The following is a 72089-nucleotide window of genomic DNA, read 5'->3' on the forward strand; positions in this document are numbered from 1 at the left end:
TACAACTTTCAGGAGGAATACCCTTCATATCTTCATAGCCCTAAGCAAAGGCACTAAGATGGTTTTGTAACAAATTCACAAGCTAATCCTACTGAGATGAGTCCAAATCTGAACTAATATGCAAGGATTTACCAAGGCTAATATCAAAAAGAGTAGTATCAGGCTCAGGAGTACTCAAGGTAGTGGTCAAATGCAGCGGTACAAAAGAATGAGAATCATTATTATCTTGAAAATCTAGGCTGAAAATCTGGCTCAATGGCTCAAAATTAGGCATAATGTCTAGATTATTCAGGAAATCTTGAATCTCATCTTCTTGTGAAGACCCAGTATAATGATGGATAAGGGAAATGGGTTGAGTCTCCTTATCACTACTTTGATCCAATCATAAAGTATCTCGAAGGTCCTGAATGGATCTGGTAGGGGGTATAAGGTAACTTTCTTCCTAGAATCTCCATGCGAAATATACATATCACCAAAACGACATCCAATATATGCATCGGCTGTAGCAAGCCATGGTCGACCCAAGATCAAGGGATGTCCTCCTACTGGGATCTTTGGCTTAAGCACAATGAAATCAACAGGATATTCCTAAGAATCTAATGAGATGATCACATCATCCAATACTCCTTCTGGATTAATTTTAGATCTATCTGCTAATTCAAGCATAGTGGGAGTAGGGCGAAGATGAGATAACCGAAGTTGATCCATGGTTTGCTTAGTCATGACAATAATCACTGACCCCAGGCCTATAAGAACATTAGATACAAGGACATTACCAATCTGAACTGAGACAACAGGGTTTCCAGGATCAGTATATTTTTCCATAGACACACATCTTGTCATCAACTCTATTGCCCTACCAACAAATTGAATGGTTTGGGTTCTAATCTCTTCCTCCTGGGTTTCTTGAGACAAAGTTCCTTAATAATGTTGGTACAAATGGGGATATCTTTGACGGCTTGAAGCAAAGGTATCTTAATGAAAAGATTTCGAAGCTCTGATGCCAAGATAGTCTCAGAAATAGGCTCACTTCTTTCCATTACTAGCCTCTCTGGGAAGGGAGATTGGTTGGAAGAACATGGCAAGGATTCAGAGGGTAAGGGCTGCTTAGTGATAGCTTTTGGAGAATGGTTAAGGGTTTCCTCTTCTCCTTTCTCTTCAACAATCACTCTATGTTGCTTCTGATTTTTTGATGTTACAGTCCTTCCCGATCTTAATTGAATATCATGAACCCCAATTGGAATAGACTGGTACTCGAATGGTAAAGGTGGGTTTGTTACATAGATAATTTGCACTGCTTTATTATTGTTAGGATTGGGCATAGGTTGAGCAGGCAACTAAGGAGGTTGAAAAGGAAGAGGTAAAGGCAATGGTGGAGTAGACTGACTTGGAAGTTGAGGCATTGAATAAGATGTATGCATAGATGGATATGACTGCATGGGTGGCTGGTAGGAATATGGATAATGAGTTGGCCCTCTCCAACCTTGTTGCCATGGTTGAGAAGGTTGCCCATGCTGATATTGATTCCCATACTGCCATTGCTGATCTGTGTTAGGATAAGAATATGCATGTGAATTATAACCAAAATAGTGTGGAGAAAATTTTAGGAGCCATACCTGCACCTACCTGAGGCCAATTCCTTCTTGCTCCCATAGCATACAAGTATTCAGCTTCAAGCTGTCCCCCTACAAATACAGCTTTAAGTCCTGGTATAGAGGGACATTTTTCTGTGACATGGTCTTCTGCACAAATAGAACACTTATTAGTTTCTTTCAAATTAAGAGGACACTCTTTAGGAGGATGCTTGTCTCTACATTTAGGAAAGAAAATACATAATGACTCTTGTTCCTTCATGAATTTTTGCTGAAATATTAAAGAGTCCAACTATTTGGTAACAATATTCATTACATCAATCTTCATGTTTTCCATTTTATTTTCTAGTCCAATAATCATAGTATCAGTAGATTTAGTTTTTCTATTTCTATTTCAAGTTCCTCTACCAGATCTATATTGATTTCTTGAAATTTTCCTGCATAATTCACAAATTTGTTAAAAAATTTGGTGAGAAATATCATCTTGTCCTAACAGATTTAAATTATTTCTAGTATTATCAGTAAGTCCACTTAAGAACAAGGTTCTAATAGTACTAGGATCAAGCTTAAGTTTCGACCTTTGTAAAATATACAGAAATCTTTCTAGTTAATCTTCAAGAGTTTCATCATCATCCTGTATGATTGTAAAAATCTCATCCTGCATGTCTCGAGTTTTGCAATATTCTTGATATTTAGACAAAAACACTCTCTTCATCTGATCCCAAGAGGTTATAGTGTTTCCTCCTAACCCCATAAACCAGCATAGAGCTAAGTCCTTGGGAGTAACAGGAAATAATCTTAACTTCTGAGCGTCAGTTGAATAATCATAACTTCTACACAAAATATCAAACTTGAATCGAAAAGAGTCAAGATCTTCATGAACTTTACCATGGAAATGAGGGAGAGCTGATGGTGGAATATTATTCATTTGCGCCACAATATCAGGGTCCACAATTGGAAACACAAAAGCGGATTGTTCTCCACTTACCTGGTTTTCACCAGTCCCTTCCACATGATCTTCATGGTCCACCATTATTGCCCTTTTACTTGAACCGCTCTTAATAGGCTGAAACACACCCGAGCTGTTGTCACCAGAATCCAGGTGGACTGTTCCTGCATGATGGGTTTGAATTGGATTAGGCTTCCTTCTTATAGAAGGAGACCCAATATGAGAATTGTCTTCATAATTCTTTCGGCCCTTAGTGGGCTTCGAACCCTTACCTTTTCTAGGCATTCATTTCAAAAAAGAAAGAAAAATAACAAACAACTTCTAATAAAAATGTTGTCGAAAATCAATCAACACCAGTAAAATTGCTTCAAAGAAGCTTTTCCAAACGATACTGCAAAAATAAAGGAAAAATTACCTCTATTATATAATTAGAAAATTCTTACCAAATCAAATTGCCTCCCCGACAACGACGCCAAAATGTTGGGTGCAGGAATTACACTTAAGCAAACTCCTCAACACTTAATTTGTCAACCCAGGGGATCCGTAAACTTAGAGACAAAGCACAGGAAATGCCAGAGATGGTATGAATAATTCTAATATAAATCCCTACTTTCTTTAAAGGAAAGATTGTAGAATCAAATTAAAAAGAGAAAAAAGGCAACTTGAACCATCAAAATAATCTAAGACTGGAACAAGGAAGAATGCATTTGCAATAGGGAATTAAAGATAAAGGGGAAATCACTCTAGCTAATTATTGTTTAACTACTGAGTGTGTTTTTTTCTTTAGCAAAGACACTTAGCAGTCTCATCAGATGGGCCCTTAAACCTGCTCCTTTAGAGATTTCCTTCTTTCACTAATCTGTCCTGTGCTATCACAGTCTACTTGCATTAGTGCAAGAACAGAGATTTATTCAAAATGTATAAATAGTGTCTTTACTAAAGGCTTTTTTTTTTTTACTTCCTGCAAGGCTTGAACTTTTCCAAGTTCAAAGCACTCAGATCCCGTGGCAAAGAAACTAGTTCTTGTAGAGGATCAGAGCTTCTTACACTTAACATTTAATTCTTAAAAAGAGTGCTTAATTATTGTAAGTGCTATTATACTGTTAATCAAATTGCACATATAAAAAGCGAATGTTTCTGATCTTGACAGAGTGCAGGAATAAAGAAACAATCCATATACATTTATCCTGTCATAAGCATTTAATGAAAGAAAGAAGATTGCGGGAAGTAGACTAAGAAGGCTTGCTGCATCACACCAACGTGCATTGGTGTAGGTTCATTTCTCCTCCTTGGACCAGGCAAGGAAAACCAATCGAACAGAATTGTAGAAAAGGAGATATCACACCAACCTACACTGGTGCAGGGTTATTTCTCCTGCTTGGACCAGGCGGGGAAAACCAACCAAACATAATTGCAGAAAAGGAAATATCACACCAACGTGCATCGGTGCAGGGTTATTTATCCTGCTTGGACTAGGCAGAGGAAAACCAATCTGAAATCAAGTGCAGGAAAGGAAATTTATCTATTTCACACAACAGATCTGCTTTCACTCAAACAGGAATGCATGTGCTTAAAATTAAATCACACTTGACAATGTAAACACAAATTACAGGAAACAGGAAATGCGGTAAACGTGCTGGGTTGGCTAGGCCCTAGCCAACCAACGTGTTTCCCCTTTAAATAAAAACACTGATCAGTACTTTAATCAATTCATCAGCTCAAATAGAGAAATGTGATTTGTGAAACATGAGGCAGAGCTTCCTTTTATTAATTCATTGAGGCAAGTACATACGTTAATACATCGTCTAACCCAGATTCAGGCGATAATAAAATAAAGCAACTTTTTACCGCCTCTCTGGCTGTGTCTCTGTTCTATCCAAAAAAACTCCCTTAGTCCTATTTACATTCTACATTATATAGATCTTTGGCCAAAGGCCAAAATAGATCATTCAACCGATTACATAACCAAACACAGAATTTAGCTTTTCGGCCTTTAAACTTAGACAGTTAGCAAAACTGGCCGTAGCCAATCTCCAGCTTTTGTTCTTCACAGATTTGATCTCGGCTGCCTTTGGATCAATCTTGCTGTCGTGGTTGAAGCTTCTCAAAACGAGGTGATTTGATCTCAACTGCCTTTGGATCGATCTTGCTGTCGTGGTTGAAGCTGCTCAAAACAAGGCGGTGATCAAGGAGGTTCGGATCTGCTGCGCTGGCAACGGTGCAAGATCCGATCCTGCACTAGGATCATCGGTCACGGTAAGTACTCTAACTACCAAATAAACATTGGAGATATCGATAAGTTACAAAGAGTGATTAAAAGTAAGAAATCATGTAATAAATGATTAATTAAAGCTGTTAAATTAAAAGTATGAAAAATAAAGTTTATACGAAATATGTCACCGTGCTTGGATTGGTGCAAGATGAGGGTGTATAAGAGAGGTAAAACAACGGTAAATTGTTATGATTTGGTAAGGGGAAAATGGAAAAAATAGAGCAAATTAGGGAGCTAACACGTTCAACGAAACCAAGAAAACAACATTCACACAAACCGAAATACAAAAAGTGGTAGAAAAGCAGCAAAAGACATGAAAAGTAGACTTACCTGGAAAAAGTTGAGCTGAGTGTGTCGAAGGTTCCTAGATGCGATGGGAATGCCAGAGCTCCAAGATCGAAGTGAAGAATGAGCTCTGAAGAATCAAATAAATAGTTTTGATAAGATCAAGGCTTATGATGGGCCTGCCACAAATCTAGTGAAAAACGACACTTCACAGGAGGTTTCTAAAATTTCTTTTGCATGTAAGTACCCCCAGGTGCAAAAAATAATTCCCTAAAGTCTAGGGATGTTTTTACTTTTTCATTTTTTGGGAAAAAATTTCCCATGCATGCAAAGAAATATTGCTCAGTCCTGGAGGGAACCGGTCAACTTGGGAGCACATGCAACAGATAACAAGCCTCTCGATGACTTCTATGCAGTTTCTAGACTGAGTGACTTTGGCTGCCCCTCAATCTCTATGCAATTTCTAGACCGAAGCCAAGGAAACAGCCAAAACTACGCAAATAGAGCAAGCCCAGTGATGGGAAGCTCTGCGCAATTTTTAGGGGGAAGGCAGTCTGCTTTCTCTGTGCATTTTTGGAGAGCAGCACACTGCTTTGATGCTCTTTGCAATTATGGAGAGCAAGCATAGTTTCCCTCCAATTATGCACAATTATGCAAGTGAGCATAAGAGCCAGTTGAAGGCCAAGTCACCAGATGTCAACTTGTAGATGAAAGGCAAACAAGTTGGCAAATGCAAGCTAATAAGCCAAGAAACTCAACTGAAAGCATATGCACCTGTGAAGTGCAAGACATGTTGCTAAGGATGGTTCGTAAGGAGGCTCCAAAATGAAGTTAAGGAAAATTTATGGAAGATGGTTGTAGCTGCTACAACATTGGTGACACACTGGTATAAATCCAGCGCTCTGAATGGACCTTGTTTCGTGAAAAGCAAGTCTAACTCCTTCGGAAGTATTGTTCGATTCTCTGATCATTGTGGTTTCCACACCAGCTTGAGTGAAAGATGTAGCACCTTCCATGCTCTTGATCAGTTAAAAAACATTCCAAGACAAGTCAACTTAGTTGTTTTGATTGGGGATGGGGGTTATATTGGTGCACAAGCAATATGACTGTTAGAGTTTAAGTTCCATCTCTAGTGTTGCTCCACTGCCAACAGGCTTGGACAGTACCCCGATGGAGTCACGCAGGAACACAAGCATCCATTAACTGCTAGTGAGCCTGGTCAGTACCTCAACGGAGTTACTTGCATCACCTCTCTGCATAGGATGCCTTTCTCTTCTTTCACCTTATTCATTTTTTCAAAAATTTTCATATTTTTATATTTTCAATTTTTTTTTTTATAGAACTATGCATAAGAACTTATTTATTTCAGAGGTAGAAGAGGGATCATGACTTATTGAGAGTAGAAAAGGTTTTTCCTTTATAGAAGTATGTTATACATACCTATGACATACTTGTTAAAGTTTTCCCCCTCACCTTACTCTACTTGACTGAGCTGACAAGGGTTATCCTAAAAAACAACTGACTAGAGTAGGTGGTACTAGTTAGAGTGCAAGTGTTGTGTCTTCACCAAGATTGACTTTGAACAAAATGTATTTTCCATTGTTGTATCATTGATTGAAGACAACAATTTCTACATAAAGAGAGAGGACAACAGACAACCAATTGTTGATAGCTGCATAAGTCCTCTTGTATCTACCCTGCTTGTTTCAATTGTCGTACACAGTTTCATGCGAAACTAACCTACAGAGATAAACAAGAAAACAAAACAATAAATCAAAGAGAAGAAGTAAATGAGAAATAAAATAAAGTAAGAAAAGCAGGTGTTAGCGCTCAAATCTACCTCAGGTTGAGGAAGGCAAAACTCGAGGCAACATCATACCACGCTCAGCCTCGTAGCTAGCCCTACGAGGACAGGAGAGGGCTCTCTCCAGGTCTATCTCGGCAAAAGGTCTTCAAAGGGGCTGAGACGACCAATAAGGAATACTGATTTTAGGCTAGTAAATTGATAGGAAAAGGGGTTTTAATGGATGATGGGGTTTTCTGGGCTGCATGGGGCAAAGAAACAGCTTGAACAGAGAAATATAATCAAAAACACAGATTATCTCCTGAGGCAAGGTAGGCAAGAAACTTAACAATTAAATTGAGATAAACGGAATGGCAAGACTGCTGAGAAGTCAACAAGGGAATAGAAGATGGATCCTTGTCAAACAGAAGAAAACATTAACTATGAATACTTCCTCAAGACAAAGCAAATAAATTGAATTCTGCCTTTCTCACTTAAAAGTATTCAAAAGAAATGATTATGAGATGAAATGTAAAACATTACAAGCTACACATGAAACATAGGAAAAGACAAATGTTAAATTTCATACCACAGGAATCTCAGAAGCCAGAGCTGTGAATTTTCATTAAAATATCTGTCAAAAAGCTGTACAATGACACTCGGTTTTCCTCCATGCACCTCTCAGAATTCTCTCCCCCCTCTCTCACCTTTTTTAAATGATTTTTTTTTAATACATTAAATAAAACTCTGCTAGGGGAAAAACAAATCGACCACAAAACAGGGGCACTGGTTTCACCTGCAGTTACAAAAATAGAGATAGAGTCATTTCTTTTTCCTAAAACAGAAGATCGTTCCCCTTAAAATCCTCTGATGGCTAACAAACTGGAGCGCAGATCCCATCGAATCAGGACTGAAGTCATTAGTAGGAGATCGGTTGCTATGTTTGGATCCATTACTTCAGCGACAAGCTGTTCATTGCTTGTATCGATGAAATCAATTGGATGCAAAGCTATGCCATTGAAATTATCACTTATGTAACGACCAATAACTGTAAGGCACTTGGATGGATCCTTTGGATCCCATTCGGCATGAAAGCAGGTCAAGTGGCGATTAAAATCATGACTATGGACGATCTCATGGCTTGGATAGCTCAAATCACCAAAGATAGAATCCCATACATGTATCTGATTATCTTGCCAGGTAGTCATGATTTTACTGCCAGGTTTTGGCTAAAACTAAGCAGAGTTCACAACACGTGGGTGTTTCAACTCTCCCAGGAAGGCCCCAGCTTTTAATTGGTGAATATCCCAAAGACGAGCAAAATGATCATTGCCACAACTGATCAGAAGATCTGAATTTAATGGATTGAAATGAAGTCCCACAACTTTAGAACCCTTTTTGTGGATTAGAATGGGTTCCTCTGTTTTCTTATTTGAGCGAATGTCTATCTGGTAAAGAATCCCAAAGTTATCCGCAACCAGTAAAAGATCTTTCTCTGAATTGATATCCATGCCATATAGCATTCTCCATGTTGCCAGTCCATTCCATCCATCAGGATTGCAGTCCATCAGGAGGATTGGAACTCCCGTCTCAATATCAATGCAGCTAAGTGTTCCATCAGATCTTGATGTGTATATATAATCATCCTTCATGGGATGAAATTTCATACTATTCAGAACGAAGGAATGTACTGTATCATAAACTGTTCTCTCTATCACTTTCTCATAGTCCCAAATACCAATTTGACCTTTCTTATCTCCTGACATGATAATATTGTTCTAAGTAGGGTGAAATTCTAAGAAAGTTATCTGTCTACTGTGTAACTTGATGATAGCAGAGTCAACCTGGTTGGGAATAACATAAGTTTGGCTTGATCATATTGATATGATTTCTGATTTGCCGTTCAAATACAAAGTCAAAGCCACTCTGGACATATTTGCGGGGGCCAGGGACAACCCCATATTTTGTCGCTATGCGATGTGGGCATGTCATCGTGGTGTGCCCAGGCTGTTTACATAAGAAACATGGATTTTGAAGGCAATCAACATAGCTAGCTCCTTTGAACCTTGCCTCATGGTCTTTCCGTTTACACACCTCTTGGGCCATATTCATGAGCCAACTATTGCTACCCAAATCATCTTCTTCGCGAGCATACTTTGCATAGTCATTCTTCAGAGTCTGCATCAGGATCATTGAGACTAAACCCGTGAGTAAAATAACCATTATAAATGAACTGAAGATGAAGAACCAATGGATCTGATGTTCAAAGAAAGGATATTCTAAGTAGATATCAGAACACCCGGCAAAGGTTATGTTGGTCTCGACCCAATGGACTGAATCCCAGCAATAAGCGGCTTTGGATTCTCCTGAGTGAGGTTGACATGAATTATTTGGTCATTATTGATTTTCACAATAATATTCTTGAACTGTGATGCCAATAGCGCCATACATATATTGTAATGGTGATGTCAACAAAAAGAATGCCAATGCTGCTATTCATAGAACTGAACTGAGACACATATCGAACTGAACCATATATACAATACTGCTATCATACATCTGTGATGCTCTGCAATTGATCATGCCATACATACAGTTTATATGACAGAGCCGAGACTTATCTAGTGCTGAAACAGGTCGATATAATAGTGATGCTGAGACTATAGGGATGTCGGGAGAGTGCTTGTGCCAACCATATAAGTACCGCTGACCATAGACATTACTGTATATGTATATACGAATATAGCTGCTAGCATAGATCTATAGAAACAATACACCCATCGCAGAACAGCGTTGAGACCTCCATACATATCACTGTGACCATTACTCTATATGTATATATGAATATAGTGATTGAGTTAGGAGAGGAGTTGAATACTTGCTGGCGAATTTCTGGGCAGAATTCCCAAAGCGTAGCGCGCCTTGCCCAACGGGTAGCGCGCACCTGGTGCGTAGTGCACGAGTAATTTTGCACTGGAAAAATTGTGCTGATGCATAACGCCCCCTGGGTGCGTAGCACGCCTCAGCTGATGCGTAGCGCACACCTGTAATACTGCCACGGGTACGCAAACACAGTTTTTCGCCCTCTAAACTCTGCAATCACTCCATGTTGATCGAAGACATGAACCTGCCATTTCTTCCATGATTTGTTTTACATAAGCAAAATCAACATAAGCACTAAGGTCTGCATTTCCTGGGTCAACTAAAATATGAACAAATTTGTGCTTCCTTATGGCCTGTAAGCTGTCTGAAATTATTCCATTTTGTCCATAATCAATGATGAGTGCACCGCCACCATCTGATGAAATCCTCTTTGCAATATTCTTTGCCAATTATGCTCCAACACATTATTACAAACTCTGTTTTCTAATTCCCTTTTTTAAATTTGTTGATTTTGAATGAGGGATTTTTCTTTGTCTGCTTGCAGGGATAGGAGCTGATGAAACTGCTGCCATTTGAAGAGCTGGAGAATTTGATACATATTCTAAAAAAACACATTTAATGATTTCTTCTTCAAAACAGGGTTTTGAAGAAGAATCAATCTCACATTTGACTTGACAAGACGGAGTCTAACATCGGCTCCAATGGGGATGGCAGCTGCCGCTTTTTGGAGGTGCCAAGAACCGCAGAACTTTGGGAGAGCAGACAGTGCCTCTATCCATTGGGCTATGGAGTCATCATTTCAACAGACAACACGAAACTTCCGACTTATTTTATGGACTGAAACTTGACTAAAATGATTGAAAAACTTGCTCAGCAAACTCCACACTACAACTGTAAATGAAACTCAGAATGAAATGCTGCCCTTTAGCTGCTTATTTATTTACAAAACTACCCTACTCTGTTGTAAAAACAATAGATCAGGTAATACTGAAATGCCAGATCAACCATTCAAGTAAACCTGAGAATGATGCCGGTTGAAAATGCTTCCACCAGGACACAGATGTAATTGCTGGCAGCCCTTCATGCACGTAATGAGCCTGGTCACGTAGAATACAGCCTGATCTATCAATCAAACTGAAAAACATTTCCATGTACATCGCAATTGGATCGCGAAAGCCAGACTCTGTCGGCTGCCCCAACTCTGCAATACATACCTCCAGCTGCACACTGTCAATGCAAACATCTGTAGGCAATTCTATTATTTCTTGTTTCGAAGGAGGAAGGATTTCCAAGAACTTTTTAGGGTCTTGGAAATCATATGATTGGATCTGCTCATCTAAACATTGAATCTCCTTCTCAACTCTTTCAACAACTAACTCACAAAATCTAGTTTTAGTTTCAAAAGGGAACTTTGGAGATTTCAACCAATGAAGCAAGGCACTGAAAAATTCTTCATTAATTTCAGAATCTGCTAACTGATTTCTAACCTCTTTTACAGCTTCACAAAGTGCAGGGTTTGCCACATACCCTACCATTGCATGAATGGATCAGCAAGCACTGGAATGTCTGGATCGAGTTGGAGTCGCCAGGTGAATGCTTCAGCCTGCATATGTGTCTGATTGCTGTCCACCATCAGCATCAGATCTGCAACTTGATTTCATGTACTAGAGCAAGACAATCTACAATCGAATGTCACATCAACAGTAAACCATCTTCCCCAGTATGGTCGCCACTATGTTAGTGCTTAAATCTGCCTCAGGCTGAGGAAGGCAAAACTCGAGGCAACATCATACCACGCTCAGCCTCGTAGCTAGCCCTACGAGGACAGGAGAGGGCTCTCTCCTGTCCTCGTAGGGCTAGCTACGAGGCTGAGCGTGGTTTGATGTGGCCTCGAGTTTTGCCTTCCTCAGCCTGAGGCAAATTCGAACGCTAACAACTATGTTAGCGTTCGAATTTGCCTCAGGCTGAGGAAGGCAAAACTCGAGGCCACATCAAACCACGCTCAGCCTCATAGCTAGCAATACGAGGACAGGAGAGGGCTCTCTCCGGTCAATCTCGGAAAAAGGTAATAAAAAAGGCTCGAGATGATTGAATTGATGACTAATTTTAGGCTAGGTATGAAGTACAAGGATTATGAAATTTATTTTTTGAAATTTTGTTGAATTCAAGGGAAAGGCAATTTTGGGTGCGGGGATGAGACACAGTTTCTGCAGAGCTCTGATTGGAGCAAGGTAGGAAATTGTTTTAATGCTTTTAAAGTGATGAGGTGAATAGATCAGACAGGTGAGGAGCTAAGGAGAGAAAGCAAACGCAGGGGTTCTCCTTAAACTGAAGAAAACATGGAAAATTAAACAAATTTAAAGGTAGAGCACAGCAAATTTATGGATTCTACCTTAACACTTCATTTGTTCAATTACAGAAGATGAGAGAGGGAAAATGATACCATAACAAACTTACAAGTACTGAAAGAAGCACACCATCAAGACATAAAGCCACAAGAACTCCAAAAAGTGCTACAAATCCCTGGTCTTCCCTTTGCCAAAATGCTGAAGTAAAATGTACAATAAAGTCTTAAAGCCTCTTCCCAAAGAGTCCAACCATGAAAATGACTAAGAAGATACATAATATAGGCAAGCTAACACATTTCCTTGCCTTTAGGGGTCGAGCTCATCATCCTAGGAGCTATTTCAACCAATTCTAAACAAAGCACTACAATCTAGGCAATCAAAACAACTTGCCTCTATAAGCTAGGAAACCAATTCATTCATTAATTTTTTGCTATTTTATGAATGAATCTTCTAGAATAGGTAAATAAGTGTCATGCCAACATGAAAATACATTAATTACATCAAATAGGGTGAAAAATCCCATCAAAAGTCAAAACTGGTCAAATAGATGTGTTTTCCTGTGCTGAAGATGAAAAACTTAGAAAATACCCTGATGCGTAGCGCGCCAAAACCCTACGCGTAGTGCGCCTTTCAGCTCACTTTTGGGGCACTTTCTAGCATCCAAATTGGGCTCAGGTGGGCTTGTTGGAAAGTTCTAGAAGTCTTCTTTCCAACACAAGTGGAATTTTTCAATTTGGTACCCATTTGCCCCTCCAAAAATGCATTCTCCCAAGACTACTACCTGTGTGTCCAAAAAGGCGCAGTGAGGTCATTTTTTGCATGTTTTTTGACCTTTTGGGGACCAAAACCTTGATGAAATGCCTTGGCAGTGGCTGAGCAGATGTATTTCATCATGAAAAATCCAAAAATGTAAACCTTTATTGAATTGGACCTCCCCATCTTCAGGGTAGCACGCGGCGCGCTACGCGTTAAGCCTAAAAACCTGTTTTTACATACAAATTTCAAAATTGCCAAAATTTTTCCCAATTTTTTTGAAATTTGGGCTGGGGGTCCCCAATCAAGTACTTTGCTTAGTCAAAGAGGCTTCGGACAAAATTTGGAGTGGATCGGGCCTTTTCCGCTGTTTTAGTGCCTTACTCAATCGCCTCTTAAGGATCTTAATTTTTGCTTTGCAAACATGCATGCGGGCCCAGTAATGATTCTTCATGTGCCGAAGCAAGTCTTTGTCTCTATTGGCCTTCGCCAACTACCCCTCCAAGTGTCGGTTGACCTTCTCAAGCACAAATTTCCGCGCAACAAGTGTCAAATCACTTGGTCTTTTACGGGCCAACCTACGGTCTTCACGGATTCGTTGCAGCTCTATAAGTGTGTGCTCGTCCTCTAACTGTTTATTGCGCTGCTCTAGATACCTGATATATGAAGCTGTCTCATCATGACTAGTAACAAAACCTGATGGCTCACCGGAAGGCCTCTCCTCATGCTTGGGCTTCTTGCCCTTATCCTGTACCTGCGGTGCTGCTGTCGAAAGCGAGGCCCCTTCCACACGAGGTGGAGATAACACTCACTGTGCTGATGAAGTCAACGAGACCCCTTCCACCCCGGGTGGAGATAGTACTCATTGTGCAGATGCAAATAAGGCCCTGTGTCCTCGCTGATATGTCACACATGCTGGAGCACTGACATGCTCTATCTCAGGAATGCCAAACTGATGTGAAGGCCCTCCCTCATCATGGACAATCTCGGGAGGTGGCTGTGGCACCGTGAAAAGATCACGAGAAATAAAATCCTCCCAAGTAATGCCCTGCTGTGCCAACTAATGCATCACTATGATCTTAATCAATGCATAATGATAGATGCTTTTATGCTGATGTGCTGGGCTCTTCCTTCGTACTAAAGGCACCATTCTCTCTATGTTGCGACACATGAAAAATGGAATATTCATCATACGTACCCTTGTGAAATGCATCAACAAACGGACATGGTACGCGTAGAGACGTGAGAATCTGCCCTCGCAACTGAAATATCGAATGATGAGTTTCATCAATGGTGCATACTCATCCCTTAGGAATCTGAAAGGAAAAACATTGGTTAAATGTCTCATACACCCGGGCTTGATATATGGCTCATAGTGAAATCTGTCTAACTGCTGGCGCTTATTCCATTTCTCCCCTACATTTGGTATCCCAGTGGCCTGAGCAATAATCTCGGGTGACAAGGTGAAATCCACTCCAGCAAGGTTTACATGACCATTCTGGAAATGTAGGACAAATAAGCGAACTAGTTCTCGGTGATGTTGGATTTTTGAGATCTGCTCACAATATTCAAAACATGATTGGTAATGAAAATAGTTCATTGCAAGTGGACAAGCTTGCAAATGAGCCAAAGAAGTGGGCTCCTCCCTGACATGCCGACCACCTTTGCCACCCTTGTGATACCTCCTTGGCACCTCTATTTTTGGTGTAGAATCACTGTCATAACTCTGCTCATAAGCTGATTCGGTTTCTGACATAGTTTTGAAGACAAGATGGCTGAAATGTATATGCTGACTGTGCACACAATTGAATGCTGTTTGACTTTTTCCTTTTTCGAAATGCTGTGTTTTAACTGAGTTAGAGGAGGAGTTGCACACTTGCTTGCGAATTTCTGAGCGAAAATCCCAACGCGTAGCGCGCCCCTGGTGCGTAGCGCGTGAGTAATTTACACTGAAAAAGGTGTGTTGATGCGTAGCGCGCCAATGCTGATGCGTAGCGCGCACCTAGAACTAGCCCGATTTGCTCACCAGCTTGTAAAATCGCCCTAGAATGGATGCACTTTGCTCTTGAGATGTGAATGAGTTTGTTATGAGGAGAAATGAGGAGAAATGCCTTTATATAGACTCCCCTTTAATTTTACTTGACCAAAACCCATTTTGCAATGTTTGGTTGTTGACACTTTTTTCAAATTAATAGGCTCTGACTTTTTGGTTTCCCTTTAAAAACAATTGGTTGAAATAGTGATTTCTTCTGATAATTTTTTGCAGGGATAGCTCTGATATGCTCTGGCAAAGAAGACCAAGGCTGCGCTTGACCATTTGGAGAACTTGAAAATTTTGACAATTTTTTACAAAAATGAGATGGTGACTTATCTTCAAAATAGAGTTTTGAAGAGAAGTGCTTATTCATCTGTACAATGACGAAAATTATTGAAGTGATGATCTAACAAAGACATCCCTCTGGCCTGCTGGTCTTCTAAGACTTTTCAAGACAAAATTGACTCAACCCTAGACCTAAGACCTCGAAATTTTAAAACATGATGGTTAATGACCTTTGAAGACTTTATTTAAATAAACAGGCCTGAACCAGCAGTGCCAAGCACGAGGGGAATAAGTGACACAACCCACTCCATCAGAGTTATGGCATGCCTAACGAAATGCAACTGATCAAAACTGGTGGGACACCTAATCATGAAATGCAAAAGAGCTTTGATCTCTGATGGAGGGATAACTAGACCGACTCTAACATTGGCTCCAATGGGGATGGTAGCTCCTTGGAGATGCCAAGAACCGCAGAGCTTTGGGAGAGCAGACAGTGCCTCCATCCATTGGGCAATGGAGTCCATTATTGTGAAAAAATGACAAAAGACTGATGACTCAACTTATTAACTGGAAAATCGACTCAAACTGACTTGATGCAAACTGAAAAGACTGAATTAAAACAAAAACTTTCTGAAAAAAGGGCAGCCATCCATCAAGCTTTAAGATCATGATGGCAACCACCTGCATACTGATATAATATATACAATCATGTATAATGGGCCTTCCAATGCAACCAATCCAGCAGATGGCTGCGTACCATATTTCTGCTTTTACTCTCGTCGAGCGGGCAGAATACTAAACTTGTAGGCAACTCAACACAATCACTGAAACCAATGCTTATAACAATAAACCAGACAATATTTATCCTTTCTAATGCTTGCAGAAGAATGCTGAAGGGGTCTTGAAAATCCTGAAACACTGGCTTATCTGGAGATCCAAATGCAAAAATACGAGTATTCACTCCACTCTGATCTGAAAGGACAACTGATTTCTGAGGGATAGAAATGCACAAATCTGCCATCTGAGTATTAGCTGTAGGTTCCTTGACCATGAGAATTTCGGGCATATATTCCTCAACTTCATGATCTAGTTCATTCTTAAACAACAAACAGTCTTCAAGATTATCGAACATGACATCCTTATCATCTTTGTGAAGGAAAACATTATCTGTTTGTTGATCTACAAGACAGTCATCTTTTTCAACAGAGGAAGAGGTTTCCCCAACACTTTCCTGACTATGTGTGCACTGCAAATCTGCTGTAGCTTGGGCTGTAACAAGACCTTTCAAGAGCTGATCTATCTCCTCTTCAGACAAAGGAGACAATGCCTTTTGTTTTCTTCTGCTTAAACAGTAATTATCTTCATATGACAGGGCATTCAAACTATCATTTATTACTGAGTTATTGAAAGGAGATTCATCACTTACTTGCACAAAGATCTCATTCTCTTGTTCATGAACATCTGAATCCAAAACTCTGTCTATGATCTCAACAACAAAGCTCTCCTTTTCAGGATTCAGCACAAGATATGCTTGGTCATCACAATCTGAATGTAGTTCTGAAGTAGCTGACTGGACATTATCACAATCTACAATCAGCACTGGACTTACTTGCATGCTGCTGTCTTCTGTGGGCAGATCTGAAATGTCATTCTCCCTTTCATCATTTTCAGCCATATGACCATCTTCAGCCTGCTGATCTTGATTTTGCTGCAAAATTTCCTGATCATCTTGATGGGTATCCACTAGGTTCTCTTCATGTTGCTGAAATGGATTCTCATACAGGGCCTCCATGATTTCATCATCCATAAAATTATCATCTTCATAATATTTCTCAAGGCTTTCAATAAAAGTAGAAGCATGTTTGCAACAGTCATGAACCAAATTTAATGATGGATAAGATGCTTGATATCTTTCAATGAACAAGGCATGAAAATCCTTTAAACAATAAATACAAGCAGGCGGCAAACTTTCATACCAAGATTGGGCTTTACCTTCCAGAGTGGCCAAGAATATCTTCATCAAGCAATCTTCAGGAAAATCAACCTTCAACTTGCGAATATGCATGTGAAATCTAACAAGATGTAAAGCAGCATCCTTCTTACCATCATCATTAAATGTAGGAAAATTCCTTGACCAATCTACCTTCGTAATTTTATTTGGAAAACCAGGGATGTGATCTCGGCTCATGGGAGCGTATCTTCTTGCAACCCGATCCATTCTGAAAAGCTCAAAGCCACTGATCTTCCTGCAGTGAAGTCACCATGAAGCATTGATCTCTGGATTTTTCAGTGAATGAAGTCTCCAGGTGAATGATTTCAGCCTTGCCAGTGTCTGATCGTTGTCCACCATCAACAATCAGATTTGAACTTGATACATGTACTGAGGCAATTAACAAGTTAAATGTCACGTTTACAAGCTAGACCGGAGATTGACTGAAGCAACGTTTATCTACTTCCGCTAATGCAAAGCAAAAGTGTTTCGAAGGCTACCTGGCATGAATTCAGGCTCCGTCTGTAGCTTATAAAACAAATGACATCAACAAGCAAACCATTTGTTCTCCCCAGTATGGTCGCCACTATGTTAGCGTTCGAATTTGCCTCAGGCTGAGGAAGGCAAAACTCGAGGCCACATCAAACCACACTCAGCCTCGTAGCTAGCCCTAGAGGACAGGAGAGGGCTCTCTCCGGTCAATCTCGGCAAAAGGTAATAAAAAAGGCTCAATATGACTGAATTGATGACTAATTTTAGACTAGGTATGAAGTACAAGGATTATGAAATTTATTTTTTGAAATTTTGTTGAATTCAAGGGAAAGGCAATTTTGGGTGCGGGGATGAGACACAGTTTCTGCAGAGCTCTGATTGGAGCAAGGTAGGAAATTGTTTTGATGCTTTTAAAGTGATGAGGTGAATAGATCAGATAGGTGAGGAGCTAAGGAGAGAAAGCAAACGCAGGGGTTCTCCTTAAACTGAAGAAAACATGGAAAATTAAACAAATTTAAAGGTAGAGCACAACAAATTTATGGATTCTACCTTAACACTTCATTTGTTCAATTACAGAAGATGAGAGAGGGAAAATGATACCATAACAAACTTACAAGTACTGAAAGAAGCACACCATCAAGACATAAAGCCACAAGAACTCCAAAAAGTGCTACAAATCCCTGGTCTTCCCTTTGCCAAAATGCTGAAGTAAAATGTACAATAAAGTCTTAAAGCCTCTTCCCAAAGAGTCCAACCATGAAAATGACTAAGAAGATACATAATATAGGCAAGCTAACACATTTCCTTGCCTTTAGGGGTCGAGCTCATCATCCTAGGAGCTATTTCAACCAATTCTAAACAAAGCACTACAATCTAGGCAATCAAAACAACTTGCCTCTATAAGCTAGGAAACCAATTCATTCATTAATTTTTTGCTATTTTATGAATGAATCTTCTAGAATAGGTAAATAAGTGTCATGCCAACATGAAAATACATTAATTACATCAAATAGGGTGAAAAATCCCATCAAAAGTCAAAACTGGTCAAATAGATGTGTTTTCCTGTGCTGAAGATGAAAAACTTAGAAAATACCCTGATGCGTAGCGCGCCAAAACCCTACGCGTAGTGCGCCTTTCAGCTCACTTTTGGGGCACTTTCTAGCATCCAAATTGGCTCAGGTGGGCTTGTTGGAAAGTTCTAGAAGTCTTCTTTCCAACACAAGTGGAATTTTTCAATTTGGTACCCATTTGCCCCTCCAAAAATGCATTCTCCCAAGACTACTACCTGTGTGTCCAAAAAGGCGCAGTGAGGTCATTTTTTGCATGTTTTTTGACCTTTTGGGGACCAAAACCTTGATGAAATGCCTTGGCAGTGGCTGAGCAGATGTATTTCATCATGAAAAATCCAAAAATGCAAACCTTTCTTGAATTGGACCTCCCCATCTTCAGGGTAGCGTGCGGCGCGCTACGCGTTGAGCCCAAAAACCTGTTTTTACATACAAATTTCAAAATTGCCAAATTTTTTCCCAAATTTTTTGAAATTTGGGCTGGGGGTCCCCAATCAAGTACTATGCTCAATCAAAGAGGCTTCAACCAAAATTTGGAGTGGATAGGGCCTTTTCCGCCGTTTTAGTGCCTTACTCAATCGCCTCTTAAGGATCTTAATTTTTGCTTTGCAAACATGCATGCGGGCCCAGTAATGATTCTTCATGTGCCGAAGCAAGTTGTTGTCTCTATTGGCCTTCGCCAACAACACCTCCAAGTGTCGGTTGACCTTCTCAAGCACAAATTGCCGCGCAACAGGTGTCAAATCACCCGGTCTTTTACGGGCCAACCTACGGTCTTCACGAATTCGTTGCAGCTCTATAAGTGTGTGCTCGTCCTCTAACTATTTATTGCGCTACTCTAGATACCTGATATATGAAGTTGTCTCATCATGACTAGTAACAAACCTGATGGCTCACCGGAAGGCCTCTCCTCATGCTTGGGCTTCTTGCCCTTATCCTGTACCTGCGGTGCTGCCGTCGAAAGCGAGGCCCCTTCCACACGAGGTGGAGATAACACTCGCTGTGCTGATGAAGTCAACGAGACCCCTTCCACCCTGGGTGGAGATAGTACTCGTCGTGCAGATGCAAATAAGGCCCTGTGTCCTTGCTGATATGTCACACATGCTGGAGCGCTGACATGCTCTATCTCAGGAATGCCAAACTGATGTGAAGGCCCTCCCTCATCATGGACAATCTCGGGAGGTGGCTGTGGCACCGTGAAAAGATCACGAGAAATAAAATCCTCCCAAGTAATGCCCTGCTGTGCCAACTGATGCATCACTATGATCTTAATCAATGCATAATGATAGATGCTTTTATGCTGATGTGTTGGGCTCTTCCTTCGTACTAAAGGCACCATTCTCTCTATGTTGCGACATATGAAAAATGGAATATTCATCATACGTACCCTTGTGAAATGCATCAACAAACGGACATGGTACGCGTAGAGACGTGAGAATCTGCCCTCGCAACTGAAATATCGAATGATGAGTTTCATCAATGGCGCATACTCATCCCTTAGGAATCTGAAAGGAAAAACAACGGTTAAATGTCTCATACACCCGGGCTTGATATATGGCTCATAGTGAAATCTGTCTAACTGCTGGCGCTTATTCCATTTCTCCCCTACATTTGGTATCCCAGTGGCCTGAGCAATAATCTCGGGTGACAAGGTGAAATCCACTCCAGCAAGGTTTACATGACCATTATGCAAATGTAGGACAAATAAGCGAACTAGTTCTCGGTGATGTTGGATTTGTGAGATCCGCTCACAATATTCAAAACATGATTGGTAATGAAAACAGTTCATTGCAAGTGGACAAGCTTGCAAATGAGCCAAAGAAGTAGGCTCCTCCCTGACATGCCGACCACCTTTGCCACCCTTGTGATACCTCCTTGGCACCTCTATTTTTGGTGTAGAATCACTGTCATAACGCTGCTCATAAGCTGATTCGGTTTCTGACATAGTTTTGAAGACGAGATGGTTGAAATGTATATGCTGACTGTGCACACAATTGACTACTGTTTGACTTTTTCCTTTTTTGAAATGCTATGTTTTAACTGAGTTAGAGGAGGAGTTGCACACTTGCTTGCGAATTTCTAAGCGAAAATCCCAACGCGTAGCGCGCCCCTGGTACATAGCGCGTGAGTAAATTTACACTGAAAAAGGTGTGTTGATGCGTAGCGCGCCAATGCTGATGCGTAGCGCGCCCCTGGAACTAGCCCAATTTGCTCACCAGCTTGTAAAATTGCCCTAGAATGGATGCACTTTGCTCTTGAGATGTGAATGAGTTGGTTATGAGGAGAAATGAGGAGAAATGCCTTTATATAGACTCCCCTTTAATTTTACTTGACCAAAACCCATTTTGCAATGTTTGGTTGTTGACACTTTTTTCAAATTAATAGGCTCTGACTTTTTGGTTTCCCTTTAAAAACAATTGGTTGAAATAGTGATTTCTTCTGATAATTTTTTGCAGGGATAGCTCTGATATGCTCTGGCAAAGAAGACCAAGGCTGCGCTTGACCATTTGGAGAACTTGAAAATTTTGACAATTTTTTACAAAAATGAGATGGTGACTTATCTTCAAAACAGAGTTTTGAAGAGAAGTGCTTATTCAGCTGTACAATGACGAAAATTATTGAAGTGATGATCTAACAAAGACATCCCTCTGGCCTGCTGGTCTTCTAAGACTTTTCAAGAAAAAATTGACTCAACCCTAGACCTAAGACCTCGAAATTTTAAAACATGATGGTTAATGACCTTTGAAGACTTTATTTAAATAAACAGGCCTGAACCAGGAGTGCCAAGCACGAGGGGAATAAGTGACACAACCCACTCCATCAGAGTTATGGCATGCCTAACGAAATGCAAATGATCAAAACTGGTGGGACACCTAATCATGAAATGCAAAAAAGCTTTGATCTCTGATGGAGGGATAACTAGACCGACTCTAACAGCAGGAAAGCAAGAAAACGAACAAAGTAAGAAGGAAAACACACATGGAAGCAAACCAAACAAAAGCAAACACTACTCCTACTCTTGAGCTAACGGTGCATGGGTCTGTTCACGTGAAGTGATATTTCCAATGCAACCACTGGTGCATTGGTTGTCCCATGTTGGTGAAGGCATGGTTTGTGAAGAGGATAGTCAAGCGAACCAACAAACATGAAATATATAACAATGAAGACCAACACACTCTGAGTTTAAATGCGTCCATAGAAAAGAAATGAGTGAAAGCACAAGACAAGCACTCCATGGACTTACCATGGTGTTGTGACACATTGCGTGTAGATGATAAGAATATGCACTCTCTTGACTGTGATAGACAAGCAAACAAGAGAAAGAGAGACAACTTACGTCTTGCAAGTGTGCTTGTTGTGTAATATTCCTCCAATGCATGAGCGATGGGATCATGTGATTTAGGTGGAGGGAGAGAAATATGTGTGTTGGATTGATCTTCAATGCATACATATGAGTGATGTCGAGCCTTGGGTAGTTCAAAAATTTCTTGATTGATAGTGAAAATAACCTCAGGACAATGAGGGTCTGACATAACCATCAACTTGAGCTGAGGTGCCTTGACAACCTGGGGGGTTTCAATTTCATAGATAGATTAATTATCATAAACAGGCGACTTTGAAAGATCAATAATGATGGATTCAACATCGTGATCGAATATTGGAGTAAATAGATCACAACAACTATGATCAGAAAAGTCAATGAGTTCATCGACATCCTCATGATCTGACGAATCATATAGAGGAGTAGATGAGAAGCAAGAATGTTCACCCTTTGCGTTTCTAGAAAAAGTAGATGAAAAATCAAGTGGATTTTCAGTGAAAGATTTGTCGTCTCTGCTGTCAAATGATGGAATGACATCGGGTATGTTTTGCGAATGATCAGAAGTAGATGCATCCATGGATGAATTTACACAAGGAAAATCATAGATATCAGAATCACCAAAGATGTCAGGGAAAATCGGAGGAGGCATGGACGAAAGGAGGTCATCCTTCGCTGCGGGTTCATGCTCAGATTCCCAGTCATACTCATTGTAAATGACAACACAAGTTGGTTGTGCAACAACTCCGTTGATTAATCCTCATTCACAACAAGTGTAGAGTTCAGAATGAAAGAACACAAGATAGTACAATCTAGAGGATCAACAAAATGTAGGGATAGAGGTTGAGGTAAAAAGTACATATGACAACCCATGGGCTTCCCAACACAATCTGCATAGGAATTTAGAGTAGTGAGTGTGGGAACATGTACTAGTTGAATAGTATCATGTGCACGCTCTCCCACATCTCTCTGCGGGGGTGGTGCTTTTTGATGAGGGGAAGGCGAATAATCACTTGTGATAGCAACTATGTCCACTTGGGATTGCACAACTCCATTGCCGAAGTATGCTGAGCAGGGTTTGAGATTTTTCTTCACTTTGGAACAGAGTGATATATGATAGAAATATCAAATATGTTCATAAGATATTGGAATTTCATATGATTTTTTAGAGCTTCAAACAACAGTAGACAAAAGCGCTTCCAAAAATCCATAGGTGATTCATGCAGGGCCTTCCATTTTTTTAACATTTCTTTGTCAAGTGCTTTAGGAAAAATGATGGAAAATATATTCGATTAGATTGCTCAACTGATTGAATGAGTGCAGTCAATTGGGAGGCAGTTCACGACACCATAGTGACGGGAATTCACGAAGTGTGTGCAAGAAACATATTGACCTCTACTTCATCAAAATCTTCCACATTCTCCATGAATTCAAGGAAGTCATGTAAGTGCTCACATCAGGCCACTTTGCCTTCACCATCATACGTGAGTTCAGAAAAGTCATAAAAAACTCCCTCGTGACTTCAAAGGGATGTGTGTTGGACAAACATTGGGGAGGGTTAGCTATAACAATATCCATGATAGATGTCTGAAGATTCAAAACATGATGTGAGGACTCAACTTGTCATCTGGCCCTCCTAGTGACAAAAATTTTGACGGTGTTGGACCCGCCAACATGTTAGGGGATCTCCTCAGTAAGAAGTCACAACTAGACCTCATACCATTTGGATTAGGGTTCCCAGTAGTAGGTAGTATAGTATTGCCTTGGCTGCAGTTGTAGCAAAGGTAAGTAAGATGTCCTTGTTGGAAGCAAGGGTGTGACCTTGCAACAAGTCAAGGAAGGTACATGAAAGGCTCTAACACATGGAAAGGGGGAAGAGTGCGTCCCTTAGAAGCATGTGATAACATGGAGCTTAATAGGGAACACAAGAGATGAAGTAAATCACGAGATGGAAAGAAAGATAGTCGATGGTCAAAAGTGATGGATTATACCAACAACATGCTTCGATAAGATTCATACAAACACATAGGAAATAGTCCATACATACATGTGTAAATTACAACTATATACATGATTAGAGTAACTAGGATAACTGAACTACAATAACAATATATGCATGAAACGTCTTGGCTATGTTATATTAAAAGAAGGAATTATCCAATCACACATACAACCATGAAAACCACTAGTCTCGATGTTATGAAACTAGCTCAAGAAAAGATAGAAAATATAGATCAACGCCTTAGAATTCAGCCTCTTCGAGGGGTCAACCTCCTTTACATTACATAAATGAACAATTCTTGGATGATTCAAATGACAAAACCTCCTTTCTATATATAGGAGTCTAAGGAGTCACAATATAACCTAGCCGACCTAACAATAATAATATAAAGCCACAAAAATAACAATAAAGGGATTCTATGGGGCACAGTAATAAAAATATGGGAATAATAGGGGCACAACAATATTAATAAGGGATACAACTACAATAGTAATGGGGTAATCACTAGTATTATAGGGGCCTAACATGCCCCTCTCCTTCAAAGAAGTGTTGTCCTCAACGCTTGAGTAGTTCTGGATGCTCCTGTATAAAATTCTCATCCTCCCAGGTGGAATCTTCAGCGGATAAGTTCTTCCACTTGATAAGATACTCCGAAATTGATCGATTTTGTAACTGTTGAGTTCTTGTTTCTGTGACTGCTTCTGGTTTCAATATAATTTTTCCTTCCTCATCAAGTTCTGGCAATATTGTTTGAACTGGGATCTTGTCGCCTATAACCTTCTTTAAGCATGAAACATGGAAAACTGGGTGCAATCGAGAAGCTGCAGGAAGCTCCAATTTGTATGCCATAGTACCAATCTTTTGCAACACCTTGTATGAACCATAATACTTTGGTGATAATTTATTATCCTTCTTAGCTTTCTTGAGGGACATTTGCTTATATGGTTGTAGCCGTAGGAATACCCAATCACCTACATCAAAACTTATTTCGCTGCGATGTTGATCTGCTTGTTGTTTCATTCATTCTGTGACAACACGAGGTTATCCTTTAAGAGTTGGAGGACTTGTTATTGATGTTCGATGTGATGTTCCACTGCTTGAACCTTAGAATGTTCTCTTAAATATGATGTGATGGATGGTGGCTAATATCCATAAAGTGCCATAAATGGGGTCATTTTTGTTGCTGTATGGAAGGAAGTGTTATACCACCATTCAACCAGAGGCAACCATTTGACCCATTGTGTCTGTTTATCAGATACAAAGCAACGAAGATATCCTTCCAAACATTTGTTTACTATCTCAGTTTTCCCATCAGATTGAGGATGATAAGATGAGCTATGAGCTAACTTAGTACCAAGACAAGAAAATAATTCTGTCCAAAAATTTCTAGTGAAAATGGGATCTCTGTCACTTACAATAATCTTTGGGTTTCCATGTAGCTTTTGAATTGTTTCCATAAATGCAGTAGAAACTATACTAGCTTTAAATGGATGTGATAATGCACAAAATTGTGCATACTTGGTAAGTCTGTCAACTACCACCATGATGACACTCTTTCCCTCAGACTTGGGTAAACCTGTGATAAAATGCATTGAAACCTCCTCCCAACGTTGGCTTGGAATGGATAAAGGTTGTAATAGACCCGGTGTCTTAATTGTTTCAACTTTATTTTGTTGGCAAACCAAACATTCCGCCACAAACTTTTGAATATCTGATTTAAGGCCCTCCCAAAAACATTCCTTCTTAACCCTGTGGTAAGTTTTTAAAAATCCTGAGTGCCCTCCTAAAGGAGAAGTGTGCAATTCCATAAGAATATTTTGTTTTAGCTAGGAATTCTTACAGAGGTATAAGCGATCTTTGTACCATAACGAATCATTTTTCCAGCTAAATGTATCAGACGTACTGGAGTCTTGTTGTAACTTTCGAATAAGTGCCCACACTTCTTCGTCATTCTTCCATTCCTCCCTTGCTTCGTTTATCCAATCTGGTTGGATAATAGAAATGGCGCACAACAATGCTTCCACATCCTCATCCTTTCTTGAGAGTGCATCTGCCACCACATTTTGCTTCCCTTTTTTGTAGATGATTTCAAAGTCATAACCCAACATCTTTGTGACCCACTTTTGTTGCTCTTCAGAAGATAATCTTTGTTCTAAAAATTATTTAAGGCTATCATGATCCATTTTTACCTTGAAGCGTCTTCCCATTAGGTAGGGTCACCATTTCTTAAGTGCATGGAGTATTGCCAACATTTCCTTCTCATAAATAGCTTTGTGTAAAAACTTTTCCTTGATTGGATGACTTTCAAAAGCAATGGGTCTTTCATCTTGCATTAAAACAACACCAATTCCATTTCCTGAAGCATCACATTCCACAATAAAGGTTTTTGTGAAGTCTGGTGTAGTTAAGACCGGTGCTTGGCACATTGCCTATTTAAGATGCTCGAAGGCCTCTGTTGCTTCTGGAGTCCATGAAAATGCATCTTTCTTCAATAATGTTGTTAGAGGTGCTGCTATTCTCTCATAATTCTTAACAAACTTGCGATAATACCCTGTCAACTGGAGAAATCCTCGCAAATGCTTTATGGATGTGGGGATTTTCCATTCCTTAATGGCTTTAATTTTGCTAGGGTCTACCTTAACTCCTTCATGAGATATAATATGACCCAGATATTCCACCTCTTGTACTCCAAAGAAACATTTGGATCTTTTTGCATATAATTGTTTCTCCTCCAATAGTTGTAGCACCCTGTCAACATGTTCAATATGATCCTTCCAAGACTTGTTGTAGATTAGTATACCATCAAAAAATACTAACACAAATTTTCTAAGGAATGGTTTGAAAATGGAATTCATCAAACCTTGAAATGTTGAAGGTGCATTGGTAAGGCCAAAAGGCATGACCAAAAATACATAATGACCCTCATGAGTTCTAAATGCTGTTTTTGGAATGTCTTTAGTCTTCATTCTGATTTGATGATATCCTGAACGAAGATCCAACTTGGTGAAGTAAATTGATCCATTCAATTCATCCAGTAATTCATCAATGACAAGAATGGGAAACTTATCTTTAATAGTGAGCTTGTTGAGCTCCCTATAATCTAGACACATGCGCCATGATCCATCCTTCTTGTGCACCAATACTACTGGAGCAGAGAAAGAACTTTGACTCGGTTGAATTATACCAGCCTCTAGCATTTCTGCAACCATACGTTCAATTTCACTCTTTTGGGCATAGGGATATCTGTACGGCCTGATGTTTGGAGGAACACTTCCTGGAATAAGATGAATAGCATGATCATGATCACAAATAGGTGGGAGACCTTTGGGAGTCTCAAATACCTTGGAATGATTGTCCAAGACTTTTTTGGAGATCTGGAGAAATAGATGATTCTAATGTGGAAAAATCTAGTTAACATAATTGTGCAATTATACCTCTTTGTTCCTTTTTTTAGAAGCTTTGTCATACCGTTAGAGCTGATTATCTTTCTGTTGATGCCTCGAAAATCGCTGCAACAACATTGGGGGATAACCACCCGGTCCGGACCTTAAAAGCAACTCCTTTTCCGTTTGGTGTGGTGGCTCCGACTGTTCATCTAGGTCCAATTACCTTCTCCCTATTTCTATTGGTTTATAATGTATCTTTAACTACCAATAGACAGGGACATCAGATCACTTATTCTTGCTGATCAGGCAAGAGAATGACCCTTAAGCTGATTTGGGTTCAGCCAAGCCACAACTAAAGTTTTGCCTCTTTGAGGAGAGGACTTAAAAGAATATAGATTTTACTCTAAATGCAAGCTTATTATATGATGCAAGCAAAAGAAACTAATCTAAATCCTATCTTAATTAGGCAGATATAGATCTAACCCAACTAAGAGCAAGATAATTAAAGTATTGGGATTTAGACATGTCTTGTTTATAATGAATACCAAGTAAATGAAGCAGTTCAATTAACTGATATTATGGATATCAAAACACATCCTATTGAGACCTCTTAACTGAAATAATAAACCAACAACACTCAGGAAGTAGTTCACATAAATGATATTGATTATCAAATCAGCAAATCCAATAACTAAACAATAATATGTGGAAATAGTTCACAACATATTATCATTCAATAAATCAGCTTTAACAAGGCAGATTTCTGAGTAAATAGTTACTCAGAAATCAGAAATTAATCCATAAGAACAGAGATACATGATAACAACATTGAGACAAACTGCCCATATTGACAATAGTGCACAAACATGAATAAAATGACACATTCTTGTTACCATAAAAATGAAACTGATATTTGAAATAGTAGTATTAAAAATACCAATTTATTGCATCCATTTCTCTGATCTTGGTCTCCAACAGTCCTTTACATTGCTTGAACTTCTGCCTTTAAAACTAGAGCCACAATAGTGCAAACTCTGCCCCTCATACATAATCCAAGATACAAAGGAAAAATCCTCAATAATCCCCAGATCTGAGATTTTCTCTCCTCTCTCCTACAACTCTAAATTCCAATTACAATAGTGCTTTCATGGAGTCTAAAATTGCAGAGGAGAGCAGCCCTTTTTACATTCTGCAATCTGTTATTTATAATATTTGTGAAAGAATTTTGGAGATGAGAGTTTGTTGAAGAGAAATCTGCTAAATCCAATTTTACTTGCTCCTAATTCTGATCTTCAATTGCTGGAGCATTCTTATTGCTTGAAATCCTTTTCTCCATCTCTTTTCCACTGTTTTCCTGCAAAAGAAATCAAAATAAATTAAAATGCAATCAAAATATTATTTCTGGCAATTAAATCAAACCCAATCAAATTCTATTTAAATAAATAATAAAAAAATAAAATATAAGCTCTGTATTGATGCTTGGAATGATTTGATTGGCAAAGGATATCTTTGGCCAATGGATCTGCAATTAGAAGAGGCTTTGGATAAATGAAATTGAAGAAAATAACTCAGAAAATTGATTTTGTTTTTCAAAATTCGGAGCCTGATCTTCTGCCTGATTTTTGACCCAATAAATGAGTAAATATGTTGGTGAAATCTCCCCAGAAATATTCTCCTTGATTTTCTCTTTCCAATGAACCGTCCTGGGCCTCATTTAGCCAAGTATAACTCATCTTATGAGCTTCCAAAGTTGATGAGTCAAATCTGGCATGAATCTGGAAATTCTGTTGCTGGGCTAAAAAATTGTAATTAAAAACTAATCCTAAATTAGTCTCTAATTAATTCTAATTTAATTGCTAATTATTAATCTAACTAACTAATATCTAATTAATTATTTATAAACAAATTAAATCTAACTAAAAACTAATTAATATTAATTTAAATGATATTTAAATTAATTAATTTAATTAATATAATATATTACATATTATTAATTAATTAATATAATATATTTACATATACATATTAATATACAAATTAATATTAAAAAACATAAACTAACCATATTACCATATAAAAATATTAAAACCAAACCTTATCACTATACGTTAAATATACTAACCTACACCATTTTACCTTTCCTCACTTCACTCATACGTGAGTGATTTTAAAACAAATATGAAAACGTATGTTAAAAAACAAATATCAAACCTTTCCATTAGACTTAGGGTAAACCATCGTTTGCTATCGCATCGGCAAAACTAGAGTTCGGTGTTGGGCTTTTAATACCATGCGAAATCCCGATGCGATATATCGCATCGGGGGAATGGCTAATGGGCGCATCGGGTTTCTTTATAATTTGTTGCGAAATGAACTCCCGACCCGATATCGCATCGGGGAATGACTAATGGGTATTTCGGGGGCTTTAAAAATATGTATAATGAAAAAGCTCCGATGCGATATAATTTTTATATATTAAATATTAATTTAATTTAATTAATTATAATAATTAATTTAATTAATTTAATATTTAATATTAAAAATCAATTTTTATTTTGGTTTTATTTTTATGAATTTAAGTTTTTAAACTACAGTTAAAAAATAAAACTACAGCCACTTGAATGTTTGGTTTTCGAGATTAAGATTTAATTTGGAAATTGAAGTGAATTTCTTAAGTCCCGATGCTTAATTATTTGGCTGCATAACTAAAAACGGAAAAATGTTAGTAAAAAGAATTCACTATAGATTAATATTTAGAATGAATGCGTTATTGAACTAATTTATTTACAAAATGCAATATTGTACATTTTATGCAATTTTAACCCAGGCTACATAAATGATCAGACTTTCAAAGGAGCGCCATTTTCAAACCAGTTGACCAAATGAGGTGAAACAAGCGTCAATGGAAGCTTATAAAAAATCGATTTTAACAAAACAATCAAAATAAGAATCCAAAGAAAACTAAAAATTAACAAAAGCGTAGGGCAATCAACTAAAATAAAAATCCAAAAAGGTGTTTAGCCAAGATTTTATAGAAAGGGTCCCCATTATTTGAAGTGAACACATCAATAATGGGGGGGTTGTGTTTTTACCACAACAATGGTGACACGCAGGAGAAGAACCAGTTATCTCTGTTATGAATGAGATTTTCCTAAAATTGAAGTAAAAATAATTAAAGAAGAGATAATTTTGCATGAAATGCTTGACTAGGTTCATTAGTCTGACTAAAAGCAAGAATCATCTAACTGTAATTTTCTTAAAATTCCTCATAAATTAAAATATTTCAAAACTCTATATCAGTCCTTAATTAGTTGTAGAGATAAAGCAGGGGTCACTTTACAGCTTAGCTTTCAAAATATACTCGTTTGTCACAGGTAGAGCCACTGCTGCCAGCAAACGTCTATAGTTTCGACAGGGTTACCTTTTAATCATCAATGATTCAGAATCCCATCTTTTCAAGAATTATTGACCTAGAGATAAATCCATTTATATATGTATTACTTTTTATTATTTTTTATTTTTTTATTAAATCTTAAAAGCCATTGTCCTAGTATGGTAGCCAGATAGTTGACAATGCCATTCACTGGTTAAAATTGGGCTGAACAAGCCGGCTCGTGATGAGACCCCTTGTCTTATAATTGTTTGCAATCATAAGCCATTACCCTGGTTTGTTTAGCAGTATTGGTAATGTCAGCCTATTTTTCCCCTATGATCATGGTAAGCAGGCTCATGATGAGACCCCTTATCTTTTAAGTTTAAATATATTTCTGGACTATACTCTAGAAAATAAGACTCTTTGGGACAGGGAGAATCATTGACTCCTTAAGAGTTAAGAATGACAATTTCAGAGTTAAAGGTGCTTTGCTGTAAAGTGTCTTTACTTGGTTAAAAATAAATTTTCTTGACTGATAATAGAACTCTGAAAGATCCTAATGAAATTTTGAAATCTCAAAATGATTACAATTTGATGAAGAAGAAATTTTCAGATTTTATGATACTTTGCCAACTTCTCTTGATTGGTAATCTCTTCCTTAAATATGTTTACCTTTATAATAAGAAAATCAAACTCTGCTAAGAGATTTAAGAAAAAACTAATAGATGACTATTAACAATTTTTCTCCATGTATCCTGACCATTGTTAGGTAACAAATAGGCCTTCCATATAAATAATGACAAATTCACCAAAATCAAAATTGAAATCCAAAGGAAAAGAATTCTTATGCTAAAATGAGAAAAGAAATCAGCGAACAAAAATAAAAACAAAGAAATCTCTAAAAATGGAAAGGAAAATCCAAGTCTCGCAAGATAAACTCAAACAAGAATGTTTATACCAATGTCTCCAACAATATGAAGAAAAAGAAAATAAGCATGTAATCATTCCTTCTTATGTTGAGATTTAGAAAAACATACCTTGCAGAGTTGTGAATGCTTTAGGCTTTTAGATAACAGTGATCGTAAAATTCAGCCACAATGAATAATTTTTGTTTGATATGAGTCTTCTTGTTCCCAAGCATCATCTTAATCATTTTCTAAAAGAAAATGAATGCTTAAAGAAACAGATTAAAGGTTCAGAAACTTCCTGGTGTAGCTGTTTCGATGAAGATTATCACTGCTTATTGAAATAAAGCCAGAAGAAGAGTATGGACTTTGAAAATATGATTCGGCAGAAGATTGAAAAATTTTGTGAAGAGCTGCAAAACAGAGTTTTATATCAGCATAATTTTAAAAAAAAAATGAAACTAGAGTGATGAAATGGGAATTAATGAAAGTGGGTACATGAATCTTACCATTGGATCATTGTTTTTGATGATATCTGAAAGGTATCAGTTTCTCCAAAGTGGCTGACTTCTTATTTTAATTAATATTAAAAACATGAAGAATTCAAACTAACCAAAATCATATAACCCCAAAATCATTATTTATTTTATTTAAACTAAAGCAAGCAGTAAAAAATGGAATGCTTAGTACTTAAGGGAATTGAAATTAAAAGAAATGCATTAGAAATAAAAATGAGAATTTGCAGCAATGATTGTTTTTCAAAATATCATAAGTTTCATATAAATTCCAAGATTTTATAAATTGTCCAGAATCAAGACCAAATTCAAGATAATAAAATTTAAATATGAAGATAGAGAGGTCTTGAATTCCATTTTTAATTATGGAATTATATATTTAAACTAAAATGTATGAGAAATTGAAATAATTTGAATATGCTGCAAATTGGTTATTAACTGCTTTCTTACCATAGTGGTTACCCAAGCTCGCTTTTTAAAATAACACATTGCCGTATCGGATGATTCGTATCAAATGTCTCTTCACCATGCTTGAATTTTAATTTGCAAGACTTCACTTTTGTTGCCATGCCATATATCGATTAAATGTTAATGGCTCAAAGGCATGCATTGGGAGCTATTGCATCGGAGATTGCAATGGCAAATTGCTGATAAGAACATGTGCAATGAAATGAAGCGGTCGCATCATTAAAGAAATATTATATCGGGGATTAGAAAATATTTACATTGTGCTTCCCGTATCGCAAAACGCACATCGCAGATTCAGAGAAGTGACGTGAGCATAAAAATGTGATGAAATGATTGCACTATCGGCGATGCGATGGATGTCGTAGCTAATCGGCAATCGGGAAACTTTGGGTACCTGATGTAACACAGTATATTTTTTGCGATGACGATATGCAATGAAGAGCGGACCCGATTACTTTTTATGATGGGATTTTAATAACATATCGGATCCGAGACATCGGCCATAAATAAAACTGCAAGGAAGCGATTGCGATATCGACGATGCGATGGATGACGTAAATCGGCGATCGGCAATCTTAAGCACCCGATGTAACACAATATGATTTTTGAGATGCCGATATGCGATGAATGACATGGCTAATCGGCGATCGCGATCAGCAATGTTATGCGCACGATATAACAATTCTCAATATGCCGATATGTGATGAAGAGTGGACCCGATAATTTTATAATGAAAATTTGATAACATATCGGATCCGAAACATCGGCCCTTTAAAAGTTATGCTCTTACCATTATTGTGATTAAACGGACGCGATAATTTTATGACTTTGATTTGAATTTCATATCGGGTCTGGAATTATGTGTTTATCGCAATATCGGTAAAATCGATTATCGGCGATTCATGTTCATGGAAGTATACTTCACTTGGAAAACTCCGATATGTGAAATGCAATATGGCATATGAGTAAGATAATACATCGGAGGTCTTTGATGAACAATTTTTTATCAAAAGAAATACTAAAAAACTACTTCCGATGAAATCTTATGATGCGAATGGTCTTATGATATTTCTTGAAATTTCAATTGGGTTTTCTAATGAATGAAAGCAAAATTAAAAATGCTTAAATTCTAATGCATCACAAATAAAATTTCCCTGAGCCTATTGCAAATTTGAATTGGGTTTGCTGCTTACTTCAAGTTTTGAAAACAAATGAAAACCTGCAAATAAAACATAACACAAATAAAAAATAAACTAAGGAAAAGATGAACTAATAATGGATGAGAATAAAGTTGTAAATACGTACCTGAAAGGAATTTGTCTGTAAATTTTACCTGATAAATCTTCAAATTCTTCCTTTGATTAAAATCATCTCATTATTTATTCTAATTCTAAGTGTGCAATCAGCCTAAATGAAATCAATCATTCATGTTCATGGAATATAAAATTTTCCAGAAATAAATATGAAACTATGCTTCCCTTTCGAAGTGAAACAATAATTTATTACCTCTGCTCATTCCGAATTAATCTTGAGAAAAATCTGTATTGTTATAGTGAATTTTTAATAATGCCTTTAGTAAATAGACATGATGCGTTTTTACAGCATCAGATAATAAACTAAATATTAGAATGAGATTAAGCCACTAATTGTAGAAAAATGTCAAAACAGATTTAAATGTGTGCACTTGGCAAAATGGGCATCCTTAAGATCAGCTTTTGGCAAATTCCGAGGAATATAATATGAACTTCATATGATTGCTGTGACAGGTTAGATTGACTGATAATGATTGAATTAGAATTAGGCTTATCATAGTCAATCATACATTTCATAGGATAATGGGATTATGAAGCTTTTATATCCTCAAATCCTTACCATATAAATTTCAAAAGAAAATCTTAGAAGGAAATCCCGAAATGAAGAAAAGTGGCTTTGAGGCAGTCGATGCCAAGTGCAATTTTAATTGACTTTGATCAAGACATTATTCAAAATAGGCGGAGTAGAGAAATCACTATAAGAAATTTCAAAAAGGAAAGCAAGAATTAAAATTTTCTGATAAGGAAAAATGTTTCCACTGAACATGTATGAGAAGGCTGATTGCTTTGTTTTATTTTTTAATCTGCAGAACTATTGCAAATAAATTAACTACATAAAACAAACTAAATAAATTAATTCTACTCCTATTCTAACCATATACATGAAAATGACTAGGTATAGTCATATTTCCAGTGTAGCCATTTTCTCATTTTAATTACCGTGTTTATGTACAGCTCAAATGTTAGTAATAAAAATACAGATTTGACTAAACTAAGGAAAATAAATATGAAATCAGAATGTACATTTATTGTTAGCAAGTTGATTAAAATCTCATTCTCTTGAAATTTCGTTACCAATTGAATACCAATTGGATCATAGAAATCTGGATGGATCTCTATTAAAAATTGGGAAATGTTCAAAGGAAGAGATAACAGGCCAGATTGTGAAGATGAGCTTTTAAATTCAAAGGCCTGGAAAGAATTGTTAGTATTATGTACAAATGTTAAATCATTGACAATTTTCCTTGAAGGAAAAACTTCCAAATAATTTTCAAATGAGTCAATGAAAAATGAATGGAAGTCTGTCAAATGACATGGAAAATTATTAATTAAATTGGATTGCTGGCAGATTTCTAAAAATACATTCTCTTGTTGATATTTCCTTTGAGAAGATAGAAGCTTTTGATAAGTAATGAGCATCAATTGACATTGATATGTTAACAGCTCTTGATGTTCATGGTTATAATATGAAACTTCAATTTCCCAATAAGGCAATTCATCAATTGAGTGTTTGATAATAAAGTGTTTAATATGCCAGCGGAAAGTGTGAAAATTTTGCAAAATAAAATCAGAAAGTAAATCTAAATTTAAACAGAATAACTGTGAAAGAAAAACTAAAATGAAATCACTATTTGTACAACTAATGTTACAGCACATTTGGGATCGTTTTGAAATTATTTCATTTTCACAAGGAATGGCCAGAATTATGGAATTTGAATAATTTTGAATTCCAACTTGTGAAATAGAAAACGAATTATGATTATGAATAGGAATGGGAGTTTGATCCTCATATGAATCATAAATTGGACTGTTTTCAAGAATGGTGAAATCATGAAGATAATTTGCTGCTCTAAAATGAGGATTAGTTGAGATAATTCCTAAATTGAAGCGTTCTTCATCCTCAGATGTTATTTGAATTTTATTAAGAGGATTCTCTTGAGAAAAATTGAAATCAACATCCTCAATATCAGAGTAATCATCATAAATGACCTCACAAGATTCTCTAGAATTCCCTTCAATCTCATCCAATATATCAAAACAAGGAGGGACAAGAATTTCATGTTCATCAGTGGCAAAAGAATGATCAATTATTGTTTCTTTATCTTGATAAAAACTTAATGGTAATTCATTTAGATCAGCCTCTTTAATTTCTGGAATATCATTAACATCAAGAGGAAAAATATTACCATTATTGAAAATATCGGGATAAAGGGAAAAGTGTGAACCTGAAACAATGCATTTAAAACTGTCTCTGTTTGAGAGCTCTTGTGCATTATGCTCATTGTAAATTTCAGATTGCAGATCATTCCTTTGCGTGCATATGCTTTCTTGAAGAACGCTGCTTTGCTGCTCTGATTTCGGCATTTGTTCATCATGGAGAAATTCAGAAATTTGTACAGCAGTTTGCATTTTATTTGCTTTGATTGCTGCTTGTACTTGCTGATTTGCGATTTGATTTTCCAAATTTACTTCAAAATAGCTTTCAGATTTCAAGGCAGTTTTTTCTCCAAAATTGTTGTTGTTGTCTTCTTGCATTTTATTAGAAATATTTTCCAAGCTTTGTGAAACCACTTCATCACCATTTATTTGCACATCCATATTGGGATTTTCATTTGTATTGGAAGGGGATGGAACAAAGCTTGAATCAATTTCATATGGATTGGGAATGGTTGGAAGAGAAAAAATATATTTAAACCAATCTAATGAATTTTCTTTTGTAGGTTTATCTTCGTCCTTAAATCTTAAACAATTCAAGTGAAATTGAATATGAAAATCATTAACAGACTCATTTTTAAACCTTCGTAGATATTCAATTTCTTCACATACCTGTTCATAATTGTAGCCGTCAAATTTACAAATGAAAATTGTAACAAATTGATCCCAACTGTGGATTGAAGCAACTGGAAGAGTTCTACACCAGCTTCTGGCTTTTGCCGCAAATGTGAGAGTAAAAATTCTGCATAAAATGCCTTCATCAATTCCTTGAAAATCATATTTTGAAACATTTTGAATAAATTGAAAGACATGGTTAAAAGCAGAAGAATTCCCCTTACCATTAAACTTTACCTGAGACAAGAGTCTTACCACTTCGGGTGGAGTATTGGAGGATGCACGTCCATGGATACAACTCCAAATTGGAAAGTTAAGAGGAGCCATCACAATAAATAAAATATTAAAATTTGAAAAGACTCCAATAGACAAAATCTCAGGCCCTCGTTCTAGTGCCAAAAATGTTGATGCCTCGAAAATCACTGCAACAACATTGGGGGATAACCACCCGGTCCGGACCTTAAAAGCAGCTCCTTTTCCGTTTGGTGTGGTGGCTCCGACTGTTCATCTAGGTCCAGTTACCTTCTCCCTATTGCTATTGGTTTATAATGTATCTTTAACTACCAATAGACAGGGACATCAGATCACTTCTTCTTGTTGATCAGGCAAGAGAATGACCCTTAAGCTGATTTGGGTTCAGCCAAGCCACAACTAAAGTTTTGCCTCTTTGAGGAGAGGACTTAAAAGAATATAGATTTTACTCTAAATGCAAGCTTATTCTATGATGAAAGCAAAAGAAACTAATCTAAATCCTATCTTAATTAGGCAGATATAGATCTAACCCAACTAAGAGCAAGATAATTAAAGTATTGAGATTTAGACATGTCTTGTTTATAATGAATACCAAGTAAATGAAGCAGTTCAATTAACTGATATTATGGATATCAAAACACATCCTATTGAGACCTCTTCACTGAAATAATAAACCAACAACACTCAGGAAGTAGTTCACATAAATGATATTGATTATCAAATCAGCAAATCCAATAACTAAACAATAATATGTGGAAATAGTTCACAACATATTATCATTCAATAAATCAGCTTTAACAAGGCAGATTTCTGAGTAAATAGTTACTCAGAAATCAGAAATTAATCCATAAGAACAGAGATACATGATAACAACATTGAGACAAACTGCCCATATTGACAATAGTGCACAAACATGAATAAAATGACACATTCTTGTTACCATAAAAATGAAACTGATATTTGAAATAGTAGTATTAAAAATACCAATTTATTGCATCCATTTCTCTGATCTTGGTCTCCAATAGTCTTTTACATTGCTTGAACTTCTGCCTTTAAAACTAGTGCCACAATAGTGCAAACTCTGCCCCTCATACATAATCCAAGATACAAAGGAAAAATCCTCAATAATCCCCAGATCTGAGATTTTCTCTCCTCTCTCCTACAACTCTAAATTTCAATTACAATAGTGCTTTCATGGAGTCTAAAATTGCAGAGGAGAGCAGCCCTTTTTACATTCTGTAATCTGTTATTTATAATATTTGTGAAAGAATTTTGGAGAGGAGAGTTTGTTGAAGAGAAATCTACTAAATCCAATTTTACTTGCTCCTAATTCTGATCTACAATTGCTGGAGCATTCTCATTGCTTGAAATCCTTTTCTCCATCTCTTTTCCACTGTTTTCCTGCAAAAGAAATCAAAATAAATTAAAATGCAATCAAAATATTATTTCTGGCAATTAAATCAAACCCAATCAAATTCTATTTAAATAAATAATAAAAAAATAAAATATAAGCTCTGTATTGATGTTTGGAATGATTTGATTGGCAAAGGATATCTTTGGCCAATGGATCTGCAATTAGAAGAGGCTTTGGATAAATGAAATTGAAGAAAATAACTCAGAAAATTGATTTTGTTTTTCAAAATTCGGAGCCTGATCTTCTGCCTGATTTTTGACCCAATAAATGAGTAAATCTGTTGGTGAAATCTCCCCAGAAATATTATCCTTGATTTTCTCTTTCCAATGAGCCGTCCTGGGCCTCATTTAGCCAAGTATAACTCATCTTATGAGCTTCCAAAGTTGATGAGTCAAATCTGGGATGAATCTGGAAATTCTGTTGCTGGGCTAAAAAATTGTAATTAAAAACTAATCCTAAATTAGTCTCTAATTAATTCTAATTTAATTGCTAATTATTAACTAACTAACTAATATCTAATTAATTATTTATAAACAAATTTAATCTAATTAAAAACTAATTAATATTAATTTAAATGATATTTAAATTAATTAATTTAATTAATATAATATATTACATATTATTAATTAATTAATATAATATATTTACATATACAAATTAATATTAAAAAACATAAACTAACCATATTACCATATAAAAATATTAAAACCAAACCTTATCACTATACGTTAAATAAACTAACCTACACCATTTTACCTTTCCTCACTTCACTCATACGTGAGTGATTTTAAAACAAATATGAAAACGTATGTTAAAAAACAAATATCAAACCTTTCCATTAGACTTAGGGTAAACCATCGTTTGCTATCGCATCGGCAAAACTAGAGTTTGGTGTTGGGCTTTTAATACCATGCGAAATCCCTCGCATCGGGGGAATGGCTAATGGGCGCATCGGGTTTCTTTATAATTTGTTGCGAAATGAACTCCCGACCCGATATCACATCGGGGAATGACTAATGGGTATTTCGGGGGCTTTAAAAATATGTATAATGAAAAAGCTCCGATGCGATATAATTTTTATATATTAAATATTAATTTAATTTAATTAATTAATAATTAATTTAATTAATTTAATATTTAATATTAAAAATCAATTTTTATTTTGGTTTTATTTTTATGAATTTAAGTTTTTAAACTACAGTGAAAAAATAAAACTACAGCCACTTGAATGTTTGGTTTTCGAGATTAAGATTTAATTTGGAAATTGAAGTGAATTTCTTAAGTCCCGATGCTTAATTATTTGGCTGCATAACTAAAAACGGAAAAATGTTAGTAAAAAGAATTCACTATAGATTAATATTTAGAATGAATGCGTTATTGAACTAATTTATTTACAAAATGCAATATTGTACATTTTATGCAATTTTAACCCAGGCTACATAAATGATCAGACTTTCAAAGGAGCGCCATTTTCAAACCAGTTGACCAAATGAGGTGAAACAAACGTCAATGGGAAGCTTATAAAAAATCGATTTTAACAAAACAATCAAAATAAGAATCCAAAGAAAACTAAAAATTAACAAAAGCGTAGGGCAATCAATTAAAATAAAAATCCAAAAAGGTGTTTAGCCAAGATTTTATAGAAAGGGTCCCCATTATTTGAAGTGAACACATCAATAATGGGGGGGTTGTGTTTTTACCACAACACTTTCCTGGTTTCCCTGCAATACCCCTTAATTCAACTTCCTTTCCTTCCACAGAGAATTTCATGAAAATTTCTTCAGAATTAAAAGCTATTGTACCCAAGGATTGTAGCCATTGGACTCCTAGTACAACATCAGCACCTCCCATTGGAATGGAAAGCATTGGGCTAGTCAATACATATTCTCCCATGGATAGCTTGATATTATGGCACTTTCCAGAGCAATTTATTGTTCCTCCATTTGCAACCATCACTTGACACTCTGGTGCTGGATATAAGAAGCAATTCAATTATTTTGCTACCTTACAATGAATAAAATTGTGGGTACTTCCTGAATCAATCAACACTATTACCTTTTTCTTCTTGATTTGTCTTTCTATCTTGATGGTTTGAGGAGTGGTAATTCCCGCCAATGCATTACAAGATATGGTCGGATTCATTTCTTCTTTATCTAGGCTTTGTTCCTGGAGTATATCCTCTTCTTTTGACCTTTCTTGCTCCTTTTCTTCTTCCTCTTCACAATCTATGAAGAATAATTTCTTCTCAGCACACTTATGACCTTTAGTGTATTTGCTATCACAACTATAACAAAGCCCTTTTGCTCTTTTTTCTTCCAATTTTTTTGGTGTCAACCTTATAGGTTGTGGAATACTAGGGGCAACAACACTTCCATCTTTATAGTTGTGAGTGGTATGCTTCCTGGTTGCTATAATTTTGCTTTCCATTTTTCTTGCTAACCTGAATGCCTTCTCTAATGAATCAGGTTCCCAAAGGCGAACATCATGTTGGATATTATCCTTTAAAGTCCCTATGAACACATCAATCCCATGCTCCTCTAGAATATTTTTTACCCTTATGTTCAATTTTTGGAACTCCTCAATGTGCTCCATTATTGAACCCTTTTGTTTGAGACTTATCACTTGGCTAAAAAAAGTGTTGCATTTTGTATACTCATAATGTGCCATCAATTCTTCTGTAAAAATTGCCCAAGTGATAATTTGTTTACGAGAACAAAGCCATTGATACCATAAAAACTGATTTGGTTCCAAATATAAAGTTGCAATATGTACCTTTTGTGTGTTTTGCACATTATTGAGATCGAAAAATTGCTCCATCTGTAATATCCATGTTGTGGGATCCATGCCATCAAACTTCCTCATATCGATTTTTGGAATATGGTGGGTCTTTGATCCCACATTAAAGTCTATGGAATCATGATTAACATTTCTTTTGTTATCATCATGAGTTTCCTTTACTACCCTTTCACCTTTAGTGACCATTTCTTGTAGCAACTTATTCATATTTATCTTCAATTCTTCCATCTTATCATCCATGCCATCAATTTTAGCATCCATGCCATTCATCTTAGCTTCCATGCCATCCATCTTAGCTTCTACGTCTCTCTTTAAATAATCCATCTTAGCTTCTATACCTTTCTTTAAACCATCCATCTTAGCTTCTACATCTTTCCTTAAACCATCCATCTTAGATTCTGTTGCTTTTTGTGCAAGTGACACTTGTTGCACTTGGTCTCGTAATTTTGATATATCATGTTGCATTTCTTCCTCCTCTTCATGAGTCATGCTAGAGCTTTCAGGTTTCTTACTAGGTGTTTGCATTTTTTTTCCTTGGGGTATCAATTACCGATTCAAACTAATTTTTCAAACCAAGCTTATGAAAAAATTTAAGAAAAACTGCACACCTTTTTTTACTTTATAGAAGCTTGATATTGAATCTGATGTATCTTTGCAATTTCGGAACATCCAGTTCTGAAATTGCGATCTATTGTAGCCCTCTATGTCCTCTTTCCAATGCCACTAGTCTGATCCAAATTGGATTCTCCAAGGAAGAGTTATGCACAATCTCCCAAGATGACCTGATTATAGACTAGTTCAATAGAGCGAACTTGTATGACGTGCCACGAGTCATTGTTTCTACCTTTGGCTTTGAAAAATATACACACAAAACTACAGTCCATCCTCTTTCTGTACCTTTTTACGAAATTTCAATCCGATGCTCAGAGATAAAGTTATGACGATTTTTCCCAGTTCACCTATTTGGAATGTAATTCAGGAGTTTGCAAAAAGACCAACTTCCTCAGACCATATGTCTGCAAATATAGCGCTAAAAGCTCTGAAATTCGGACCCGAGATTCAGCGCGATTTCTTCTCAAATGGGTTTTTTTTTTTAGCTTCTGAAACGTCGCAGAAAAAAAGTTATAGCGAAAATTCCATGATGACCTGTTTGGAGCAGCGAAACCCTAGAATCCAAAGCTCTGATACCAAATGTTATGAAACCAGCTCAAGAAAAGATAGAAAAGATAGATCAGCGCCTTAGAATTTAGCCTCTTCAAGGGGACAACCTCCTTTACATTACATAAATGAACAATTCTTGGATGATTCAAATGACAAAACCTCCTTTCTATATACAGGAGTCTAAGGAGTCACAATATAACCCAGCCGACCTAACAATAATAATATAAAGCCACAAAAATAACAATAGAGGGATTCTATGGGGCACAGTAATAAAAATATGGGAATAATAGGGGCACAAAAATATTAATAAGGGATACAACTACAATAGTAATGGGGTAATCACTAGTATTATAGGGACCCAACACTCGATAGTGGAATGTTACAGTCATTGCCACTTGCTCCTCCAAAGAGATGTACTAACTCTACACTGTGGAGAAGCCAAGGCTCATTACAATACACTCCAAGTTTTCTCTAAGTTATACCTATCAGATGCTTGGGTCCCAAAAACCCTGTATAATGAGTTATGAGGTTCTATATATAGCAAAGGGTGGGGTGACCCTTGAAATTCCCCTTTGTGACTCTTCAACTATCCTCATGAATCTTCAACTTACACATGACTATTTACATTCTACTATTGGCATTCGGTCTTTCACCTTACAACATGTTTACAATACATTCTGCACATGTACCCATGTGAGACAAAAATGGGCTTGAGTAAGCCATACAAGACATCACTAAGACTCGGATAGCTGTGGGAAGACTAACTCGTTGACATCCTCTTGGTGGTCGATGGTAGAAAACTGATGCCAAACTTGGTAGTCTATTATGGTGTCCGCATACTTTGTGGTGACATCCTTCTGAAAGTGAACTCTTGCCTCCATTACATCTGAGTACACTGATTTGGTACCTCTGTCCAACTCTTCAGATAACATGCGCATCATGGTATTGAGTGCAACCGAACCAATGACATACTGGTCCATAGTGTTTGCGCTCATCTACAAGTCTGCGCTTGTGGCTATGCGCATGAACTGATCGAAGTACATGTCTAGCTCCAGTCGAACTTGGTTCTTTGATTTCACCTTGATGAGTGTGCCAATGGATGAGATCGCATGCGTGTGTGCAATGACATCCATGCTCTTGAACACTCGTGCATGTGAAGCCTATAAGCTGGTCATGAGTTGCGAGAGTTCCTCATAGTTCTGGATCTGACTTCAGATGTGTGCCTTCAACTCCAATGCGTTTGGATTCATCATATTTGGAAAGTAAAATGGGGCTTCCTTGTACCTCATTGTCTATATTTGCATGTTATCGACAACAGTGTGTATGTCTGACAAGATGGGTGCTCTCCTAGCACATCACTGCTGCAAATCATTAAGATGGACAATTGACTTATGCACAGTGATGAACCTGAAGTACAACTTCTGCATGACTATCTTGAGAGACAATACTTCATCAAGTATCGCTTTCTTCAAATCTACTCTGGTAGATGTTGTAGCTTGCTCTTCTCCCTGCTTGATCGCTTGAAGCTCCTTAGCCATGCACTCCTTCTCAGCTATTAAGAATCTAAGACTTGAGATGGTGGCTTCAACATATGCCTTTGAAGCATCGGGCAATGCAATTGGATGTCTGCACACATTGGACACGATCACTCATTCTTCAAATTGCACAAGAGATACATGGACATCTAGAGTGGCCACTCTGCATGACTACATAACTCTGTGATGTGACTTGTTGAAAGATATGTTGTGCACATCTGCTTCTGGATTGTCCTCAAGGATTTTAGTGTCTTGATCGCTTGGGACTTTCTCTGCTTCCGGATCTAGTGAAGCCAGTGGGTTTACCTCTTGGTTCTTTGGCATGAGGTCAATATCCTAATCTAGCTCAGGTTGAACCACATTCGTGTCCATCTGTTCCAAAATTTGTTCAATCTCCTGTGAAAAGTCCTGCTCGTGCGACTGATCACCCTGTTTTCTATCTGCTAGCTATTCTAATGAATCAAAAACCTGTATGGGTGCAATTTCATCAATGTGTGCATCCTGCGCCTCCTGGTGTTCCTGTTCCTACTGCGCTTCCTTATCCCTTTTGTGCATCTCTTATTCTTCCCTTAGTTGTTGCTTCAACTCATGCAACTCCTTTTTTGCCTCCTCGAACTACTGCTTCTCCCTCTTCCTTTGCGCAATCCTCCTATTTCTTTGTCGCCTCTTCGCCTCAATCTCCAAAGCTGCTCTTAATACAAGTGGATTTTCTTTGAACTTGCAGCTTTGCTCCACCTCTACGCTGTTGACAACCTTCCTCTTGCCTTTGTCAAGTGTAGGTCTACTGCCCTCTGCTGCTATCTAAGATGATGACGCCTTTTGTGCTACTAAACATTCTACAACCATTCTAACTAGTTCATTGAGCCTTGAGAAGTTATCGAAATATCTCCATGGTTCTTCCTCAGGCCAATGACATGCCCCATTGATTCAAGGATGATACACTCTCGTACAATGGTTTTCCAATAAGCAATGCCGGTCATATGGATTGAAACTTATGGTGCCGAAGGTGAATCTCTTGAATTCCTCCGTCTTGGCCTTAACATGCTTGAGATTTTCGATCTCATACAAACTGATCCTTAAAGGAAGAGCGAGCCAAGGTGCGTTCTACTTCTTGTGAAATATTGCTGACAACGCTGTCGAGATGTGGTATGCAACCTCTTGCATGACCAACTTATCCATGGAAAACTTCGGTAAAAGATGTGGAGCCTTCTCCATGTTGTACATTCAGATGAGTGTGCCAAGGGGTGAGGCATACCAATCTGCTATGTTTACCAGTGCCTGCATCGCTACCTGTGACATACAAGGCATGTCCTATTCAAAGATCATCTTGTATACGGGGGTGGCTAAGCAGTTTGATAGTCGTATTATAAATTCACGGAAGATGCACTTGGAGAACAACCTAAAATAGGTGTGCACAGAGGTTTCTGAAGGTGTCCATGCCCAACCCAAGTTAGGGAATTGCTGGCAGACACAGATTGCATCAAGAATGTAGGTGGACATGAATAAATTTGTTTTCTAAACCTTGGGCGGATGTCATCCATTTGTTACTTTTCCCTTCAGCTGGAGAGCCAACATGTTAGACCAATTCAAAGGTCTTCCTTCGTTCGGCAGCTGATCCAACACAATCACCCAACTCTGCGGGAAGGTGTCTGTGCTCTCTTGATCGTATAAGTAGCACGCAAAGTTAACTGAGAACTGATAAGCCTTCCAAAGTATCTTCATCTTGTATACTTGGTTGGGTGTTGTCTTGAACTTAGATGGCTCTTTCACCCAGCTTTTCAAGATGTCCCTTGAGTTTGCATTGCTGTTGGGCCTGGTGAAGGGTGCATCCATTGTGATCACTCACTGCGGAAAGTGATACATCGCCTAAAAGTCCTCTGCCTTGAAGGTAGCAAGTTATGTTCCATTGACACTGCTCAACACCATTTTCTCTGGATCAGTATGCGAGACAATCCAGTGGATCATGTCCGCGCATGGAAACGTGGGATACTTGCATGCAATCCGGTACAAGCCAAACTTTTGTATGTTGACATAGACTTTGCGGTCCTCCAGATTCTCCTAAAAGGTGCCTGAAAAGATTTCATTGATGTCCTACCATTTGATCTTGATATCCTTGTCTATGAAAAACTTATTGTCTTCATAGATGGGCAATCGCATAGACACTTTCTCGACCATATCTCCAATTTCACTCTCAATGGTGTCCTTTGACCCTTCTCTCTTGGAAGCCATTGTACCTGTACCATTGAGAGATTGATGAAAACCTGTGATACCTAGAGATAGAGAAACACTCATGGAAATAAAACTGTCAGTTGAAAACCAAAAGCAACTTGATGGCTGACATGCAACAAAATTGGGTGACTGACTGGAAAGTTTATACAATTTTCTTTTGGAGGTTGGGAGACTAACTGCTAAAACTGCACAGAACACAATCCAAACTGTCAGTGAGTTGACTGATTTCTAAAACTATGTAGATCACAGTCTAGATTGGCCTTTTGAGGATTGAAACTGCGAAATGCGCAGTTTTAGTTAGCATGACTGCAACCTGGGAAAATTGCATTGCGCAATTCTGGGGGCCAACTGAGGCAGTGCCTCTCAGAATTGCATAGAGCACACCTTGGGAGGCTAGTGTGACGTAAGATATGCACAATTTATTGGACCAAGGCAAGGCCTTCCATCCCAGAAATGCACAGTGCAAGCCGAGCAAGGCAGGGTCTGGGCCAAGGTAGCTCAGACCCGACGACGGGCGACTGAAAACAATAAGGACTGAATGCACGTGCTAGGCTGGGTGTAGACATGAGTGAATGACTATGCATGCAATCAGTAAGTGCATGATTCAATAAGATGGGAAAACAATGAAGTGTGTGAAGCGAGTCACTGCAATGGCGATCGTCAGTGCAGAAACAATGTCATGCATGGGAAAACAAGGAGATGCAATGACAAACTTGAAACAATGCTTCTCCAAGATAACATGCATTAAAACGACAACAAGCATTCAACGAAACCAACAAAACAACATTCACACAAACCAAAATACAAAAAGAGACATAAAAGCAGCAAAAGACATGAAAAGCGGACTTACCTGGAAAAAGCTGAGTTGAGTGTGTCGAAGGTTTCTATATGCGATGGGAATTCCAAAGCTCCAAGATAGAAGTGAATAATGAGCTCTAAAGTGTCGAATAAATAGTTTTGACAAGATCGAGGCTTATGATGCCATGCCACAAATCTAGGAAAAGGTGACACTTGGTGGGAGGTTTCTAAAGTGACTTTTGCATGTAATCCCCAGCTGCTAAAAATAAATCCCTAAAGTATAGGGATGTTTTTTTCTTCTTTATTTTTCGAGAAAAATCTACCCATGCATGCAAAGCAAGATTTCTTAGTCCTAGAGGGAACTGGTCAACTTGGGGGCACATGCAATGGATAACAAGCCTCTAGATGACTTTTGCGCAATTTATGGGATGAGTGGCTCTCCTTTCCCCTCAAGCTCTGCAAAATTTCTGGAGTGGAGCCAAGGTTGCCAAATAGAACTATGCAAATTCTGAGAGCAAGCTCGGTGATGGTATGCTCTGCACAATTTTCAGTGGGAAGGAAGTTTGCTTTCTTTGTGCACTTTTGGAGAGAAACAAGTTTCCCTGATGCTCTATGCAATTCTAGAGAGCAAGGTTGGTTTCCCTCCAGTTCTGCGCAATTCTGCAAGTGAGCATAAGAGCCAGTTGAAAGCCAAGTCACGAGATGTCAACTTGAGGGTGAAAGTCAAACAATTTGGAAAACACAAGCTGATAAGCCAAGAAACTCAACTAAAAACATATGTACCTGGGCAGTGCTAGACATGCTGCCAAGGATGGTTGGTAGGGAGGCTCCAAAACGAAGCTAAGGAAAAATTTTGGAGGATGGTTGTAGCCGCTACAAGAAGATGGAAGGTATAATTACTAAACATGGCATTTCAATATTAATTGACCCATTATAATATTTCTTATATTGCCTTGTAAGTGGTTGAAGCCTATGTTTTGTAGAGGAAACAACATTCAAGTTCATGGTTGGTTCAATTAGCCACCATAACCAAAAGGAAGTTAATTGAGGTTGTTGAGTCATGCCAGTTTGAGATGAGCGATCTTCTTACACAAGGGACTTAAAATGTGTTTCCTTTAGGGTCATATGACATGCTATTTAGTATGGATTTATTGGAAATGAAAAAAAAAAATTGGATTGTTATAATAAAAATATTAGAGAGCAAGGATGACAGAGGAGAACAAAGATTATTGCAAGGGATACAAAATTTGGTGTCCATAAGGCAGATTTTTGCTCCGCAGTTGAAACATTGTTGCAAAGAGGGACACCTTGTATATTCCATACAAGTGACAAGGGAAACAAAGAATGAAAAACTGAAAATAGAATACCATCCCATACTACAAGGGTACAATGATTTATTTCTTGAAGAGATACCAAAATTTCAACTTATGAGGGATATGTTTTTCTCCATAAAACCCATGCCAAGAGTCGTGCTTATATCTATAGCACCATACAAAATGAGCATGCCTAAACTAGTGGAGCTAAAGATTCAACTAAAGGAAATGTTGGATAAAGGGTATATCAAACCCAACATATCTCCCTGCAGACCCCGTAGCATTGTTTATAAATAAGAATATGGTACGCTTAGACTGTGCATCCATTATAGCCAGTTGAACAACACAACCATTAAAAACAAGTATCTGTTGCCTAGGCTAATGACCTGTTTGATCAATTGAGAGAGCCATGGTGTTTTCAAAGATATATTTCAGATCATATTTTACCAAATCCAAATAAAATATGAGCACATTCACAAGACTTCATTCATTACAAAGTATGGATAGTATGCATTCATTGTAGTTTTGTTTGGTCTAACAAAGGCATCACCCAATTTTAAGTGTCTTATGAATATTATTCTTAGCAAATACTTAAATAAATTCATGCTAGTTTTCATGAATGATATTTTAGTATAATTAAAGACTAAGGAGGATAATAAAGAACACCTCAAACCTATGCTACAAGATCTACAAAGCAGTAGTTGTATGTTAAGCTTAGCAACTATGAATTGATTCAATCACATGTGCAATACTTGGGTCATATTATCTCAAGAGGAGTGGTAGTTGATCTTTAAAAAAAAATGATAATGGAACAACCTATCCCTAGAAATATAGAAAAAATAAGATCATTTATGGGATTGGAAGGGTAATAAAGAAGTTCATTCAAGGATTTTAGAGGATTGGGAACCCAATCATAACATTGCAAAACAAAGGAGAAAATTTCAATTGGATGAAAAAGTGGGCAATAAACTTTGAACAATTGAAGTTCCTTCTAACTAATGTGCCCATATTGGAGATCACAAACGTGGATAAAAATTTCTTGGTGTGCACAAGTGCTTATAAGGAAGGGTTTGATGGAGTCCTCACACAAGAAAGGCATGTAGTATGTTACAAATCCAAGAAGATGAATGAAAATGAGTGGAATTATGTGACACATGATTTGGAGTTGGTAGTTGATGAGCCTTGGTATTGCAACAAGAATGTTGCAACTCCCAAGGCTATCGACTTTAATTATCAACCGGGGGTTCGTACAAACTTAAGAGGTATCAACACTATATGTGTGACATAAAATGTGTCCTTCCTTTGCTGTCATGATGTAATGGAGTTCATGTACTGAAGCCAAATCCTAAATTAATTGTAGAAAATGAAATGTTTGAAATGGAACCTTAGCCTATTGCAAGAAAGAAAGTACAAGGAAAGAAACCTATTCTAATTGCATAAAGATCATGAATTAAATGTAAAAGAAACCTAGCTTAACCTTATTTATCACATGTGATGATTTAAACTAACCGAGCATGAAATCTGATCTAGAGAGTACTAACTGCTGTGTGCATGTGTAAATATAAAAGAACTCACTTTTTAAAATCTTTTTGCTTTATAAATGCAAATGCTAATATTTCCTTGATCTTTGGCAGGGGAGACAAGTGTGGAGCAAGAGGGCTAAAATGGTCTTGATGGCATGGTGGTCAAGTAGAGGCCTAACCCCAACATCAATGATGATTTTTCTCAATTCGGGATCAAAACAGGCTTTCCTACATGATGCTACAATGATTTACTACAGGATCCCCTGATTTACTACAGGATGTTACAGATTTATTATACGAAATTATAATTCATTGAATGACCAATCAAATCAAATCCAAATTGGATGGGACAAATTTTTTTATTGACTAGGATGTCTTAGGTCCCCATTCCATGTGGAATCACTCAAAAAGACCTCTGTTAACCCATGCTAAAAAATAGAAAAACATTACTAGTCGAAAATCTAGAAATTCGATAACTAGTGAGCTAGTAAATCTAAAAATGGCTAACCTAATCAAGTGAAAATGTAGTGGGGTAATTTTTGTTATGAAATAGAATTTTTTTTTGATCTAATGCAAGTGTAACCAACTCAATTGAAGCTTGTTATGCTTAAAAAATAGCATAAGTTTAATGTTCTTTGCCACAAAGGAGTTCCATAAATCTAGATTTGGCAATAAGAAGACTAATCCAATCAGCTCAATGATTGCTATGAACGTCCAAAGCTTTTCAAAGGATGAAATAATTCTTTTGATCCTGCAAAAGAACTTACATTAACCATTTAACTCAATCCTACAACAATAAATCATTAATACTAAATGCATAAGTAGAAATAAATAGAAACAAGAGATGCATGTGAATAAGAAGTGAAAAGAAGGAAAGAAAATGATACAAAAGGGCTCTGAGACTCTTGGGATGGCCAATCCCAAGGAAACTCAGAGAACTATGGAGAAAAACAGGATTTAGAAGTTGAATATGACACCAATCTTCATTATTTTCATGAACACAATTATATCCTTGCAAAAAAATACAATGGAACTGTAAAAATACAAGTTCTCTCCACAATAACACTAATGAAAATCTATCTTAGAGACAAATTCAAATTTGTACTTATAAAAAATTATTAGGAATCATTCCCCATGAATGGAGGAAGCTTTTGATCTGAAAATCACCCTATGAGTGATCTCAATTAAGAATTATTAATTGAAGGTAATACAGACTCATGTGCTGGTGTGTGTCCATGTTATTTTAGGCAACGGATCGATCAGATTGCAAAATACACAGACACTGGAAAATGGAAAACAACAGAGAAACACAGTAAGCAAATACAAGAACACAACAAATTAATAAGGAGTTCACCCTATCCTCCAGGGCTACATCTCCGATCTAGCTCTCAGTGGTGGCCTTCTTTTATTGTGTCTTCAAAGCAGAGAATTACAATGAGGAGCTCAATTTGAGTCTCCTGAAACAAAATTGATTAGCAGGGTGGTTCTTGGATTCCCCAAGCCACTAGAGTACACAAACTCTTTTCCTTACCAGCTCTTTGACCTCTATGGTCTTAAGGGGAGGAGCCCAATGTGGTGCTCAGTTCCTGACAGATCCTCTCAGGGATTGCTTGATGCTGCCTTATGCTGTAGGTTAGCTCGGCTCTCTGTCTTTCTGCTTCTTGCTTTACTGTCTTCTTCAGTTTTTCTTTCTCTGTCTTTGTTTCCTTCTTTTTCTCTGTATCCATTCTGTTCTGTCTGTTCGTGGCTTTAAAGCCAATCGACCTCACAACTATTCAATTTCCTTTTTGCCTCCGTCGGATCACCTGCTGCTGTTCGCTTGGAATCCCCTGTCTCTGTATCATGGTTATCGACTCACAGTGAGTGGCCACTTGTCTTACAACGAACTGCACCAACTTTTTCCTTGTCGGTTCGATTCTTCGGTTACATCGGGAAATGACTCGTCCACCACCTTCGCAATCTGACCTTAAATTCTTATATATCGCGGCTTAATCCCCCATCAATTTTGGTTTCTCCATCGGGCGCGTTCTCAGCCGTTAGATCTAGAGCCCCCAGATATGACGCCATTTGCTCGTTTCACGTGATTGACTTGCTTGACCGTTAGCACGCGATGAGCGGCGGTTTTGTCTCTCCTCCACCTGCCATACGTCGGGCGTTGAGTGGAATTGCTCCTTTTTCGCCAAATCTGCTTACCGCCCAAGGGTGCCCCCGATAAATACCGCCGGTTTTGGAGTGCGGGTCCCGCCTTTAGCCTTTAACCTTTTCCCCATGGTTTTCCCAGCTCCCATGCGACTGAGAGCTCGGGGCCTCTCCTTCTCGAGGGGTTTTTCCCAGCGATGCGCGATTAGCGCTTAGGGCTAATCGCGCATCAGAAAATACCTTCTTTTCCCAATTCGGGCTTCCCAGGGGCTAGTTTCGCCTCCTGCACAGTCTCCATTGGCCTCAGTCAGCGCGCTTTGACCGAGGTCCTCGTCATTCCACGCTAGCTGCCAACTGTTACTATTTAGAGGTTTTTCTGATCGCTCCATGCTCTTTGAATTCGAAGTTTTGTCCTGATTTGATTCAGTCATGGTTCTCTGATTTTTCTTCATGGATACAATTCAGATAAGCTTTCCCCACCAAAATCCCTTGATTAGTGGATCTGGTCCCCAATACTAGGAAACTGCATTAAATGGCAGGGAACACATTCCTCGATTTATCCAATCATTGGAGTTCAACAATCTATGCCATAATTCCATAATATCTTGTTTATTTATTATTTATTATTGCTTCTCCTGTAGTAGGGAGCAAGTCCATAAATTATCTCCTCCTCCAAATCTTCATAGTCTGCCCAATATTCTCCTAATATTCCACAAAAATAAATAATATTAGGCACAAATATGCAATTATTCATAAACCTTCCTAATGAATATATTAAAGTTAAAAATACATTATCTAATTTAGAAAGAGAGGTTTAATGTGTTGTAGGATGGTCATAAGCCTTAATTTATGTTTAATTTAGAGGCATGGGCCTTAATTTATGTATAATTTAGAGGCCCATCATACACCCATACTGAAAGTGTTTCTCATCCTTTGGGCAACTTAGCGACCTCATTGTGCCTCATCCATGGCCCTAGTGGCCTCTCTCTTGTGCATTAAGAATCTTGGTTGTAAGTTCTGTAAGGACAAGCCCAAAAAAATATTTGTGCAAAGAAAAATCATTGTTTCTTGAGATCATTAGCTTGCTTTCTTTCCCTTATTCAAGATGGGTTCTTGAATATTTATTTATTTATTTATTATTATTATTATTATTATTATTATTTGTTCAGTTTAGCAAGGTCTTCCATATCCTTATCAACCTTATGCTACCTTGCTCCACCATTTGGACAACTTTAAAACCTTCAAACTGCCTTTAGATGAGAACTAGGACATCTTGTAGTAATTACTGTCAAAACTACAGGAAACCTATAGGAAACCCTATTAAAACTAAAGGAAACCATTTTTTAGCATAAATGATATTTTGAGCCTAGGACAGGCCCTCAACTTTTTTTTTATAACTGAAATGGGTATGTTTTTTTATTTATTTGAAGGTAGATGGTTGGGCCAAAGCCTAAACAACCAAGAGTACAGTTGTCCTTATCGTCTTTCTTATGCTAGGATGGATTACAATTCTATCAAGAGAAGCAAGATTGGTATGATATCTCGTCATTAATGTTGAGCTGTCCCTTCTGAAGAGCGCACCCTTTATTTGCCATGAGTCTGCTTCAATGTTCGAATTCGTTAGAATGTGGTAGAATTTGTAGGTGTCGAATTCAAGGAGGGTTCTCTTTAATCTGCTGAGAATTTTGTTGAGGCTTGCATTATTGAACAATTCCTCCGTGTTGAGTTTTTTGATTAGTATTTCCGAGTCTCCAAATGCTTGAAAGTCTTTGATGCCTCTTTCCTTTGCAATTTGACATGCTTTGAGGAGAGCTAGAATCTCTGCTTTATTGTTGGTTTTTTTCTCAATACCCCAGCAAAAGCAATCCCTTCTTGAGCCATTCGGAGAGTACATAATACCCCTTGCTACAACAGCACCGAGGTTCCATTTGGAAGCCCCATCAAAGAAAATCGAGGTTAGATGTTGTTGCCTCCACCAATCTTGGAAAGTGATGTCAGAATCTCTTTTTCGCCATTCAGGTTTTGCAATGGGGGGGACCAAGGGGAGCTTTCGAGGCAGGGGGGAAAGAGAATCCAACCATCTCTTTTCTTCAGGAAGGAGAGTGAGGTCTTCTTTAAAGTAATATTACTGGACTGCTTCTAAAAGGAGGGATTTTTCTTTGATTGCTACTTTCAAGGGAGTATAAGAGATTTCTTTGAAAAAATTTTCATTCCGGGTCAACCAAATTTGCCAACATATGTATTTGGGGATGGCGATCCAAATTATGTTCCATAGAGATTTAGTGGGAATATTGTGGGGATATATGTGGCTCCATGAGGCAAATAAATCTGCTACAGAATCATGGCCCAAGGGGGCAATCTGGAGTTCATGGAGAATGTAGCCCCATACTTCTTTAGCAAAATAGCAGTCAATAAAGAGGTGTTTAGTTGTTTTAGTATTGCTTCTACAGAGGGCACATCTATGCGGTCCTGCGTAGCTTCTCTTGGCCAGATTTTCTCTTGTTAGGACTCTATTATGCACCAAAATCTAGGAAAAAAAATTTACTTTGGGAAGACCTCTAGGATCCCATACTTTTTTCCAAAAACTGGGCGGATGATTGCTGATTTTTGTTGGGTGAAGGGCACTGTAACTAGCAGCTATGGTATACCTTCCTGAGTGTCCCCATCCCCATGCATCCTTCATGCTTCGATGAACTGGTGCTGGCTCTTCAAGCAATTCGATAAGCCGATTTTGTTGCTGCAAGAGTCTAACAGGGATGTCGTGGAAGTCCCAGTAGCACCAATTGCCTTTTCTGTCCCACCAAGAAAGATCGTAGATGCTATTGATGCCAGCGTGTTGGAACCACTCCTTTATATCTGCGATGTCTTCAGACTCAGATAGTGAAGCATGATCCATAATGCGATCATCCCACATAGAGGTTTTCTTTCCGTTTCTGGGCATGCAATACATCTCTATGAAGAAGTGTATACTTTTTCGGCATAAATTCCAGGTTTGGGAGTAGTTAACTGAGATGCAGGCTTGCAGATTCCGTAGCGCAGGACCATCTGCATACTTGTGCAAGAGTGATTGACTGACTGGGTGTTGTGGATCACAATGCAATTTCCACAGGATTTTGCCACCAAGCACAAGGTTAACCATCGCAGGATCGCGAATCTGTAAACCGTCCTCTGTGATGTCTCTTTTGACTGTGTCCCAGTTGATCAGGTGAATTTTTTCTTGATTCCCTTTCCCCCCTTGCCATAGAAAATCCGTCAGGAGTTTAGATATTTTATCCATCACATTTCTAGGAGAAAGAAGAAAAGCAGCTTGGTAAATTGGCAACGTAGATAGTAGAGTTTTAACAAGAATTACTTTTCCTCCTTTTGTTAACCATCAGCCTCCCCAAGATGAGATCTTTGTTTTGATTTTGCTGATAATGTCGCTCCACAGATCCCTTTTGTTAATTCCATTTGTAATAGGCAAACCCAGGTATTTGATCTTGTCCCATTTTGCATAGGCTTTAAAGCCCAAGATCTGAGATATGCTCATGAGCCATATTCCAGCCATAAATTTCACTCTTTCTTTCACTTACTAAGGCTCATGTTACCTGCAATAGCATTTGAGGACTGAGTAAAACGCCATTGCAATTCTGAGAGAGGCTTCTCTGAGAAGAATAGAGTCATCCGCAAACAAGGCATGGTTTAAGGGATCTATGCCATGGGAAATTCTGAGGCCAGGTAGTGACCCAACATCTCTCTCAGTAGTGAGATTTCTGCTCAGAGATTCAGCCAACATAATGTATAGAAAAGGAGAGAGGGGGCAGCCCTGCCTAAGGCCTCTCTAGGCATGAAAGAAGCCAGTAGGGTGCCCATTAACCAGGGGGGAAATCCAGGGATTGTCAATACAGGCTGTTATAAGATTCACAAACTGGTTCGAGAACCCGAAGGAGCGTAAGACTTTGATGAGGAAGGTGTGATTAACCCTATCAAAAGCATTTGCCATGTTTAGTTTTATCAACATTCCTTTTCCTTTTCGCTGTTTACTTGAGTGAATTGTCTCCTGCACTTGGATTACATTATCCAAGATGTGTCTACCTTCAACAAATCCTCCTTGGGAGGAGGAGATGAGCCTTTTGAGTAATGGTTTAATTTTGTTTGCCAACAACTTGGCCAAAATTTTGTAGGAGGCGTTACATATAGATATGGGTCTGAATTTGGCAAAGGTTTCTGGGTTGGCCTCTTTTGGAATTAGTGCGAGGTAGGTGGAATTTGTTCCTCCTCCTATCTTAGCTTTCTTCTGGAACCCTCTTATCATTTTCTGGAGGTCATATTTAATGGTATACCAGCAGACCTTATAGAAGTGAATGGTGAACTCGTCAGGCCTAGGAGCCTTATCAGGTTCCATAGACCAAATAACATTAATTATTTCTTCCTCCGTGAAGGGTTTGATGAGAGCATGATTGTCTTCTGAGCTGACAAGGAAAGGGATGTTTGAGAGGAGCTCCGCTGAGTCTTCCTCACTGCCTTGTGTCCCTGCAGTAAAAAGCTTTTTGAAGTGACTTTCTGCTGCCTCTTTTATTTGTGAAAACCCTTTGCAGATCTGCCCTTCTCTAGTTATGATTTCTGAAATATGATTACGTGAGAGTCTAGCTCTATATTGGCGATGAAAGAAAGAGGTGTTTCGATCCCCAGCCTTCAACCACAGGCTACGAAATTTGATTCTCTAGTACTCTTCTTCCATTCTAAAGGAGCAGGAGGAAGAGCATTGGGCTTCTACCTCTTTGCCTATCATCTCTGAGGTGATATCCTTGTGTTCCATTTCAACTTGTATGTCCTCCAAAGTCTGCACTATTTCTTTCCTTTGGCTGGTTGGATTTGAAGCAGATTTTTTATCCATTCTTTCAAGGCTTGTTTTGCTGCCTTAAGCTTTTGCTCCCAAACATGGTGATCTTGAGATTGGTTTGGCCCAAGATTCTTTCACTGTTTCCATGACACCATCCCTTTCAATCTAGAGGGGGCTAAAGAGAAAAGGAAGAGGGCCCAAGTCTTCTTCATTCTCTAGGAGCAGCTGAATGGGCTTATGGTCTGAAGTTAATTTGGGGAGGACTTTTGTATTGATTATATTGTTGTTCATCATCAACGAGCTTTGAACTAAGAATCTGTTTAGACGAGCAGATATGTGTTCCTCCCCCGTCGTGTTATTTGTCCATGTATAGAGACCTCTTATTGGGCTAAAATCAAGGAGGTCCCATTGCTAGATGAGATCTTCCACAAAAGGTAGCAAATGGTCTTTACTATTGTTGCCCCCTCTCTTTTCTTTGGGCTTCAGAACTATGTTCAGATCTCCAGCAAGGATTATGTTATTGGGGTTATGTTGCTCTAAGAATGATAGGAGGGAATTCCGACATTCTATTTTTTTAGAGTAAAGAACTGGAACATAAAGATTGAAGAGTGAGATAGTCAACTTACTTTCACAATGCTTTAATTCTGTGAAGATCCAGTGCTGAGTTCCAAATGAGTTGTTCAGGTGGAAGATACTTTTGTCCATAGGGTAGCGAGCCCCCTGAAGAGACCCTTAAGCTTACTGCTTTGCCTGTGTTTTTCTTCCACTTCACCTTATTGATGTTGAGGAGGGCTTGCCCTTCGATTTTTGTCTCTTGGAGCATGAGAATATCTGGTGGTTCGATTTTCAGTAGATTCTTGACTGCTTCTATTTTCATGTGGGTCCCCAGACCTCTACAGTTCCAAGAGACAAGACACATTATTTACTAGATGGGGGGAGGGATCCTCCCTTAGGAGGCCTTGTTCTAGTATTTCTCCAAATAGACATCTTTATCATGGGTTGGCTGCCTTGAGTTTTAAGTCTTTCAGACTCCTCCTCCCTTGCTTCTTTATGGGATTTCCTTCCAGCTCTTTTTGATGGATGCTCGTAGATATCGTCCTCCAATGATCCTAAGCTATCTGTTGGCTTTTCCCTTGTGACTTCTACATATGAGGGATTGGAGGGGCTACCTTTGGAAGCCTCTGGGTGGCCTGCTTCTTTTTCTTCTTTGTTGGAGTTGGATGTTCCTTCTTGGTCTACGTTTTCTGGGATTATTTTTGAGGGTTGGGTCTAACTGCTTTCTTTTTCATTTGGGTTTGGACCCCTTTCTTCAGTGGGTTTGGAGATGTTGGGGGCCTCCTTCTGAGTGACTTTCTCCCTACCTTTTTTTGGCTGTGATGCTTTCTGGACTAGGGTCCATTGCTTGCCATTGTGCATCTCTGCTTGTTCCTCAACCTTTTTCTTGCAGTGTTTTGCGAAATGGCCGTGACCATGGCAGTGTCTACATTTAAAAGGGAGCTGTTCATAATCCAGTTCTTGAACATGCGTCCATCCGGCGACCGTTAGCTTGATTGCTTCTGGCAGTCCCTCCTCCAGATCGACTTCGACACATATGCGGGCACATGAATACTGATCTTTTTTGACTGCTTGGTCTATGTATTTTCCTAGAGCGTTGTCGATTAGCTGAAGAGACTTTTGGTTCCAGCAGTGGAGGGGAAGATGGGGCAAATGCACCCAGACGGGAACAGCTGATGGAACATCCTGAGCAGGGTCAAAATTAGGCGACCATTTGTTCAGATATAATCCTTGTGGACCCATAAAATATGGTCCGTTCCTAAAGATTAAGCTTCTGTCCTCTGTACTTTCGAAGACGAAAACGAAGTAGCCCTTGCCCACAAAGTAGCTTTTTATGGCCTCTTTGGTTAACAAGATCTAGTTTCTCTGAACCCACTCTTCAACAGATTTTGGTGAAGGCCAAAGGCCAGTGAAGTGGCCTATGAGGCCTCTCTCTACAAGATTCAGAGCTGCTCTACACGTTTCTTCTTCTGGGAGTGCAACAGAGGTTATGTTGTCCATTTTCTTCATGAATTTCTGTTGCATGGCGGAAGGGGTTCTCTTAATGCAAGCTGCTATCATCATTTTGAAAGCCAGAACCTCTGGGGGGGGGGGGGGGGGGGAGGCGAAACTCCGCTGGAGTCCATTGGAGAGCCGAGGGGCTCAAGAGCTACTGTGTGCAGCATCCATAGGGGCACGCAGAGCAGAGGCGACAAACCTAGTTTGCAGTAGAGAGGCAACATGCACAAAAATAAAGGGTTCTTTGTTCTTAACCTCAGGACAGGCCCTCAACTTGACTCCCATGCCTTTTTCCCATTTTTAGGCCTTGGAAAAAAGCTATAAAGAGATTGGAGACCTCTTGGAAAACATCTTTTCATCACTGCATTTTGAGTTTTGTTTTGATGGTGAATGCCTCATTTCCTTCTGTTGCCTTATTCTTCTCTCTTGTGGCCTAGATGACTACCTAATGGCCTTGGAGTTCCCTATTTTGATTTGGTCTCTCTTAAGCTCTGCCATCTTGGGGTTTAGCATAATTTGTTGATTTCTTCCTTCTTGTAGCAACATTCTTCTTTCCTATAGTAGTCATTCCTCCTCTTTTAGGGTCTTCTAACTGTAGGGGAGTGATGAGAAATGATGAAGAGGGATTGGATGATGATGCTAGGGATCAAAGGGAGTAGTGTAGGTTTGTGAAAATGGAGAGGATGCTCTGTATTTTTTTTTCAAGAATGAAATGGGTTGGATGAATGATGAATAGATAGTGAATATGAAGTGGATGGAGGGCTTGGAGTGCTGTGGTGACTTTGGCCTTTGCAAAAATTTCTTCTTTTAGCTGTTGTCCTCGTTCTTTGAAATCATCACCCTTCATAATTTGAATTTTCAATATTGCATGAGTGAAGGAGTGAGCTACAATTAACTAGTTGAAGGTAGCTAAGACTGCTGACCCATCCTTAGCTTATAAAACCTCATCTCTCATGCATTGACAACAAATTTCTAACTATAATATTCTCAAGAGAAGAGGTCAAGAATATTGCATACTTGTACCTACCTGATGGCCTTCCTGTAGATGTTGTTTATTGGAGAGTGAAATCCTTACTTGTATTTGCTGCATGTGTTTTTCTCTTTTTTCTCTGATGTTGTTCCTTGATGTGCAGGTACTGGATGGTGATGCTGATGAATCCTCACTGTGCTGGTGGGTTCCCTCTTGTTAAATCCCCTTGTCATGTTTCTCTGATGGATGTGGAGGGTTGTATATGTCTCCTTATCAAATTTAATGGATGAGGAATTTTAGATGAAAATTCTATGTATACAATTCCCCTAGACTACAATATTTTTCAACACAATAGAAGGCTTTTCTATATTCTTTTCACTTGGAAAAATGTGGGAAAGTTCAGCTCCTACCTCCTTATCACTTTCTGATGAAGCCAACCTCTATTTCTCCCTTTTAAAACTGCTCACTGCCAATCCTGTAGGTGTTGTTCTATATCTTGTAGGACCTCCTGTAGGATCCTGTAGGTTTTCAGGAATCCTGTAGGTTTTCAGGACAACCTTTTGTAGCCGACTTGTTTTGTCCATATCTCCCAAACGGTAGAATGGATTTACCTGAAACTTTTTGAGAATGTTGCCATCAACATTATGGACCTCCCCATAAAACAATTTTGGTCAATGGATGCACAGATCTTGAGAAAAACTAAAACTGGATGAAGGTGATGGAGGAAAATTTCTTGGAAACTGTGCACTGGTATTCATTGAAATTTCTTGGGAATGCTACCATCATCCATATGCATCTCCCCATGAAACAAACTTTTAAATAGATGCATGGATATCGAGAAAATGCAAAAATGGTTGTAGGTGATGGAGGTTGATTTCTCGAAAACTATGCACTGGAATTTGCTGAAATTGTTTAGGCATGTGACTATCATCCATATGCATCTCTCCTTGAAACAACTTGGCAAATGGATGCATGGTTTTCAAGTTATAGAAAAAAATAATTATGCTCTATGTATTTTTGTATCGCGTAGTAAAACAGAGTATCTTGTGGTTTTTTAGGACAGTAAGCAAACTGAGTGGGAAAATCTTGAGAATGATGGGTAGATGATGGAAATAGATGGGGGTGATGGATTGGCATGGCCTTGGCCTTGTTGGAGAATTTGAGCAAAGGAGGATAAAGTCAAAATTTGACTTCTTTTGACTAGGCTTGACCTATTTTTCTTTTGGTACCAACTTGTTTTTTCTTTTTCTTTTTTGCTTGCAGATGTTGGAGAGTACATGCATTCATCAAAGATATACATGGAACAAATATTCTTTTTTTCGTTTTTTTCTTCTTCTAGGTCTACTAGCTGCCTCAAGGAGGTTTTCAACTAGTAGGTCTGCTTAGGCACCTCAAAGGAGGTTTTCACCTAGAATCTTTTCTTTTTTCCTCTTTTTTTTTTCCCAACCCATTGATCGCCTCATGGAGGTTTTCAATCAATGAGCCAATCTCAGGCGCCTCAAAGGAGGTTTTCACCTGAGATTTTTATTTTTTTCTCTTATTTTTCAATTTTTTTGTTTTTTGTTTTTGTTTTTTTTTTCTACCCTAACCTACTTGAAAAAAAAAACCACTTTCAAGTATAAGAATACTTCCAATGGAGCCATGTGCACATCAAGATGACAGAACAATATGATGTGTAGGCTTGAAATGTATGCTTTGACATGTACCTGGATTTCAGAGACCAAATGATTTGACCTTGATGATATCAAGCACAATTGAAGAAGAGAGTATTGTTGCAACTTAGTGATTGTCTGGAACCATATTTCAATATATTTATGATGCCTCTGGCCCACTTATTGATTTGGACCATCTTGGATGTCTTCTTCTATCATGACCTTCAAGTATTCCTGTTTTTTTTTATTGATCTCTTGAATAGATGGAGGATTTGATGGTAACCATGAGGGAGATTTCTGAATCTCTAATTTTGGTGTTTGCTCTTCATTAAGTGAAACCCATGATTCTTTGATCTTCTCTTTCGAATCTTCTTCTGGATGTAGTCCTTCAATGGTATCAAGAGAATCTCTTTTTTGCAATACTTTTCCTGAGCTATGGTGAATACCATTGATCTCAAGAGGAGATGTTTGGAAGTGTTGTACCACAACATTGTAAGTGGGTTGAGCTACTTTAATGTATGGGTTTGGAAATGGTGGTACAGGTAGTTGAGTGGGAGTGGATATTTGAGATGGAAGTGGTTAGGGTTGTGGTTGTATTGGAGGTGAATGGTAAGGATAACATGGAGTTGGGTATGGTGGATATTGAGGAAAATACTGAGGATATTGTGGATGGCTCCCATAAGTTCCTTTCCAACGTTGTTGCCAAGATTGGTTTTGAGGTTGAGATGATCAATGTTGCGAAGGAAAAGGTGTGTTCCAATTACTTTAAGATGGATGTTCATATGCTTGAAATTGTGAATTAGGCTCTTGCATCATGTTAGGTTGAATAGGCTGCCATGGTCCTCTTGGCGCTACATAACATTGATGTATTGGCAATTGACTTGCTCCATTGTCCTCTTGGAAATGAGGAGCAATATTTAACATCATGTGATTCTGCATGGACAACACAAACATCTTCTTTTTTCTCATTTTATATTCTTAACATTTCTACTTGTTTTGTTAGATTGCTAAGAATTTCTGTTTTAAATTCATCAAACAAATTTCCAAGTTTAGCTTGACTTACCGATCTTGATGTTGATTTACCTACTCTTGATTTTCCTCTTGATATGTGTTTGCATGTTTCACAAATTTCCTCAAATGATAATTGGTATACATCACCTCTACTCATGAGATCAAGGAGATCAATCCACTCATCCCTAATTGTTCTAAGAGGGTTTTTAGTACGTCGGATCCTAAATGATGTAGTTTTTCCCTCTTAACATTATACATGAACCTCTCTATTAGATCCTCAAGGCTCTCATCTTCTCTTTGATTCATTCTAAATATTTCTTCCTTAAGATCATGATCTTTATATTTTTCTAGAAATATCTTTTGCATATCATTCCATGATCTTATTGAATTAGTCCCTAAAGTCATGAACCATTTAAGAGCTCTATCCTTCAATGTTGCCGAAAACAATCTCAATTTTTTAGTTTTTAATAAGTAACCATAAGATCTACAAATAATTTCAAATTCAAAGAGAAAGGTTTCCGGATCCTCTAACCTTAGACCATGAAATTTTGGAAGAAAAGATGGAGGGAAGTTCTTCATGTGTACACTACCATCAATATCTTGAATGGGAAATCCGAGAGGATCTTCATCATTGTCATCATCTCCATCCATTTCTTCTTCATTCGTTGCCATCTCCTTCTTCTACCTGAAAAATTGAATGGTGATGTGGCTCTTACTGCACCACATGATCAAATGGGGGGTGGGTTGGTGTTGGAGATTTTTTTGTTTTTATGATTGAATGAAAATACTAATGCAATGCACTTTTCTATTTTTGAAATGAAATATGCCTAATGCAATTATTTTTTGTTTTTGCAAAAAGTAAAAAGAAATGAATCAACTAGGGAAGAAAACAATGCATACTTTGACACCTCCCCGACAACGACACCAAAAAGTGATGAGCCTCGGTATTGCAACAAGAATGCTGCAACTCCCAAGGCTACCGACTTTAATTATCAACTCAGGGTTCATACAAACTTAAGAGATATCAACACTATATGTGCGGCATACAATGTGTCCTTCCTTTGCTGTCATGATGTAATGGAGTGCATGTACTAAAGCCAAATCCTAAACTAATTGTAGAAAATGAAATGTTCGAAATAGAACCTTAACCTATTGCAAGAAAGAAAGTACAAGGAAAGAAACCTATTCTAATTGCATGAAGATCATGAACTAAATGTAAAAGAAACCTAGGTTAACCCTCTTTGTCAGATGTGATGATTTAAACTAACTAAGCATGAAATCTAATCTAGAGAGTACTTATTGTTGTGTGCATGTGTAAACATAAAATAACTAATTTTTAAAAATCTTTTTGCTTTATAAATGCGAATGCTAATCTTTCCTTGATCTTTGGCAGGGGAGACAAGTGTGGAGCAAGAGGGTTAAAATGGCCTTGATGGCATGGAGGTCAAGTATAGGCCTAATCCCGCTTCAATGATGAATTTTCTCAATTTGGGCTCAAAATAGGTTTTCCTACAGGATGAATATTTCCTATAGGATGCTACAGTGATTTCCTACAGGATTCCTTGATTTACTATAGGATGTTACATATTTAGTATATGAAATTATAATTCATCGAATGACCAAGAAAATCAAATCCAAATTGGATGGGACAAATTTTTTTATTGACTAGGATGTTTTAGGTCTCCATTCCCAATGGGATCACTCAAAAATACCTTTGTTAACCCATGTTAAAAAATTGAAAAACATTACTAGTCGAAAATCTAGAAATTCAAGAACTAGTGAGCTAGTAATCTAAAAAATGCCTAACCTAATCAAGTGAAAATGAAGTGGGGTAATTTTTTTTTATGAACTAGAATGTTTTTTTGATCTAATGTAAGTGGAACCAATTGATTGAAGCTCGTTAGCATGCTCTAAAATATAACGGAAATTTACCGTTCTTTGCCACAAAGGAGTTCCAGAAATCTAGATTTGGGAATAAGAAGACTAATCCAAGAAGCTCAATGATTACTATAAACTTCCAAAGCTTTTCCAAGGATGAAATAATGCTTATGATCCTACAAAATAACTTACATTAACCATTTAACTCAATCTTACAACAAGAAATCATTAATACTAATTGTAGAAGTAGAAAGAAATAGAAACAAGAGTTGCATGTGAATACGAAGTGAAAAGAAGGAAATAAAATGATACAAAAGGGCTCTGATAATCTTGGGATGGCCAAGACCAAGGAAAATCAGAGACCTATGGAGGAGAACAAGATTTAGAAGCTGAATATGACACCAATCTTCATTATTTTCATCAACATAATTACATCCTTACAAGAAAATACAATGAAGTTGCAAAAATACAAGTTCTCTCCACAATAACACTAATGAAAATCTATCCCTAGAGGCAAATTTGACTTGGTACTTATACAAAATGATTAGGAATAATTCCCCATTAATGGAGGAAGATTTCCCCACCAAAATCCCTTGATTAGTGGATTTGGTCCCTAATACTAGGAATCTGCATTAAATGGCATGGAACACATTCCTAGATTTTCTCAATCATTGGAGTTCCGCAATCTGTGCCATAATTCCATAATATCTTGTTGATTTATTATTTATTATTGATCCTCCTGTAGTAGGGAGCAAGTCCCTAAATTATCTTCTCCTCCAAATCTTCATAATCTGCCCAATATTCTCATAATATTCCACAAAAATAAATAATATTAGGCACAAACATGCAATTATTCATAAACCTTCCTAATGAATAGATTAAAGTTAAAAATACATCATCTAATGCAGAAAGAGAGGTTTAATGTGTTGAAGGATGGTCATAAGTCTTAATTTATGTTTAATTTAGAGGCATGGGCCTTAATTTATGTTTAATTTAGAGGCCCATCAGTAGCCATATTGCATGCTCTAAAAATATGGAGATATTATTGCTATGAAGAAAATTCATATTGATGATAGACCATATTGTGTTGAAATATTTGTTTGACGAGCCTAGATTGAATGTTAAAAAATCTATATGGTTATCCCTTATTAGTGAGTTTTATTTTGAAATCAAACACATTGAAGGCAAGGAAAACCAAGTGGTGGATGAACTCATTATAAGTATGCAAGTGATACACATGGTGGCTATCAATACATGTGAGATAGATATTAAATATGAACACTTCTATCAGGTAAATATACACTTGAAGCAAGAACCTAAGGGGCCAAAGCAAGAAGAATATCAACTGATAAAAGATGGTTTATTAATATACAAAGGCGTAATTTTCATACCTAATGCATTAGACCTAAAGAAGCTCATCATGGATGAACTTCATAAAATAAATTATGTAGGTCACCTCAGATACCAAAATATGATAACCATTGCCATGAAATTGTATTATTTGCCGAGAATGAAGGAGGGAATCATTGAATACATTTCCAAGTATATATATTTCCAACAAATTAACGTGGAGTAGAAGCAACCATTGAGATTATTATAGCCAATATCAATTCCAAAATGAAAGTGGAAAGTAATATTTATGGACTTCATTATTGGACTACCAAGAAATCCTAAGAAACATGGTGCAATCATAGTGGTAGTGGAAAAGTTCATAAAAACAACTCACTTCATTCCTTTTAAAACCATTTATAAATAAATAGACATAACACATATTTTTATGAAGGAAAACTTTAGGTTGCATGGCATGCCTAGTAAAATCGTATCTGATTAGGATGCCATGTTTACCTCAAATATTTGAAAGGCCTTGTTTTTAAAATTAACGAAAATATTGTTCTTCATTTATTTTTTCAACACTAATACTCTGTTAAAGTATGCATAGGTTCTTATTGTTCCTCAAATGATTTGGTTGTTCACAATTGTGTTGAATTCCAAAGGGTATAAGAATGATTATATGCACAATTCTTCATTTGTTCACCACATGATTGACATGGAAAGGCTATTTTTTAACACGATCGCCACTTCTATCTGCAACATAGTTAGATTTAATTATATATATATATATATATATATATGTATATATATATATATATATATATATATATATATATATATATATATATATATATATATATATATTTTCTTCAACTATGGTAACATCACATTGTTTCTAGGCTGGTTGAAGTTAGATTAGTTTGTTACTTTTTATTTTAATTCAATTGTGGTAACAACACATTGCTTCCAACCTAGTTGAATCTATTTTAGTCTAATTGTAATTGTTCTTGCTTCAACTGGGATAACAAAACATTTCTTCAAAGTTGGTTGAATTTTGATATATTCATTGCTATTTCCTTTGGTTCAGTTAGGGTTAGTGATAGTAGTATTATAACACTTGCTTCCACACCCAATTGAAGTAGTTTACCTTGCTTGTAGAAGTGTCTTTTTCTAGCTTTCCAACCTTAGCATCAATGACTTTATCAAAGATAACTTAAGCCCTTTTTCCTATTGTCATTTATCCCTACTATAACTACAAATAAAACTAATAAAAGTACAAAGTGTCACTTGCATATACAGTGCACTATAACTCACAAGCTCTTTGTGAATATTGGATTGATAATTAAATGCACAATCTTTTGGTTGTCTTTCTAAATTAATTAGAAAAGTGATTAAAAGGTCCATCAGGTGCTAATGTGGCATCCACTTGTACCATGGTGGTGAACAAGGTACGCCAAATTGAAAGAGGAATAACTTCCACATAATGGCTTCAATTAAGGTGAATTTTGCACTGTTGGAAAGGACTTAGTGTGTATAATATTATCAAGGGAATATATCTATCCTCACTTGATCTGAGCTTATACAAGAATGCAACAAAATAAAGATATAAACATAAACACAATGGTGCAATAGAAATAAAACTTCATGTCATTAATATCAAAGAACTGAAATATGCTTACATATAGTATGGAAATAAACTACCTCAAGAGATGGTAGCTTATCTCTGTGAAGAGATGTGGTAGCTACATGCCTCTAAACTATGTTACAATGAGGCTCAAGGGCATTTTTATTATTTAGCAACAAATGGAAACCCTAAAAAACCAAAACCCTAACCCGAGGAGATGGAACACCGAGAGTTTGTGGGCCCCGTTTGGGTTATTTGGGTAGCCAACTTCTTGGGGTCATAACTTGGTCATATGATCTCCATTTGGCGTGTACGATATCTGGTTAGAAATATATCTCTGAGTACTATAGGATTTGTGAGAGGCCTTTGTCTATGGCTGTGGGTGTCAGGCGGAAAGAGTCGATAGTGCGGACACAACCAACCTCCCTAGGAGCCTAAGACTCTCTAGTGACAAACAAGACAAACAAGAGCAATCCTTCTCTAAACATGCATTTACCATACGAGAAATCAAGTGTTTAGATCCTACCTGTAGTCCAACGCTGTTGTAGTAGTCCAGCCTCGCCGATCCGGATGAGCTCCTCCTTCACTTCGAAACCTGCATTCACTAACAATCAAACGATTAAATAGCACTTGATAATCTCATAAAATAAAACATATTTAACATATAGACCAAGGAGTACATGAAACAACTCATAAATAACAAGTTATTGAGAAGAATGGACTCATTTTCATTAATAGGAAACAAAAGGAACAATTACAACCTGAGCCTTGGTGTTGTGCAAGTCCCTCCCAGGGTCCATCAAGAGTTCTCCTTTACTTTGACAAAGCTCACCCACTTCCAAATGAAACAAGAAAGGATGGGAATCTCTCCTCACAAGCTTCTAAATGGGAGTCCTAATTCCAGCAGCATCTACCCTTAGAAATGTTTAGCTTTCAACCTCCCCTCCTTCTGGCCCAATGCCTATATTTATAGTCCTCAAGAGGAAGTTAATCAGGTCCACCATCAATGGGATAATCCCCTTTTTGGATGGGATAGCTCCTCTCTTGATGGGATAAATTCTTCTTTCATAGGGGTACATGAACCGTCTGGAGGCGATCAATACACGTCGAACAACCTTCTAGAATGCTCTAGAAATGACCACAAGTAACTTTTTAAAGATGAAACTCGCGCCTTTTGACCTTTACAGGGGTACGCACCTGCCCCTTTACATACAGAGCGTACAAGTACGCAGTTTTTGTGAAAATTAGGTGCGTACATGCAGGTAAGGCCGAGAGAATCTGCGTACCCAGAGATAAACACATTTACTAAGACTTTCTCTCTTTTTGGAGTTTGACATGGAGAGCAGAGGCATAAGACTTGCCCAGGAGGATAGCATGATTGTTGATAGAGCCATACTAACTGTAAATAGCCATGGTGACATTTTTTAGTGTAACAGATTTCCCCCTAAAGTGCGAAGCCTGTAGTAGATTAGGGTTTTGTATTATCTAGGAAGGGTGAAGCGCTTTATCATTTCAAAGATTATCTCATGGAGAGCCTGGTCAGAACCTGCAATTTTCAACACAAAATACATGTATAAGATTATATCATCGCTGAGGTAGGCATTCCCATACTCAGATCAAAACTTTAACTAACAGACTAACTACTCTGATATAGGAATGATCTTGCAGTACATCATGATCATAGACTTGCGTAGACACAGTATGGACGCAGGCATCTGTTTATAATTGGTCTACTATATAATGAATACAAAACTCCTCGCAGCCTGGATGGTGGGAACTAGATCCAGGGTCTTCATTTCTACTTCCCGAATTGGTACGATTCTAGCCATGCGAATAAATGAGTTGATTTCGAGCATGGTAGAAACCACTTGATTACCAGTCAATGATGTAAACCGTTAACAAGTGTGAGAGAGACCACCAGTGATGTCAATGGTTCTCAAAGTACCCAGTACAATCCATGAAATGTGAATGAATGAATTGATGTCGAACATGTCACGGAATCCTCTGATCGAAAGTCAATGATGTAAACTGTTGTCAAAGGCGAGAAACCTGCCATTGATGCATGCAGACTTCAAGGTACTGTCGATTTCTAAGTCATCTTTCCAGATAATGTGCTGATGTCGATAGAAAGCGACCCGTTGCAGGCAAGCCCACAACACGAAATCATTGTTCAAGTTGAAGAAATGTTGCTGTAAGGACTGACTCAGGGATGGTCAAATGGATGACAAGTATTTTGCATATGAATGGTTTATTTGCAGAGACCTCTTGAACACATAACAGCACGACAGATGGTTTGGTGACGATTGACCCAAAGTTAATACCCGGAAACAGATGAAGACTTTTAAAGTGGTTTGATCAACTTTTAAGGCAAAGGATTTCCCAACCTAGGTGAACGGAAAGTGTCGTGTTCAAGAGCGGTGATAAGGTTCTTCTGTAACAAAGGATGACAAATCGGTTCATTCTTCTCTCTTTTCCCCCACCATTTCTGGCAAGTACCTCTTTATTTTTAACAAGCTTGAGGAGGATAACATATGCTTGATTATAAGCTCATCCTTCGGATGAGTCCAACCTAGTTTTGATTCGAACCCTAGGAAGGAGTGGTTCGTTCCTGTTTGTAATTGAACAGGTCCTTTACTGTGAAATTTTAACGAGCCCAGTATAGGAGAAACTCGGCGTTTTTCAATTTTAGAGAGTCTGAAAAACTTAAGAAGACTCCAGGTTGAACTTTTTCGTAAATTTGTGTCCCCCAAGCCCGAAAAAGTATAAAATAATACCTGGGAGAACCGCTTGATCTTGCGACCAAGGAGTACTTTCATGATTAGTGTCTCTGACCTGAAAAGTAAAAAGCGATCAAGGACACGTCGTTTTATTTCCGTATCGAGTTTGAAACGACAAAAACCCGGCAATCTTTTCCTGTTTTTACGGTCAGAAAAGGGCTATAAGGGGACCGTCTTCTAATTCCGTTTTAACGAGTGTAAAAGAAACGCTCGGCAATCTTTTCATATTTTTATGAGTCAGAAAAGGGCTTAAAAGATGACTCTGATGTTTTGGTTCGTGAAAAATGACAATTTTCCCTCTAAATCCTTTTTGTCCTGCACAAAAACAACTCATTACTCATACCTGTTTAAGATAGGCAAAAATACATTGAAAAACATCTTTCCATGGTGAAAAATAAACAAACTTAGCATTCATTCATCCAAAAAACCTATAAAAAGACTTTTTACCATGTCATTTTTACCATTTCACTGTTGAGGTTGAGAAAAGGGCTTTTGGCAAGAAACTTCCCGTGGACATTGCGGAGAATCCGACCGTCAGAATCGAGCGCCATCTCTTTCAGGTATTCCACAACATCCTCCTCTTCAATTTCATCCGTTTAGAATTTCATTTCAAGTTTTAGTTTGATTTTTTAGGGGGTTTAGGGTTTTAGAATATGTTTCTCGGGGTACGCAGGTGCCCTATGGGCGACCTGCGTACCCCGACTTTTTCGTATATAGGAAAAAGGTCGGGGTACGCAGCCCGCCTTCAGACCAGCTGCGTACCGCTGCTCTGTGTTCTGAACGCGGGGTGCGTACCCCGTGAAACACGCATTTTGAAACCCCAAACTCCAATTTCAACCAATCAAATTTTATTTAATGAATTCTAACTATTGTTTTTTGGTGTGTAGGGCACTCACCATGCTAGATTGGAGAGAAAGAGAACACGAAGACGTTGATTTGGCCGCAATTGGTCATCAACCTTCTATTGATGCGTTAAAAGCATGCGGTCTATACAAATACTGGGCCATACCTGGCATGAGGGGCCAAGTGCCATTCCTTGAGTGGCTGGTTGAAAGGTGGAACATTCAGGATCAATGCTTCTACATCGGAGAGAACCAGCTCGAGATAGAGCCCTCCGACATATATTTTCTCTCTGGCTTGCCTAATAGGGGCAAGCAACTGACTCTGTCCGGGACTAGGCCGGGTGGCCAATCCCTTGCTAGCCTCCGGCTAGAGTGGTGCAACAATCAAAACCAGGAGAAAGGGATAGAAATCAAGTACATATCCCTGCCCGAACTTATGGTGATAGCCTTTACTATTACCAGACTCTGCGGCGCAGCCGCCTTGCACATTGCCACCGGGTCCCAAATGCGGATGGCGATAGATTGCTACCGAGGCACCATTTTCAACTGGTGCGATGCTGTGTTGGCCAATATGAAGGGCCAACTAACCAGGGCAAAGAACGAACAACTGAAGACCTTTGGATATGGGCCTTTAGTTGTGAGCTTTGCCTTAGAGAGAGTTCCAATGCTGATCCCCCAGCATCTTACTGTTCCAGTTGGGGCTCCTCGGGAGCCTAAGTTGACGAGATGGGTTGCGGTAATGGCCTGACATCCTGATGAGGGCGCGACAGTTGTTCGATTTCCTGATGGTTACTTTCACTGGCTAGAGGGCCAGGTCTTTGCTATTCAGGATTTTCCCTATGCCGGAATGGATTTTCAGAATGATCCGGACATGGTTCTTCCACAGGGAGAACAGTGGGATGACAGAGGTATTCCATTTTTCACAAGTTTTTAAATTATGTATTTTTTTTTTTTTTTTTATATATCGCCTCAAAATTGACAGCACAAATTTTCAAAATGCAGATGTAGGTCCACGGCGTCCGGCCAACCTCCAGGCTTTTGAGAGGAGAGTACCAGCTGTATCAGCACCAGCCCCACAGGATGCGGCCGCAGAGACCTTAGCCGAGCTGGAACAGGATCTAGAGC

At 38.0% G+C, this 72089-nt stretch overlaps 1 pseudogene; it reads right to left on the minus strand.

Annotated features, from left to right (window-relative positions):
- Positions 1-7738: 7738 nt before the first annotated feature.
- LOC149233093 (protein DAMAGED DNA-BINDING 2-like) lies at positions 7739-54954 on the minus strand (annotated as a pseudogene).
- Positions 54955-72089: the final 17135 nt, after the last annotated feature.

Source organism: Pinus tabuliformis, chromosome J (assembly GCF_031772625.1).
Source record: "Pinus tabuliformis cultivar Carrire ecotype Pingquan chromosome J, CPIR1, whole genome shotgun sequence".
Lineage (NCBI taxonomy): Eukaryota > Viridiplantae > Streptophyta > Pinopsida > Pinales > Pinaceae > Pinus > Pinus tabuliformis.